Here is a 66,007-nt window from a genome sequence, read left to right as displayed (position 1 = left end):
TACTACCAACAAATCAACAAACAACAAGAGCAGGTGAGGATGTGGAGGAAAGGGAACCCTCGTGCACTGCTGGTGGGAATGCAGACTGGTGCAGCCACTGTGGAAGACAGTGTGGAGTGTCCTCAAAATATTAAAAACGGAACTGCCTTTTGACCTGGTGATCCCACTTCTAGGAATATATTCTAAGAATCCCAAAACACCAACCAGAAAGAATATATGCACCCTATGTTCATAGCAGTGTTATTTACAATAGCTAAGACCTGGAAACAGCCCAAATGCTCATCAGTAGGTGAGTGGATTAAAAAGCTGTGGTACATTTACACCATGGAATACTACGTGGCTGTAAAAAAGAGGGATCTCTTACCCTTTGCGACAGCATAGATGGACCTGGAGAGCATTATGCTAAGCAAATTAAGCCCGTCAGAGAAAGACAAATATCATATGATCTTACTAACATGTAGAATCTAATGAACAAAATAAACTGATGGACAAAATAGAACCAAAACCCTAGCTGGTTTGGCTCAGCGGATAGAGCATCGGCCTGTGGACTGAAGGGTCCTGGGTTGGATTCTGGTCAAGGGCACATGCCTGGGTTATGGGCTTGATCCCCAGTAGGGGGAGTGCAGGAGGCAACTGATCAGTGATTTTCTCCATCATTGATGTTTTTATCTCTCTCTTCCTCTTCCTTCCTTTATGAAATCAATAAAAATATTATATATATCTTCTATAATAATAAAAGCATAATATGCTAATTAGACTGAACAGCTGAACGACCTTCCGGACGTCCTTCCGGATGACCTTCTGGACAAAGCTGGGGCTGCGAGGGCCGAGGCAAGCCACCATGGCTGCGAGGGCCGAGCCCCTTGCACGAATTTCGTGCATTGGGCCTCTAGTATAAAACTCCTAGAAGAAAACATCTTTGTGGCCTTGGGTTTGGCAAAGAGTTCTTGTAAACAATACCAAAAGTATAATCCATAAAGGGAAAAAAGATAAATTGAACATTATCAAAATTAAAAACTTTTGCTCCACAAAGGACACAGTTGAGACGACAAAAAGCTAAGCCACTGACTGGGAAAGAATATTTGCAAACCAAATACCCAGTAAAGGACATGTATCCAGAATATATAAAGAATTCTCAAGCCCAGCTGGCATGGCTCAGTGGTTGAGCATCGACCTATCAAACAGGAGGTCATGGTTCGATTCCCGGTCGGGGCATACGTCCCAGGTTGCAGGCTCGATTCCCAGTGTGGGGTGTGTAAGGAGGCAGCTGATCATTCTTTCTCATCATTGATGTTTCTATCTCTTTCTCCCTCTCCCTTCCTCTCTGAATCAATAAAAAATAAGAGTTAAAAAAAAAAAAAGAATTATCCCTAACCGGTTTGGCTCAGTGGACTCAAGGGTCCCAGGTTGGATTCCAGTCAAGGGCATGTACCTTGGTTGCAGGCACATCCCCAGTAGGGGGTGTGCAGGAGGCAGCTGATCGATGTTTCTCTCTCATCGGTGTTTCTAACTTTCTCTCCCTCTCGCTTCCTCTCTGTAAAAAATCAATAAAATATATTTTTTAAAAAGAATTATCAGAACAGAATAATAGGAAAACAACCTACTAAAAGAAATGGTAAAAATTGAATAGACACTTCACCAAAGAAGATATGGATGGATATGAACACATGAAAATATACTCAACATCCTTAATCAATTGGGGAGATGCATATTAAATCCACAATAAGACACCATTGGCTAAAATAAAAAATATAGACAACATCAAGTGCTGGTGAGGATGCAGGAAACTGAAACTCTCAGGCATCACTGGTGGGGATGCAGCAGGGAACGGCCACTTTGGGAAACTGATCAGCAGTTTCTCACCAAGTTAGGAACACAGTTGTCCTAGGACCCAACCATCCGCTTACAGGAATGTATTCAGGCGAAATGAACCCCCGCTGTTCGAATGACACCTGGACATGTGTGTTGACAGTGGCACTACAGCAGGCTACAGTCACGACGTCCCCAACCTGGAGACAACCACAGGTCCTTCTGTGGATGAACGGTGATGCACGCACACAACAGGAAACACTCGGCAGTCAGAGCGATGGGCTCCTCAGACACCCAGCTGCCCAGACGAGCTCCACACGCCAAGTGCAGGAAGCCAGTCTCAAAAGCCACATCACGTATGATTCCATGTACATGATATTCACAAAGGGATTTCAAAAATCGTAGCAACAATTGTGGACCCATGGTTTCCAGACGTTAGGGGTGTGGCGAGGGTCTGGCCTACAAAAGAGGGAGTTTTTTCAGGGGGAGGGAATATATTCTGTCAACTCACCGATCATTTACATGATTCTGTACACGTGTTAAAATTCATAGAACCAGCCCTAGCCGGTTTGGCTCAGTGGATAGAGTGTCGGCCTGTGAACGGAAGGGTCCAGGTTCGATTCCAGTCAAGGACACATGCCCCGGGTTGTGGGCTCGATCCGTGGTAGGGGGTGGGCAGGAGGCAGCCGATCAATGATTCTCTCTCATCATTGATGTTTCTCTCTCCCTCTCCCTTCCTTTCTGAAATCAATAAAAATATTTCAAAAAAATAAAAATAAAACAGTGGTTTCCATCCCTGGCAGAGAGATCTGGGAACCTTAAAAAAAAAAAAAAAAGTAATAGAACCAAACGCCAAAGAAAGCGAAGACAACATCACGTACTTTTAAAAATAAAAAAGGAAATAAATATTATTGCCAAAAAGTACCCCTCAAACACAACAATACCACAGAAGTCAGAGCAGCGGCGACCGCGGCTGGAAGGAGGCAGTTCCTGTTGGGAAGGGATCTGGGGACCCTTTGGGGCTGACGCTGTCCTTAGTCTTGGCCTGGCTGGGGGGTCACATGGCTATTGTGTTCACAAGAACTGATTAGGCTATACATTCATGTTCAAAAAAATTTTTAAATATCTCTTTTTTTTAATTAAAAAATATATCTATTGATTTCAGAGAGGAAGGGAGAGGGAGAGAGAGGTAGAAACATAAATGATGAGAGAGAATCATGGATCGGCTGCCTCCCGCACACCCGTACTGGGGACTGAGCCCACAACCCGGGCATGTGCCCTTGACCGGAATCAAACCCAGAACCCTTCAGTCCACAGGCTGATGCTCTATCCACTGAGCCAAACTGGCTAGGGCTATATTCATGTTTTATGCTTTTCTCTGTGTGTGTGTGTTTCAAACATGCACACAGCCCAGCCGTCATGGCTCAGAGGTTGAGCGTCAACCTATGAACCAGGAGGACATGGTTTGATTCCTGGCCAGGGAACATGCCCAGGTTGTGGGCTCCATCCCCAGGGTGAGGTATGCAGGAGGCAGCCCATCAGTGATTCTCTCATTATTGATGTTTCTCTCTCTCTCCCTTCCTCCCTAAAAAACAAAAACAACCCACCCCCAAAAAAACACGCACCCAAGCTCACGCCCTGATGAACTAATATGTGACAAATGTCCCCGCCCGGCGCCTGCGGGAAGGAACCAGTTTGCCTTTTTGGGGAACTGAAGGGAGAGTTGCCTGAAGCTGGGGAAATTCAGAGAGGCCCAGCCCAGCAGGGAGCGAAGCAGCCGGTGGTTTTCTGAAGTCAGTGAGGACGCGGAAGGTGTGGGCCGGGGCCGGGCACCCGGTCCCGCTGCTGGGACAAAGGAGACTGGGAATGGGCGGTGGGCAGCTGCCGGAGACGTGGCCCTCGGATGCTGGGCCGCTCCGCACTTCCGTCCGCTCTCTGGTCTGTGACTCAGCCCGGCCCTCTCGCTGCCCAGCTGGTTATTTCTGTTCTGTGCCGTCCTCCCGCTCTGTGCAACCCAGACTGATTTCTGCTTTTCTCCCGGGCCTGGCAGCGGGAATCACCCTGACCTCCTGGGCCAGCCAGCGGCGGGTGGGTGGGTAGCACTGTGCCTGCCTGCCCCCGTGACCTGACGGGTGGGGTGGGGTGGGGTGGGGTGGGGTGGGATGGGGCGGGGTGGGGTGGGGTGGGGTGGGGGTGGTGGGTAGCACTGTGCCTGCCTGCCTCCATGACCTGACGGGTGGGGTGGGGTGGGGTGGGGTGGGGGCCATCCAGCAGGGGTGGGGTGAGGGTGAGGGGGGTAGCACAGTGCCTGCCTGCCTCCATGACCTGACGGGTGGGGTGGGGTGGGGTGGGGCGGGGTGGGGCGGGGCGGGGTGGGGTGGGGGGGGGTGGGGGTGGTGGGTAGCACTGTGCCTGCCTGCCTCCATTACCTGACGGGTGGGGTGGGGTGGGGCGGGGTGGGGTGGGGGGGGGGCGGGGGGCCTTATGAAACTTCCCATCTGCCATTCATTATGATTCAACAGCAAAGAAAACCACACCTTCTCCACGGTTGGGGCTGGGGGAGGGGCGGCAGTCGCTGCTGTGTGACCTCAGGCCTCACCCTCTCTGAGCCTTGACAGCACCACCTGTGAAGGGTCCAGAGGCCCCTGAACCAAGCGTATCTCCAGGGCAGTGGTGTTCCAGAACTTTCTAGAACTTTCAAGAACCTCTCAAAGGGGATTCTGCGCCCAGAAACTGCCAAGATCTGCTGGAGACAAAGTGCGATCCCCGCTTTGCTGCGAGTCAGGAAGCAGCCCCATGTCGTCACCCTGCGTCCTCGTCCTCCTCCTTCGAGGGGCCTCGGCCTCGGCCTCGGGCCGGGCCCTGCCCAGCAGGCTGCACCGCCTGACCTGCTGTGCCCAGGCACCTGCGGCCGGTCCGCGTGACCTTCCCTGACTCCCTGTGTAAAGCACGGCTCAAGCCCCTAACGTCCCCCGGGCCCGGCCCCACTTCATTTTCTGCTCAGAATGTATTGCCATCCAACAGGCTTGAATATTTGTTCAAAATGTCTTTCCTGCCCTGGCCGGTGGCTCCGTGGGTTGGAGTGTCGTCCAGGACACCGAAAGGCTGCAGGTTCGATTCCCAGTCGGGGCACATACTTAGGCTGCAGGTTCGATCCCTGGTCCAGTCGGGGCTTGTGCGGGAGGCAACCAACAGATGTTTCTTTCTCTCTCTTTCTAAAAAAAAAGAAAAAAGAGTATTTTCTTACTTGTCTCTAACTAGAATGTTCGGCAGAGGGGTCAGGGATTTTGTCATTTTGTTTTCGGCAGCACCTAGAATGCCTGGCACACAGTAGGTGCTTACTCAGTGTTTTCCAGAACGATGAATGGCTCTCCTCCAAGCTGCCCGGTTCCTGTTTAGACCTTGAGGCCCATGGGTGAGAGCCTGCTTGGCGGGCTCTGTCTGGTCCCATCACGATCTGTGCCTCCGTGTACCAGGTGTACCAGTTAATAATGCGGATTTTTTTTCAATAGATGGAGTTACACAGATGTTGATATATATGCAATTTGATATGTATGCCATTTTGTTGTATTGACAACAAGCTTCAAAACTTCATACGTCAAATTTGCTGAAGGTGTTAACATCATAGATATATTTTTAAAATGTCAAATTTCATGCCAAAAAAAAGAGCATTTGTGGGAAGTTTTAATTCATTACTTTATTTTGAAGAAAAGTGCTGCTGAATACTTCGGGAAGCTTATGGTGAACATGCTCCATCTCAAGATACTTGTGAACGCTGGTTTAAATGCTTTAAAAGTGATGATTTCGATGTGAAAGACAAAGGACGTCCAGGTCAACCGAAAAAGTTTGAAGACCAACAGTTACAAGCATTATTGGATGAAGATGCATGTCAAACTAAAAAACAATTTGCAGAAAGATTAAACGTTGCTCAGCAAACAATTTCCGATCATTTACAAGCAATGGGAAAGATTTTAAAGGAAGGAAAATGGGTGCCACATCAACTGAACGAAAGACAAATGGAAAACCGAAAAGTCATCAGTAAAATGTTGCTTCAACGGCACAAAAGAAAGTCTTTTTTTGCATGGAATTGTGACTGGCGATGAAAAGTGGATTTATTTTGAGAATCCCAAACGCACAAAATCATGGGTTGATCCAGGTCAACCATCAACACCGACTGCAAGGCCAAATCGCTTCGGAAAGAAGACAATGCTCTGCGTTTGGTGGGATCAGGAAGGCGTGGTGTATTATGAGCTTCTAAAACCAGGTGAAACCTTTAATACTGATCGCTAGCGACAACAAATAATCAGTTTGAACCATGCTTTGATCGTGAAATGACCAGAAGGTGCCAGAAGACACAGCAAAGTAATTTTGCTTCGTGATGATGCACCATCACACACTTCAAAACCAGTTAAAGACACTTTAAAAGATCTTGCCTGGGAAGTATTAACCCACCCGCTGTATTCACCAGACCTTGCTCCTTCAGATTCCCACTTGTTCCGATCGGTGGCACACGCACTTTCTGAGCAGCACTTCAAAACATGTGAAGAAGTGGAAAATCAGGTCTCTGAATGGTTTGCCTCAAAACAAGAAAAGTTCTATTGGGACGGTATCCACAAATTACCTGAAAGGTGGGGGAAACGTATAGCTAGCGATGGACATTACTTTGAATAAAGCACTTTTGAGGTTTCTCTGGAAATTATCTTGTTTTCTTTGATTACAAAATCCGCATTATTAACCGGTGCACCTGGTACTCATCTGCCCGCATAACTCTGGGGAACCGTGCACGTGAAACAGGCCTGCACAGGCCAGCCCTGCAGACAGCAGGTGCCGCCCTGCCTGCGGTCGGCTCCGGAGCCGGCTCCTCATTGGCTCGGGGCGGGCTGGCAGGGCTGGGCCTGCGGGGAGGCTAGGGCGGGGTCAGGGGCCCAGGAAGGATGGAGTCCACCCCTTCTCCAGAATGAGGAAGGAGGGCCCAGACAACTGCTGGGACCCAGACTGCTTGGAGCCCTTCCCCAGCCGCCCTGCCCTCCCCAGGGGCACCCACCTCTCCTGGCTGCCACAGTCAACCTGTTAGGCCGGGCTGGGCAGGTCTGGAGATGGGCGGGGAGCCCTGAGCCTCCGCACCCCTTCTCCCGCTCCTCCTCCTCCCCCACTGCCCTGTGCCCGGCACTCAGGCCTCTCCGACCTGGGCTGCCTGGGTGCCTGAGGCCAGGAAGCCAGGGGGCCCCCAGGGGGGGTGACCCCCAAGAAGAGGGCAGCCACTTCACGCGTGGCTGCCGGGAGCCCTTCCTGGAGCCCTCAGGGTGGGGGTACCCTCCCCCAGGGGGCCGGGGCCATGTTGCCTTGCGCCTTCTGAGGCCCCCGCATCATGGCCCGGTCGCTGACCTGGCACTGCTGCCCCTGGTGCCTGACGGAGGATGAGAAGACGGCCGCCCGGATTGACCAGGAGATCAACAAGATCCTTCTGGAGCAGAAGAGGCGGGACCGAGGGGAGCTGAAGCTGCTGCTCCTGGGTGAGTCCAGGGCCGGGGAGCGGGCGGAGGGACGGGGGCTGGAGGAAAGGACCTGGGAGCCCGTTTGCCAGATGGGAACACTGAGGCACAGAGAACCCCAGTTCCTTGTCCAAACATGGGCCCAACCATCTTGCGGAGCATCTGCAAGAACGGAGGTGGCCCGGCGGGATGGCCTGGTGGGGCCGGCCCCAGCCTGGCAGGCCCAGCACGCCCTACCGGCTCTGTGTCACGGGAAGGGAGCCATGAGCTCAGGCCTGCCGCCCGCCCAGGCCAGTGAGCCCGGGCCTCTCCCTCCATCTCCGTTCCCCACGGCCCCCCAGTTCCTCTCTCCCCGCCACACCACCAGCGGGGAGGGCTTGGCCCCGGCTCTGCAGGTTTACTGGCGCGAGTTTTGTGGGCAGAGCGTGGCCACCTCGTTGTGATTGATTGGTTGGTTCATCCACACAATCAAGATATATTAAGTAACTCCTGAAGACACAGCAGCAAGAGACAGGGGAGTTGTCCCTGCCTCCCTGGACCTCACCTTCTGAAGAGGGAGACAGACATTAAGCCCATAAACGAAGAAGCAGATAAAATAGTTCCCAGCAGCAGGAAGACGGAGGAGGAAAATGAAGCCAGACGAGGGAGTAGGGGTGACGGGAAGGCAGTAGGTTGTGACCGCTGAAACCTCAAGTCTTGTGGTGTCCACGCCCCTGACCACTCTGCCCTGTGTCTGGCCCCAGGGATGCGGGCATTGGAGGGGCTCCCAGGCCTCCCTGAACGCTGGGTGGGGGCTGGGGAAGGTCCCGGAGTCACATCCGCCTGGCCCCGGGCAGAGAGCCTGTAGTCACCTGTCTTCCCTTGCTCCGTGGGAAGCCCTGAGGACGGAGAGAGGAGAGGGCGTGGAGCACCGTACCCCTAGGAATTACACCCTAACTGAGGGCCTTCCCACGTCTCACATTGCTCTCTCTTGCTCAACTAGTTACCCCCCCCCCCGCCCCGCCCCATTCATTTCTCCAAGAAGATCTCACATGGCATAAAACTCAAACTCTGGCCACCCTTGACCTCTCCCGCCATAGTATTCTGGCCATAATATTGCAGATGCAGCCACGTGGCGTCTTTGCTCTTCATTGAATATTTTCTGTTTTCCTTAAACGTTTGGTAAAATCATCCATGAGCTGTCTGAGCCTAAAATGTTTTTAATTAAGAATTTAATTGCTGCCGAAACCGGTTTGGCTCAGTGGATAGAGCTTCGGCCTGCGGACTGAAAGGTCCCAGGTTCGATTCCGGTCAAGGGCATGTACCTTGGTTGCGGGCACATCCCCGGTGGGGGGTGTGCAGGAGGCAGCTGGTCGATGTTTCTCTCTCATCGACGTTTCTAGCTCTCTATCTCTCTCCCTTCCTCCCTGTAAAAATCAATAAAATATATTTTTAAAAAAAGAATTTAATTGCTTTAGTAGCGATTTCTATTTTATTTCCTTCAGAGATAGGTTATCATTATATTAAGAATAGAGGTGGCATATTAATATATTATTATTTTTTTTAATAAATAGGGCTATTTAAGCTATCTTTTCTTGAGTAAGCTTTGGTTATTGGTGTCTTTCAAAGAACTTGTTGATTTCTTTAAAATTGTTAAATTGCCAAAACCGGTTTGGCTCAGTGGATAGAGCGTCGGTCTGCGGACTGAAAGGTCCCGGGTTCGATTCCGGTCAGGGGCATGTACATTGGTTGTGGGCACATCCCCGGTGGCGGGTGTGCAGGAGGCAGCTGGTTGATGTTTCTCTCTCATCGATGTTTCTAGCTTTCTATACCTCTCCTTTCTCTCTGTGGAAAATCAATAAAATATATTAAAAAAAATTGTTAAATGTATAGGCATAGCATGGTTTATGACATTCCCTTATCATCCTTTTTGTGCGTGTAGGCTCCAAAGTGATGCCCTTCTTTAATTCTTTTGTTTGTTTGTTTGTTAATCCTCATTTGAGGATATTTTTCCATTGATTTTTAGAAAGTGGAAGGGATGGAGAGATCGAGAGAGAGAGAGAGAAACATCGAAGTGAGAGAAACACATAGAGTGGTCGCCTCCTGCACACCCCAACCAGGGCGGGGGATTGAGCTTGCCACCGAGGTATGTGCCCTTGGCCGGAATAGAACTTGGGACCCTTCTGTCTCCAGGCCGACGCTCTATCTACTGAGCCAAACTGGCGAGGGCCCTTCTTTGATTCTTGGTTTTTAGTCCTTTTTCACGTCTAGGGCTTTACCAATGTCAGTGGTCTTTCCTTGTACATTTCAAGTTCATTTATCCGAACCCCAGGACCTTTTTGCCCTTGCTGTTCTTCCTGCCAAGAGCTCTGAGGGTCACCCCAGCCTTTGCACGGCTGGCATTCTCACTCAAGGAAGGTCCCAGCTCAACTCCTACCTCCTCAGAGAAGTGTTCCCTGAATGCTGTGGCCACACAGCCAGCCTCGTCCCTCTCCGTCCTCGGCTCGACTTTTCACTCACGGACACTCCTCCGTGTTTCCCTGTTGATGGGCTGCCTTCTCCAGTTACAGAGCAAACCGCGCAGGAGTGGGGGCCGTGTCTGTCTTATTCACTCCTGTGCCCCCAGCTACTAGCCCGGAAGGACAATGAACCTGACATATAGTAGATGCCTCGGGCATGCTTTATAAACGGGCGAACAACTGAATGAATGAGTCAATCCATCCTGATTCAGGGGCAATTTTCCCCAGCGCTGTACCATATCTTCCTGAAGTTGGGAAGGTCCCTTGCCCAACACCACTCTGACCACTGCACAGCCAGCCCCAAATCAGGACACCCCTTCTGCTGGTGTGCGGGAGGGGGCGGGGAGGAGAGGCTGTGTGTCTCCAAGCACGGATGGTTGCCCTGAGGACCGCCCTATGGGCTGGTTTCGACCACCCCGTCTCTGCCCGGAGGCCACCTCCACACCTCCCTCCCTTCTTGGAAAAAACGTTATTTTTTCCTGCAGGTTGGCTGATCCTTTTGAGGATGAAGGCCAAGGGGCTGGAGGGTGGGAGGGGAAGATTGCTTGTCCGTGGCAGGAAGTGATCACCATGTTGGGGAGGGGAACAGTCAGAATGAAGCCAGCTCTGTCCATAACCCCAGATGGGGAAACCAAGGCCAGAGGGGTGAAGGGACTTGCCCAAGGTCACACAGCCAGGATCAGAACCTGGAATTCCAGGTCCAAGTCCGTGTGTTTGCCTGCCCTGTGCACGTGCCTCAGGAGAGCACAGCCACAGGCCCCCAGTGACAGACAGGGAAACCGAGGCCCAGGGACGTGGCCGCACTGGTCTGGGTCAGTGGCCAGTCTGAGCCAGAGCTGAACGTAGAAGCTGAGCCACCTGCCCCCCACTCCCTGCTGCCCAGACTGGCTCCTGAACCCCCAGGAGCCCCATTTCCCAGGGCGGGGGAGTCTGGGACGGTCATCCCTCTGATGGGAGCCACATGCTGTCTCGTGATGCCCTGGAGCTGGGCCCACTCCTCCGGGCATCTGCTGGGTTCCACTTCCTCATCCATCCCAGGAGGAAGTCTCACTTCCCGTCTGGGCTGCGAGGCCCCGCCAGGTGGACGCAGCGGCCCCCACAACCCCCGGCCCATGTGGGGGTTTCCTGAGGCAGACCAGGAGTCGGGGGCTGGGGACCTTCCAGGGCCCTTCGTGGCTTGGGACTGGCATGGGCTGCCAAGAGGGCTTCCAGCCGTGGAGTTCTTCAGAATTCAGGTTGTGATCCATTCATGAGTCACAGAATCCATGTTGTGGGTAGAGACCAGAGGTTTTTTTTCTTTAATGAAACAGAAGAGATGAGAAGGAAGAAAGAAATCAGTGCTTTGCAATATTGTTGACGGCTGCTTCTGGAGACCTTGGTTCTCTGTGCTTTGAGTGGAGGCCCGAGGTCTGAGCGTTGGAAGGCAACCGAGAGGTCAGAGGCTGCAGTCCCGGCCACAGGCCCCTGCCCTCTCCGGCGGCACCCAGAGGACCGTCCAGGTTGGGAGTGTCTGTGGAAAGGTCACGCTAACAGATCTGTTGATGTCACCTGACCTCCCGGGCTGGCCACGTCCCATTCTGTGGGTGAAGGACCCACAGGGCTCGACTCTCGTCCTCTGCTTCCCCACGAGCTGTGTGACCCTGGGGAAGGCAGGTCCCCTCTCTGAGCCCCAGGTCTCCTCTGTAAATGGAGAAACGGCAGGAGTCTCACGAGGACTGACCGAGGACACGCAGAGTGCCTTGCCCCTGTCCTGGCAGATGCCAAGAATGAAGTCGTCTCACTGTGACGATGGAGAGGAAGCCAGTGGTTGTTGTTATTGTCTTCATTTAGGCAGCACGTTTGGAGCTTCTGGCGTGATCATTGGAAAGCCCATGAGCTCTGGACTCAGACAGAACTGGGTTTGACCCAAGGCAGTCCCCTCAACACATCTGGGATTCAGCTTCCCTACCTTGGGGTCAAGCCATGGCCAGTGTGCTCAATGGTTAGAGCACCCACCCACGCACCAAAGGTTCGAGGGTTCGCGTCCCGGTCAAGGGCGTGGACCTGCGTTGCAGATTTGATCCCTGCCCAGATCGGGGGTGCCTGTGGGAGGCCACCGATGGATGTGTCTGCCTTAAATCGAAGTTTCTCTTTTTCTTTGTCTCTCTCTCTCCCCACTTCCTCTTTTCCTTCCACTCTCTCTACAAATCTATGGGGGAAATATCCTCGGGTGAGGATTAACAGCAAAGAAATGAGGCTCAGGTGAGACGGCGCTTCACGCCCTCAGCTCTCAGGGCTCCGCCGCTGCTGCCATCCCCGGTGCCAAACTTCTGCAGCCTGGAGGTCCCCCGGTTTCTCAATGGGAAGCGAGGCCGGGGGTTTCTGTCGCCGACTGCGACGTCCAGATGTTTCACTTCCGGAATTTTTAGTGAGCTGGACATGTCCTCTTCCTACAATTCAAGGAATTCCAGAATCTGAGACACGTGGCCCCACCGTGGAGAGCTTCAGAGTAGGGACCGGTGGGACCCGTGAGGTGCTTTGGTGTGTTTTTTAAAGAAAACTTTAAAAAAATATATTTTATTGATTTTTACAGAGAGGAAGGGAGAGGGATAAAGAGTTAGAAACATCGATGAGAGAGAAACATCGATCAGCTGCCTCCTGCACACTCCCCTACTGGGGATGTGCCCGCAACCAAGGTACATGCCCTTGACCGGAATCGAATCCGGGACCCTTCAGTCCGCAGGCCGACACTCTATCCACTGAGCCAAACCGGTCAGGGCTAAAGAAAACGTTTAATTTGGGAATAATTTTAGATCTACAGAAAAGTTGTAACGATAGTACACGGAGGTGCCCTCTGCTCGTAGGCAGCTTCCCCTCACGCTCAGCTCTTAGAGATCCGCAGCGCCATTTTTTTCCTTCTTAGCTTCTTTTAAAATGCGTTCAGATTTCTAGAACAGTTGTGCCTGGCTCCTTCTACAAAAAATTTTTTTTTCTTTCTAATGTATTTATTTGAGAGAGAGAGGGGGAGGGGGGAGAGAGAAACATCGATTTGTTGTTCCACTTACTCATGCATTCATTGGTTGCTTTTTGTATGTGGCCTGACGGGGATTGAACCTGCAACCTTGGCCCATCCGGGTGGGGCTCCAACCAACGGCGCAGGCTGGCCAGGACTGTAAATGTTAACATGTGACCACATTTCCTGTATTCTTCCCCCCAAATGTATGCACATGTACATGCTACATGTAAGTGTAGGCACACATATGATTTATTGAATGCATGGTTACAGCTGTAATTTCTTTACTCTGTAGTTAATAGATACATAGCCATTTCTTCTGAACTGTGTGTAACTTGCAGACCTGGAGCCTTCTTACCCCTAAAGACTCCAGTGCATTTGCGTCTCACGACGAAAGCTGTGGATGAGCATGGGGCAATGCTGCCAGCAGGGCACCCCGGCTCACAGCTGCCAGCCTTCGCACTTTCCCCACTGATGTCCTATATGGCAACACAGCAGCGGCTCTTTCTCTTAGACCTCGATTCCGGTGGACTTATAGCACCTGGTGCCACCTCAGACCTGCCCTTGTCACCCTCAGATGTGCTGGGGGTGGGCAGGGACAGGATACCCCTGGGGGCTGATGCCAGGCGGCCCCTCCTCCTCCTCGCCTCCCACATTCTCCACCGTCCTCCCTGCCACCCCCCCCCCCCCCCGCTCCCATTTCCTCTTTCTTGGCTCCACCAGGCCACCCCTTCCCTTTTTGCTGCTTTTCCAGTTCCTCCTGCTGCAGTCCCCCCTTTAGTCCCTGGAAAGCCCCCACACCTGTGTGCCCCAGGAGCCAGGCAGGTTGACCAGATATTGGAGGAGCCTTCCAGGCTTGCACCTCCTACCAGGCTATCACACCCATTTTACAGACAGAAAACAGAGGCACGGAGAGAGAGAGGGGGGTTCTGGAGCTCAGACAGCAGGGAGCTGAGCCTTGGTCTTGGAGCTTCTGGTCCGGGGCCCTGGAGGATTCCAGAATGGGTATCACAAACCCAGGGCTGGCTCTGTGTGGGAGCAGCCTGGGCAGTGCCCCAGTGCCCTCCCTCAGAAGGGTCCTGTGGTTTCCATCTTGCACTTGGCCCTGTCGGTTCTGCAGCTGGCCCTGCAAGGGCCCCTCTCCCCCTCTTGGTTCATCAGCAAAGCTAGGACTGTTGATTCTGTCTCCCAAATATCTCACGAATATGTCCCCTTCTCACCAGCTCCTGGATCCACCCCATCACAGTGCCTCTCTGCCCTGGTACCCCACAGTCTGTCCTCCCCCACAGCAGCCATCAGAGGGCGCATCTGAGCATCTGAGTCATGTCCTGTCCCTGTGTCCACAGCCCTCCAGGGCTCCCACCTCCCGGGGTAAAAGCCCAAGTCCTCCCTCCAGGCCCTGCATGACCCGCCCTGTCCCTTCCCTCTATCACCTCCTCCCTTCCCTCCCCTCCGGCCACACAGGGCCTCCTCCTGGCCTGTGGTCTGTAGGGAGAAAACGGCCATAGACTGTTCAAACACAAATGGGTGTGGTCGGGGGCCAATAAAACTTTATTGATAGACACTGAAGCCTGAATTTCATATAATTTCCACATGATATGAAACAATTTTCTTTTGATTCCTTTCAAGGTAAAAACCAGAACCATAAAAAGTATCAAAAACAGAAAAACACATACAAACGGTAAAAACTCGCCAGCTGTGCACAAACAGGCTGGGTCTGGATGTGGCCCGCGGGCCGCAGTTGGCAGACCCTCCCGGGAGCCCCTTACCCTGAACTCATTCCACGCTCACAGGGAAAGCGCAGACAGGGCCTGTGGAGATCCATGTGTGCAGTGGGAGCCTGAGGCCGAGGGCGGTGCCCGCTCACCAAGGTCACAGCGTGTGGCCTCGGCCCCGGGGGCGGGAGCCGGGAAGCCGGGTGGAGACTGAGCAACAGTGCGCACCCACAGGCCCGGGCGAGAGCGGCAAGAGCACGTTCATCAAGCAGATGCGCATCATCCACGGCGCCGGCTTCTCGGAGGAGGACCGCAAGGGCTTCCGGCCGCTCGTCTACCAGAACATCTTCGCGTCCATGCGGGCCATGATCGAGGCCATGGACCAGCTGCAGATCCCCTTCAGCAGGCCCGAGAGCAAGGTGAGTGACGTGGGTGCCACGCGGGGTGGGGGTGGGGGAAGTGGGGTGGGTCCCTTAGGACCCCCAGGCCCTTGTTAACAATGCCCCCTCCAGGGGTTTCTTGAGATCCTGCCCTGCCTTCCAGGCAGCTCCGCCTCACCTCTCTCCCCCTCCCATGTCCCCCATGCATCCCCAGAGCTCCATCCTTGGACCCCTTGGGCGCGGGAATCCTGAACCAAGGCCTGTTCCCCTGTGGAAATATTAGTACAAAGGACCGGTTACTGCAGGGAAAGGCTGCTGTGCAATCCGTGCATCGCATCACCTTTTTAAGAACACACACATTATTTTATTGTGGTGAGAACACTCAACATGAGATCTACCCTCTCAAATTTTAAGTGCACGGTCCGGTATCAACTGGAGGAAGGAGGGGCTGCAGAGCTCCAGAACGACCCACCCGCCCTGGGGGAAAGTCTGCTTTGCCATCCTACCTGAATAGCAACTCCACCCGGCCCCTCCCCAAGCCCAGCTCCTCTGTTCCCTGAGCCGGCCTATTCTGGATGCCTCCTGTAAGGGGGTCGTGTAGTATTTTCCTTTTATGACTGGCTTACCTCACTTAACATGAGGTCCTCAAAGTTTATCCACGTTGACACCTATTGTAGAATTTCCTTATTTTTATTTCATTTTAAAAAATGTTTTTTATTGATTTCAGCGAGGGAGAGGGAGAGAGAGAAACATCAATGATGAGAGAGAATCATTGATGGGCTGCCTCCTGCACGCTCCCTACTGGGGACCGAGCCCTGACTGGGAATCAATCCATGACCTCCTGGTTCCTAGGTCGATGCGCAACCACTGAGCCACACCAGCCGGGCTTTTATTTTATTTTTCAATTACAGTTTACATTCAATATTATTTTGTATTAGTTTTAGATATACAGAAAGTGGTTAGATGACCATATAATTTACAAGAATATCCTTTTAAAAAATATATAGTTTTATTGATTTCAGAGAGGAAGGGAAAGGGATAGAGAGATAGAAACATCAATGATGAGAATTATTGATCGGCTGCCTCCTGCATGCCTCCTACTGGGGATCAAGCCCGCAACCCGGGCATGTGCCCTTGACTGGAATGGAACCTGGGACCCTCTATCCACTGAGCTAAACCAGCTAGGGCAAGAATTTCCTTCTTTTTAAAGACTGAATACTATTCCACTTATGGACCACATTTTCTTATCCATTCTCCTGGTTCTTTTCTACATTTTGGCTATTGAGAATAGTGCTGCAATGAACATGGGAGTGCTCATATCTTTTTGAGACCTGCTTTCCATGTTTTTGGATAAACACCGAAAAGTAGAATTGCTGGATCATATGGTGATTCTATTTTTAAATTTTTGAGGAGCCTCCATACTGTTTTCCATAGGGGCCACATCATTCTGCATTCCCACCACAGTGCACAGGGGGCCAGTGTCCCCTCATCCTCACCAACACTGGCTGTTCTCGGTGTGTTTGGTTTTCACCATGGCCATCCTGACAGGTGTGAGGTCACATCACCTTTCTAAACCTGAGAGCACCTGGTTTGTGAATAGGAGGTGGTCCAAGGACTTTGGAAGAGGGACTGGAGGCCTGTGGTTCCCACCACACAGGGCTGACGTGAGAATGCGATAAATTAAACGTGCTGAACGCTCTCAAAACAGTGCCTGGGATGTAGTAAGGGCTCGGCGGTGTTAGTGGGTGACATGATGATCGAATCCTCACAGTAACCCCTTTCAGCGAGTACCCCATTTTATAGATGAGACAGAGACTCCCCCTGAAGATAACTATTGTCTCATCTTTCATTGCCATATAGGAGTTGCCTATTTTTTAAATTCTCGAACTTTCTGGAATGATCTTTCACGTCTGGCTTCTGGTGCCGTATGTCTGTGATTCACTTATCTTTTGGGGGCCAAGGTCAGTTTATTGGTCCATCCTAATGTGGGTGACATTTGGGTCATTTGCATATTCCTGTGGGGTATCTACCTAGAAGCAACGTGTAGGAGACACTGTTTTCCAAGTAATTGCAGCAGTTCACACGCCCACCAGCAGAGCTCCGGGTGCCCCCTGTCCTCGCAACACTTGACCTTGTCTGTCACTTCGTTTAAGCCACTCTGGTGGGTGCTTGGTGGCATTTCATCGTGGTTTTTGTTTTTGTTTTAAATATATTTTTATTGGTTTCAGAGAGGAAGGGAGAGAGAGATAGAAACATCTATGATGAGGGAGAATCATAGATCGGCCGCCTCTCGCACGCCCCATGCTGGGAATCGGAGCCTGCAACCCAAGCTTGTGGCCTGACCAGGAATTGAACCATGACCTCCTGGTTCATAAGTTGATGCCTCACCACTGAGCCACGCCCGCTGGGTTCATTGTGGTTTTGATTTCCATTGCTCTGGTTAGTAATGAGCTTGTGCACTTTTTCATATGTTTGTTGGACACTTGGATATTCTTTTTTGTGAAGCAACTGTTCAAATCTTTGGCCTATTTTTTTCCCCACTTAAAAAAAAAAATACAGTTCCTTGGTTTTTTTTCTTTACTGACTTATAGCAAATTCTTTGTATATTCTGGATATAAGCACTTTCTTACTTCACATCTATTGTTAGATCATTCCTAGGTATTTGCTATCTCCTGATGCTACTATAAATGTAATTTAAATTTTTAAAATTTTCCACTAGTTAGTGGTTAGTATATAGACACATATCTTATTTTCATTTATTGATCTTTCATTTGGGGACCCTGTTAAGTTCACTTGTTTATTCTAGTAGTTTATCTACAGACTATTTTGGATTTTCTACATATAGTCGTGTCATCTGTGCATAACCACAGTGTAATTTCTTCCATTCCAAACCTGACCTCTTATTTCTTTTTCATGTGTTCATTAGAAATGGCATGAGTGGGCAGCATTGTCTCATTCCCAGTCTCCTGTGTTTTAAGAGTGAAGGACCCATATTCACTTCCTGCAAAGCACATTAAGGACTATTCAGGGCCTTCACTGAATATAAATTTTACTCTGAATTTTTAGAAGGATGTGTCTCTTATTTTTTACTTTTAAAATTCTTAATCATTTTTTTTTAAACTTTGAAGTTAATATACTCTCAGGCTGTGTATTAGCTTGCTCAGGCTGCCATAACAAAGTGCCACAGTCTGGGGAGCTTCGACCACAGAAATTTATTTTCTCACAGTTCTGGAGGCTGGACGTCTGAGGTCAAGATGTCGGCGGGGCTTGTTTCTCCTAAGGCTTCTCTCCTTGGCTGGCAGATGGCTTCTTCTCTCCGTGTCCTCACATGGTTGTCTTATTCCTTTCCTATAGGACACCAGTCATATATTAGATCAGGACCCACCCTACTGACCTCATTTTAACTGGATCACCTCTGTAAAGACCCCATCTCCAAATACAGTCACATCCTGAGGTCCTCAGGGTTAGGGCTTAAACTTATGAATTTGTGGAGGACGTGGGTGGTGGACAAACCCCAGCCATAACAGGCCGCAAACGGTCTAATTGATCCGATACAGGGGTTATTCTCAACCCCCCCGGCCTTACCCGGCCCCCACCCCGGGGGCTGTCCTGTGCCCTACCTCAGTGTGAGACCTGGGCAAGTTGCTTCTCATGCCTCAGTAGCCTAATCTGTAAACTGGGGGACTTCTGTAGGGACTTGTCTCCTGGGAGTCAAGGAACCAATGCGTGTGAGAAAGGGGGGTGCCCCGCAGATCGGAGGCCTCAGTGCACACGGGCCATGGTCCTCTGGAACTCGTCTCTCTGCTGCCCCTGGTCCTGGGGCAGGCACTTGGCCTCCACGCTCCCTCCGTGGGTAAATGCGTGAAGGAGCACATGAGGGGAGACAAAGGCGGTGGGAATGTGCAGGGTAGAATGCGCGGACAGGAAGGAGAAGCAGCCGAGAAAGGAGGGGAAGGGCCTTGCTGGGATGCCAGGAGGCTGCTCTGACCTGCCTCGCCCTTCCCTCCAGAGCCATGCCAGCCTGGTCATGAGCCAGGACCCCTACAAAGTGACCACTTTTGAGAAGCGCTACGCGGTGGCCATGCAGTGGCTGTGGAGTGACGGTGGCATCAGGGCCTGCTACGAGCGCCGGCGCGAGTTCCACCTGCTTGACTCAGCGGTGTAGTGAGTCTGGGGTCACGGTGGTGGGTGCGGGGTGCGGGGTGCGGGGCTGGGGGGGAGTTGGGCACAGCTGCAGGTTTGAGATGCAGCCAGCAGAGACCCCGTGCCAGGATTGCCCCTGTGCAGAGGGGGTCCCAGGTGGCCGACTCCCAGCCTGGGGACTGGCTGTTGGGCATCAGCTGGCTGTGGGATGGTTGACATTGTTCCTGGGGTGAAGTTGTTTTGGGATGACGCTTGGGGTCACGCTGCTTCAGGGGTCACGCTGCTTCTCCCAGGGCTCCCATGGCCTCCGGTTGCTGCTCCTGGGCCACCTGTCTCTAGGGTGACATTGTCCCTGGAGTGACCCTGTTTTTGGGGTGATGTCATTTGTAGGGTGACACAGCTCCTAGGGTGAATCTGCCCCAGGTGACACCATTTCTGGGGTGACACTGCTCATTATCACATGGTGATACCGTCCTGGGCATGATGCTGGATGCCCAGGGTGGTTTGCTTCCAGGCCATCACTGTTTCGGGGACCATGCCACTCCCGGTGACAGCCCCCAGGTGACACCCCTCTGCAGTGCTGCTGTTCTTCTTTTTTTTTTTTTTAAATATATTTTATCGATTTTTTACAGAGAGGAAGGGAGAGGGATAGAGAGTTAGAAACATCGATGAGAGAGAAACATCGATCAGCTGCCTCCTGCACACCCCCTACTGGGGATGTGCCCACAACCAAGGTACATGCCCTTGACCGGAATCCAACCTGGGACCCTTCAGTCCGCAGGCCGACGCTCTATCCACTGAGCCAAACCGGTCAGGGCAGTGCTGCTGTTCCTGAGGTCACATCATCCTTGGGGTCACGCTGCTTCAGGGGTGACGCTGCTTCTCCCAGGGCTCCCATGGCCTCCGGTTGCTGCTCCTGGGCCACCTGCAGACCCCAGGGATCCTGGCCCCTCTGGGAAGGCTCTCCCCTAGCAGGGTCCTCACTGGGCGCTGGGTGGTGGGTCTGAGAAGCCAAGGAAGCCTGCAGGGCCAGGCTCAGGGCTCCTTGCTCCCCAGCTACCTGTCGCACCTGGAGCGCATCACCGAGGAGGGCTACATCCCCACCGCCCAGGATGTGCTGCGCAGCCGTATGCCCACCACCGGCATCAACGAGTACTGCTTCTCCGTGCAGAAAACCAACCTGCGGTGAGTGCATGGCCTGCTGGGCGGGGCGTGCTTCCTGGAGGAGGGGCAAAGCAGCTGGGGCCCTGGGGGAGGAGTGGGCGTTTCCTAGACCCAGCCTTCCAGGGGCTTCCAGGTTGAAGGAGGCAGAATTGGACATAGACACCTCTAACCCCCCCCCCCGCCCCTTACAGTCAGGACCAGGACCTGGAAGAGCCCAGAGTGAGGCACCAGAGCTCCAAGAGGGGAAATCTTCCTGGAGAAGGGGACACTGGTATTAGGGCATTGAAGGATGAGTAGGAGTTCACTAGTTCCGACCCTTGAAGGGCGGTTGTGCAGGAGAAGACAGAGACTGTGGTCAGAGCTGTGCCAGAGGGGTGGATTTGGACTGGGAAGCTCAGAGGCTGATTCCTCTAGTGGCCAATAAGAAGTCCAGAGAGTCAGGAGGAGGCAGGAGCTATGGCCCAGGCAGGAAGGGTTAGTCATGGCCAGGGCAGCGGCCATGGGGATGGAAATGAGGGGATGGTGCAAGAAATGTTTCTGATGTAGAAGGGGCAGGACTAGATGAGTGGGACTTAGAGCAGGGAGTTGAAAATGTCTGCCAGTTTTCCCATCAAGGTGACAGGGTAGCAGGTGGAGCCAGCAGCAGAATGGGGGGTATTCGATAAGACGATAAAGTCCTTGGGGCACATAGAGTCTGAGGGGTCTAGGGCAGCGGTCGGCAAACTCATTAGTCAACAGAGCCAAATATCAACAGTACAATGATTGAAATTTCTTTTGAGAGCCCAAAACCGACTTCTGCGCATGGGCCACAAATTTCATGTTTTTTTGTTTTTTTTTTTAAATATATTTTTTATTGATTTTTTTACAGAGAGGAAGGGAGAGGGATAGAGAGCTAGAAACATCGATGAGAGAGAATCATCGACCAGCTGCCTCCTGCACACCCCCTACAGGGATGTGCCCGCAGCCAATGTACATGCCCTTGACCGGAATCGAACCTGGGACCTTTCAGTCCGCAGACCGACGCTCTATCCATTGAGCCAAACCGGTTTTGGCGGGCCACGAAGTTTCAATCGCACTGTACGTGCGCTCCCGCACATGGTATTTTGTGGAAGGGCCACACTCAAGGGGCCAAAGAGCCGCATGTGGCTCGCGAGCCGCAGTTTGCTGACCACTGGTCTAGGGCATCTGGGAGGTGACTGGGCTCTCACAGGCCTGAGCTGGAAGACAAGGTGTAGATGGACATGCAGCAACATGCGCGTCAGGAGGGTGATGGCTAGTGTCAAAGGCCACGGAGAGGTCAGGAAGAATACAGCAGGAGAAGCGACTTCTGTGATGGGCAGTTAGAGCGTCACCAGGGACCTTAGCAAGCTCCGTGTCTGTGGGCTGACGACGGAGCTGTGGAGAGTGCAGGGTGATGCCTGGAGACAGGGGTGGTGATCAACCCACGCGTGTTGGCTCTCTCACTTCCCTGGACCACCCTCCCCCACCCCAAACATGCTGTTCTGGCCTCTGCAATAGTCCTTTCCTGGAAGGTTCATAATTTAGCTGTTGGCCATAGGTCTTGTCCACTAGATGGAGAGTCCCACATGGTTAGGGGGTGAGTTTCAGCCTCCTGCTTCATAGTGATGATCAGATCCAGATCAGAGTGGAAGGTGGTAAATGTGGGAGGATGGCTAGAAAGATGGAAGGATGAATGTGCGGATGGATGGATGGATGGATGGATGGATGGATGGATGGATGGATGTGTGGATGGATGGATGGATGGATGGATGGATGGATGGATGGATGGATGTGTGGATGGATGGGTAGGTGAATTAATGGATGGATGGATGGATGGATGGATGGATGGATGGATGGATGGATGGATATGTGGGTGGATGGATGGATGGATGGATGGATGGATGGATGGATGGATGGATGGATGGATGTGTGGATGGATGGGTAGGTGAATTAATGGATGGATGGATGGATGGATGGATGGATGGATGGATGGATGGGTAGGTGAATTAATGGATGGATGGATGAGTAGATGGGTAGATAAATGAATAGATCAGTGAATGGATGGATATGTAGTAGAGGTTGGATAGGTGGGTGGATAGATGTATAGATGGGTGGATGGATGGGTAAAGTTTAGGAGTGAAGATAGCGGTTGGGGATGCTCACAGGGAAGGCTGGGCTGGGGAGGGGATTTTTGGTGGGAGTCTTGAGTATGTTCTTAGGCTAAGGAGAGGTTAATCAGCGAAGTGAGGGCGCAGAGGAAACTAAGACTCTGAGATGGGAGGATGGCAAGAAGTGTACCCCACCTGACTCAGTCCCCAGAGCCCCACTCTCAATCGCTGCACCCACATCCCACTCCGGACATGGGGGCCTGAGGGGTCTGATGCATGAGAGGGGTTGGTCTGTGGGATTAGGAGCCACAGGCTCCAGCCTTTTCCCCTCCTGTGCAGCGGGGCAAGTCCCTTCTTGCTCTGAGGCTTCTGGCATTTCCTGTCGGCTGCGTGAGTAACGGCTGCATCCCCGGGGAAATGACGCAGGGCTGTTATCAGTGACCCACATTTCTTAGAAGAGAGCACAGGAAGGCAGGAGGGCCCAGGCGTCTGTTGTGGAGTGTGGGGGTGGAGGCCCGGCCCTCGCCTTAGGCCACACACAGAGGGGATGGTGTTGGCCACTGGGCGGTCCCCTGTCCAGCCACAACACAGCACCCCCATCTCACTGATGGGAAAACGGGAGTTGTGCAGACGGTCTGCAGTTAGGCCAATCAGCCAGAACCAGGGCAGACTCCGGATGTGTCTGACCTGCTGGCCTCCCCCTTGAGGGTAGTAATCAGACAACCCAGAGCAGTGGAAGTTCAGGAAAGTTCCCTCTCTGCACCTCAGTTTCCTCATCTGTATAATGGGTGTAATGCTGGGGGGGGAGGTTTGAAATGCAATAACACACAAGAGGTGTGGGCCCAGGGGCTAGGCCCTATTCTTGCTGCTCGTCATCTTGATCTTGGCACGTCTCAGACGTGACTGGGGTATGGGGTGCCACGTTGTGGGGCCCTGATTAAGCCTGAGCTCTGAAAAGGGGTAATTCTGGTAGGATTGTTGACGTTGGCGGCCAGAGGTCAGAACGCAAGAAGTGGATCCACTGCTTTGAGAACGTGATCGCCCTCATCTACCTGGCCTCGCTGAGCGAATACGACCAGTGCCTGGAGGAGAACAACCAAGAGGTGAGGGGCCCCTGAGGATGCTGGGGCGCCATCTTCTCTGCTCTTCTCCTCCCCCAGGCCAGGGACCCACAGCTGGGCAGGAAGCCCCGCGCCACTCTCGAGCGGGCCTGTGTGTCTGGTGTGGCTTTGAGCCTCACCTTCCACTCCTTCGTGATCAGACCATTGAGCCCCAAGACAGATTCACAAGCACTCGTGTTGCCAACAACACTCACATGTGGCACGTGTGCACGCGCACACACAGATATTCATGTCCTGCATGTCCTGAGACATTGGCCCCCGGAAGCACAACACAACCTGTCCTGGAAATGTTGTCACACTGCAGGGACAGTGTCACACTTCTACTCAGAAATGCTGGTGAGGATCACTCTTCTTTTGTGACCGCTTCTCCCAAGTAACATCCAGCGTGATGGCTCTCTGACAGGCGCACTTTCAGTGGCTCAAGTGTCACGGAGGCCTTTGGGCATTGGAGAGGGAGATGCTGTAATTGTGACTTCCAGATTGAATCGGACAGAAGGCGTCTGAGGTCGTTCCGACATAGCTCTCGCCACGTGGCCTGTCCTAGTTAGCTCGGGCGGCCGTAACAAATGACCACAAACCGGGAGGCTGAGACAACAGAACAGTATTCTCTCCCGGTTCTGGAGGCAGCAGGCTGAGCTCACGGTGTCCGCAGGGCGGGTTCCGAGGCCGGGAGGGAGCTCTGTCCCGGGCTCTCCCGGCTGCTGGTGACTCTGGCAATCTTTGGTGTTCCTTGGCTTGTAGATGCATCAACCCACCTCTGCCTCCGTCTTCACATAGCACCCTCCTTGTCTGTGAGGCTGTGTCCAAGCTCCCCCTTTTGATGGGGACAGCCATCATTAGACTTAAAGCCACCCAATTCCAGTATGACCTCTCAGTGAATCACAGACCCTGCTTCCAAATAAGGTCACATGCTGAAGTTCCAGGTGGACATGAATGGGGGGGGGGGGGTTGGGGGGGCGGGCACTAGTCAAACCAGTTGAGGCACAAAACCATGTTGGGCACACGTAGGCAGCCAGCCACACCTGCTCAGACCCATCTCCACGTAGAGGGCGGGCTCCTGTTTGGGCCGAGCTGGCTGATCTGAGTGACGAACTGCCTGTGTCCCCCAACCCAGAACAGAATGAAGGAGAGTCTGGCCCTGTTTGGCACAATCCTGGAACTGCCCTGGTTCAAAAGCACATCTGTCATCCTCTTCCTCAACAAAACCGACATACTGGAGGAGAAGATCCCCACCTCCCACCTGGCTACCTACTTCCCCAGTTTCCAGGGTGAGTTCTAGAACCTTCTATATCTATACCATACCTCCCTCCCCCCCCAAATAAAAATAAAAATAAAGCCAGCTCCCAAGCAAGATGCTCGTCCAGGCCCTACTCCAGCCTGGAGTCAGTGGAGTTTCCAGACCCAGATGCTTTCACTGCCCAACCTCTCTCTGTTCTCAGTTTTCCCATCTGTAGAATGGGGATAAAATAACAGATGCCTTCATACTCGATGTACTGGTAATTCCTCAAAGAAGAGAATTCTCAAAAGTCATATAGATGTTGCGAGGGTGGGTCTGCTGGATAGAGTTCATTGTCATAAAGCGTACCCAAAGGGCATCAAGAACTATTTCCAGAATCTTCTTAGATTTTTGACACTTTCTTTTTCTAACTTTCATAGTCGTCTCATCTATACTTAATTGGGTGGCATTTTTATTTGTAAATCTGTGACTGACCTCTGAGCGAGTTTTTCCAAAGCATACAACAGCTCAGTTTTCATAGATACAGCAACCCTCTTTCAGGCTGTGCTTGTAGCTCATAGGTTTGTGTAGTGTCTCATTAAGTGCCTGTCAAGCAGGAGGAATATAGCAGGTTTGGGAACAAACCTTTGGTGCAACCCGAGGCACAAAGGGCCCCGGCCAACTAGAGCGGAGTGCAGTAAGCGTTGGGCGCCATGTAGGGTATCTGCCAGAGACGGAAGGTTTTGGTGAAACCAGGGAAGGGGTGTGTTAGCTAGATATTGGGCCACTGTGAGGGTAAAGGGAGCTGCTAGAAGTATCCCCACTGAGTAGCAAATGCCCCCCAATGTTAGGGGCTTAACCCAGCCATTTCACTTAGCTCCCGATTAAGGGGGTCAGGAATTTGGGGAAGGTTGGGGCCGTTGTTCACCGGTGGTCCATGTGGCCTCAGCTGGGTGGCTGGGATTGGAGATGCACTTCTGAGATGGCTTCTTGCACCATGTGTATGATGACTCTGTGATCCTCCACCTCTTCCTTCCTCCTTTTCCACCCTCCCCCTCTCCCCCTCCTCCTCTTCCTCCTTTTCCTCTCTCTCTCCTCTCCGTCTCTATCTCTCCCTCTCCCTCCCCCTATCTGGTGTCTTCTAATCCAGGGCTAGCTCGCAGCATGGCTGCCTCAGGATGGTCAGACTTCAGCCCAGGTGGAAACCTCGGCTCATGACGTAGCCTAAGAAGTCCCAGGTGGCTACATCCGCCTTGTTCTATCGGTCAATAAAATCACTCAGGTCAGCCCAGACTCAAACGGAGGCACAGTCTACATTATGATGGCCACAGGGCATGTGACTACAGGGAGGGAAGGAAGCCGTGACAGCCATCCTGGGGACAAGCTATCTTTGGGCTGCTGTGACAACTGGCCACCGGCTGGGGGCTGGAAACAACAGACATTTATTCCCGCACCAGCCAGGAAGCTGACGCCTGAAGCCGAGTGAGTGGCAGAGCAGGGTCAGCTCCTTCAGCAGGCTCCGAGGGAGAACCTGTTCTAGGCCTCTCTCCTAGTTTCTGGTGGTTGCCTGCAGTCTTAGCATTTCTTGACTTATAATGCATCATTCCAATCTCTTCCTCCATCGTCACACGGCCTTCTCTGTCCCTGGCTGTCTCTCCTCTTTTTTTTTTTTTTTTTAATCCTCACCCAAGGACATTTTTCCATTGATTTTTATAGAGAGTGGAAGAGAGAGGGAAAGACAGAGAGAAACATCGATGTGAAACACATAGATTGGTTGCCGCCTGCACAAGCCCTGACCACGGCCTGGGCCAGGGAGCAGCCTGCAGCCGAGGTATGTGCCCTTGACCGGAATCAAACCCAGGACCCTCAGTAGGGGGTCCGCAGGCTGACGCTCTATCCACTGAGCCAAACCAGCTCTCTCCTCTTTTTATAAGAACACAAGTCATTGAACTTAGGGTCCAACCTAGTTCAGTATCTCCTTTCAACTTAACTCTTTACAGCTGCAAAGACCCTATTTCCAAATCCGATCACATTCTGAAGTTCACAGTGGTCATGGATTTGAGGGGACACTGTTCACGCCAATACACAATCAGCCATGGTCGATGAAGCCCTTAGTTTGCGTGTACTAAGCTTGGGTGACATCACCATGGGTGGGACCCCCTGGCCTTGTCAGAGCCCATGTGGCCAATCTGAGCCAGTCATCCCCACAAGACTCAGAGTCTGGGCAACAGAGGTCAACTTATTCCCGGGTGGTGGCCTGGGCACCCCCATCACCCTTCCCAGCTGAGCAGCACTTGGAGAGTTTGAGAAGTAGACAGTTTTGAGGATTGTGTGCTTTCCTTCCGGTCAGAGGGAGACTCCACGACTCATCCTTTTCTCCCAGCCAAAGAGGCTACAGCACCCACATACTCAACTTACGGCTCTCGGCCCTTCTTTCCTGCTACTAAATACTCGTGACAATAATGAACAATAACAATGAACATATCTAACATGGGTGGAAGCACTCTTATGTATTATTGACTTGTTTGGTCCTCATTAAAAAGCCCTGTGCAGCCCTAGCTGGTTTGGCCCAGTGGGTAGAGCGTCAGCCTGCAGACTGAAGGGCCCCAGGTTCCATTCCGGTCAAGGGCACAGGCCCGGGTTGCCGGCTTGATCCCCAGTGGGGGGCGTGCAGGAGGCAGCCAATCAATGATTCTCTCTCATCATTGATGTTTCTATCTCTCCCTCTCCTTTCCTCTCTGAAATCAATAAAAAAATATTTTTAAAACACTCCTGTGCAATAGGACTCCTTCCTGGGGAAACGGAGGTACAGTCACTTGCCGGAAGTCATACAGCCAGTGAGTGACAGAGGCAAGATTCTAATCCAGGCCGTCTGGATTCGGAGATGGCAGGTTTTACCCACTATGCAACCTGCCTTTCTGAAAGAATGACAGCACACATATCCCTGAAGCTTTCTGGTTATTGAGCACGGGGCCCTGGGCACGATTGCTTTGAATCCTCACAACTCCGGGAGGCCTGGGGCTAGTCCTCATCCCAATTTTACAAGCCAGGAAACTGAGGCTCACAACGGTTACCTTTATTAACATGTACCCAAACCAGTAAGTCGCAGAGCCAGGCTTTGGGCCCTTAACTCACGTTGTGCTTTCAATGCAGCAGCCCATGTGCCTCCCCAGGGTGGCCATCCCTCCCCTTCTCCTGGCCTCGGTTTCCCCGGGTGCACCAGCCTCTGTCTCTGCAGCTCAGGTTCCCATCCCTCCAGCTCCAAGCCCATCCAAGAGCATCTCTTCAACCCAAATTCTGACCCGAGTCCCAGAGCTGAGCCTCATTGGTCCATCCCAGGTGCTGTGACCACACCAACCCGATGTGGTCAATGGCTGGGCCGGGGGTCACGTGACCTGCTAGAAAGTCAAAAGAGGGCGTCCACCTGTTGGAACTGTAGTGGGTGCGCGCGCTGGGGTCCCTGCAGCCCTAAGTTGCCCGTATCGGGAAGAGAGTTTCCAGAGTGCCCCCTTGGTGTCCGTAGGGGTCCCCGCCTGCCCCAGGAGCCTGTGTCCTGACGCCCTCACTCCTGCTCCCCAGGCCCGAAGCAGGACGCCGAGGCGGCCAAGAGGTTCATCCTGGACATGTACAGCCGCATGTACGCCGGCTGCGCGGACGCCGCCGCCGACGGGGGCAGGAAGGGCTCGCGCTCCCGGCGCCTCTTCAGCCACTACACGTGCGCCACGGACACGCAGAACATCCGCAAAGTCTTCAAGGACGTGCGCGACTCGGTCCTGGCCCGCTACCTCGACGAGATCAACCTGCTGTGACCCAAGCCCCGCCTCCGGGCTCGGACCAGCGCGTGGCCCTCGGGACCTGCGGGCCGGCGGGCGCGGCCGGCGCTCAGGCAGCCCGGACGCCTCCCCAGTCGCTCGGGGCCCGCGCGGCGGAAAGCCGGTCGCCGCTGCTGCTCTGCCCGTCGCTAGGACAGCTCCTGGGGTCCCCACTCTGGACTCCTCGAAAAAGGAGCACAGTGGCCGTCTGGGGTCCCAGGGTGGAGGGAAAGATGAAGAGAGCAGAGGACGGAAGGCTCAGGATCCCCACCCCGGGTCTGTCCCCTCCCGGGTAGAAGTCCGGAACCCCGGGGTGGGGGTGGGGGGGATCGGGCAGTGGTCCTTCAGGCCCAGGAGCCGGACTCTGGCGCCCCTTAGTGGACAGGAGGTGGTATCTCCCAGTTTGAGGTTGGGTAGCTCAGAGGCCTCCCTTTGTGGGGGAAGAGACCCCCGGAAAACGGTGTTAAGAGCCTCATGACTCAAAGTGTGTTCTGTTACTGTTTGCAGACGAGGGAAACTGAGGCTCACAGGTCTCCCCCTCTTTCCTAGGCTGGGGGCTGGGTGCGCTGCATCTTAAAACCTGTATTTATTCCCTTATCTGCAGGGCTCCCTGTGAGTTGGACATTAAAGGAATGACATTCTGGAGACCTGTGGTTTCTCAGGGGTGTCCTGTTTATCCCCCCGCAGTCCCTTCTCAGGTCTCCTGTCCCACGTAGGGTAGAAACATGGGGAAGGAAGGAAAAAGGTTATACTTGTTCGCCCACCTGTGCTGGGCACGGTATAGAGAGCTGCCCAGGAAAGTGCACGCTTGGAGCCAAGAGGTGGAGTCCAACCTCTCTTCCTGGAGGGGGGCACATTTAAGCCCACCCTATGTTGCTATTTACCCAAAATTCTAGCAGCAGCTTCTACCCATCTCTGAAGAAGATGAAGATAATGGCTCTACTTATGCTAGGTCATGGTGACCCACCATCCTCAGGGATGTCCCATGTATCACAAGCCCTGTCATTCCCATTTTACAGATGAGAAAACTGAGGCACCAAGAAACTGAATAATTTGACTGAAGTCATACACTTGGGAGGTCACACAGCCAAGATTCTATTCATTCAACACCACCCCCCTTTTTTTTACTTAAAAAAATGTTATGTTTTAGAATAGTCTTAGATTTACAGAAAAATTGTGAGGGTAGTACAGAGAGTCGCCTTATAAAACTGCACCCAGATACCCCTACTGTTAACATCGTACATTAATATGGTACTTTTTTTTTTTACAATCAATAAACCAATACTGACACATTATTAACTAAAATTTATACTCTATTCAGATTTCCTCAGTTCCCCCCTAATATCCTTCTTTCCTCCCAGGACCCCACATGGCTCTTAGTGGTCACGTCTTCTTACGCTCCTGTTGGCTGTGATGGTTTCTCTGACTTTTCCTGTTTTTGATGACCTTGACAGTCCTGAGGAGTGCTGGTCAGATATTCTTCCTAGGATTGCTGTAGCAAAGTACCACAGATTGGGTGGCTTAAAACTACAGAAATGTGTCCTCCCAGTTTTGGAGGACAGGAGTGTGAGGTCCAGGCGGCAGCAGGGCCCCGCTCCCTCTGAGGGCTCCAGGGCAGGATCCTTCCTGCCTCCCCAGCTTCGGAGACCCCAGGCATCCCTTGGCTTGTGGCCAGTGGGCCTCTTTGAGTTGGCTCCTCAGTCCTGTTGACATGACCCCTGTGGTCTTAAGAGGTCATAGTTCTGGCACAGTGAGATGCTTTTGTCTTGTCCTATATTTCCCTGCATTTGGGCATTTCTCCAAGGAGCCCTGATTCCTTTTAACGGGAGATATTTAGAGACGACACTCTGACCACAAAGTTAGGAAATCCATATTTTCTTCACTTATCTTTTTATTTTGAAAATATTTTCAACCTACAGAAGTTGCAAAACTATTGCAATGAAGTCCCATCTACCCTTCATCTAGGTGAGGGTTCAGCAAACCATCAGCTTTCTGCTGTTTTTGTAAATAAAGTTTTATTGGCACACAGCCACACCCATTTACATATGGTCTCTGGCAGCTTTTCCTATGGGGGCGCAGAGTTTTGACAGATACTGTCTGGCCCTCAAAGCTGAAGTTATTTTCTCTGGCTCTTCTCAGAAAATAATTGCTGACCCCTGAGCTAGGTCTGCCCATGGTTAACCTTTTGCTTTATATTTCTCTATAAACAAAATCTAAAAGTGTATTACATATTCTATAGAGAATATGGACATTTTTTTCCTTAATTTTCTAAATAATTTGAGAGTAAGTTGGAGATATGGTGCATCTTTACTCCAGAACACCATGTACTTCCTATGGAAAAAAAATCTGTTATATAAGCAGAGTGCAATAGTCAAATTCAGGAAATCTAGCATTGATACAATAATATATATTTTAAATATATTTTTATTGCTTTCAGAGAGAGGAAGAGAGAGAGAGAGATAGAAACATCAATGATGGGAGAGAATCATTGATTAGCTGCCTCCTGCATGCCCCACAGTGGGGATCAAGCCCACAACCCGGGTATATGCCCTGATTGGGAATCGAACCCTGACCTCCTGGTTCATAGATCAGCACTCAACCAGTGAGCCATGCCAGCTGGGCATTGATACAATAATATCCTCTAATATACAGCTCATAAGAAAATTTCCTCAATATTGTCTTTTACAGCACTTCCCCCCATTCTAGTATCCAGTCGGGAACCACTCACTGCATTTGGTTTCATGCATCTTGGGTCTCCTTTCATTCAAGACAGCCTTAGCCTTTTTGTCTTTCATGAACTTTCATGACCTTGACTCTTAAACACTATAGACCAATTATTCTGCGGGCTGTCCTCGGTGTGGGCTTGTTTGATGCCTCCCCATGACCGGATGCAGGTTGTATACTTTGGTGGGGATATCATAGAAGAAGTGCTGTTGCCTCCTCAGTGTGTGATACCAGCCAGCCACGTGTATTTACTGCATTTCCAGGGATGCTAACTTGGATCTCTTGGTTAAGGCTGTTACCGAAAGGGGCCTAGCCCTTGGCGGGTCTGCCTAGGGCCGGCTGGTAGTGTGTGGGTTCTTGACTCGTGTAGGAAGAAGTTCACAACACAAGTCCCAGATGACTAGGAGGGAACACTTATTAAAGCTGGGGACAGTAAAACAAGAAAGGGCTTAGCATAGAAGGAGCAACCAGAGGGCCTAGGCTGGGCTGGGCTAGCTCTCTGGGAAGGCAGAGAAAAGGAGGCCGGGGAACAGGTTCAGGGGTAAGCCTGGCACAAGCTACCGCTGCCCATTGCTCCCCTGGAGGCAAGCCTGCTGGGGTCCTTTAGCATTTAGGAGATGCAGGCCTGTGGGGGCAGAAGTCGGGGAAGACGAGGAGAAAGGGAATGGCGGGGGTGTTCCTGAGAGGGAGAGCGTGCGCTGGGTCCGTTGTCTTGAGGTTTTTATCTCTCTCTTGCAGGCGGGAATATTGGGGGGCGGGGAGGTCTCAGGGCAGAGTTTTAGGAAAATATTCATCAGTTTTCTAGGTGTCATGGTCTCCACTGATTGGTCAGTTCAGGGCAGGGGGTCATTAGTCATTGCAGCTGGTCCTGGTGTCACCCACCTGGTTTGACTGCTTTTCTGGGCCTGGAGCTGAAATAGAACTGAGGCCTAGATGTTCTCTCTCAGGGGGTGACCTTCTGGATCTGCTGTGAATTGCTCGGCCAGTTTGTTTAGCTGTCTGTCTCCGTTTCCTATTCCTCTTGTCCTGGCTTGCTGGCCTGTCTCAAGACGACATTCAAGGATTTCTTGAGTAAGATATTTTTCTCTTTGTCATTAATATGTATTCTGTAGGAAAATACTTTGAGATTATGTCAATATCCTGTTCCCCAACAAAATTCCACCCAATAATTTTTACTATGTTTTTATTGATTTTAGAGAGGAAAGGAGAGGGAGAGAGAGATAGAAACATCAATGATGAGAGAGAATCATTGACTGGCTGCCTCATGCACGCCCCCTACTGGGGATAGAGGCCACAACCCAGGCACGTGCCCTTGACCGGAATTGAACTCGGAACCCTTCAGTCTGTTGGCCGATGCTTTATCCACTGAGCCAAACTGGCCAGGGCTCCACCCAATAATTTTAGCATTTATTGTTGATTATTGCCTGGGCCAATCAATGCTATGATGATTACAAAAAAGAGATTTTTCTAACTGCTGTTGGGTAGCTGCCTAAGAGTGGAATTGTTGGATCATATGGAGAGATTTTTTTTCCTCTAATTTTTTTTTTTATTCTGGTAAAATACACATAACATACAATTGACCATTTTAACCATTTTAAATGTACTGCTCAGTGGCATTAAGTTCATTCACATTAGTTTATTATTATTATTATTATTATTATTATTATTATTAACTTCAGAGAGGAACGAAGAGGGAGAGAGAGATAGAAACATCAATGATGAGAGAGAATCACTGATCAGCTGCCTCCTGCACACCCCCTAATGGGGATCAAGCCTGAAACCCAGACATGTGTCCTTGACCGAAATCGAACCTTGGACCCTTCAGTCTGCAGGCCGATGCTCTATCCACTGAATCAAGCCAGCTAGGGCCATTCACATTGTTGTGTAACCATCTCCACCACCCATCACCAGAACTTTTCATCTTGTAAAACTGAAACTGTCCCCATGGAGCACTAACTGTCCCTCCCCCTCCCCTAGGCCCTGGCCCCCACCATCTACTTCCTTTCTCTCTGATTATAAGGTTTTTCATTGCTGGTGCTCACGTAGCTCCAGGTTTGGCCAGCAGCAGCCCCGCAGGCTGGCTCCGGCCTCTCTGTGACAAGTCCCGTCTTTCTCAGAGCACTTTCTTACTTTCTGACACACCAACAGGTTCCAGGCTCATCTTGTACTCTCCCTGCCTCAAAAGGTATAAAAAATATATACCTTTTTTATTTTATTTTTTTAAGGGATGATATTCAGAAGCCAAGATTGGGGTGTTTGATGCTCTCATTGCTATTGAGTAGTTCCAGTAGACAGAGTCAGGAAACAGATTTTTGTTTAAATCACAAGTCCAGCCCTGTAATGGTTCACAGGTCAATGCTCTATCCACTGAGCCAAACCAGCGAGGGCCACACTGACACTTTCTTTTTTTAAAAAAAAAAAAATACATTTTATTGACTTTTCACAGAGAGGAAGAGAGAGGGACAGAGAGTTAGAAACATCCATCAGCTGCCTCCTGCACACCCCCCACTGGGGATGCGCCCACAACCAAGGCACATGCCCTTGACCGGAATTGAACCTGGGACCCTTCAGTCCGCAGGCAGACGCTCTATCCACTGAGCCAAACCGGCTTCGGCCACACTGACACTTTCAGTCCTGCTCTTGGGGTTCTTCTGCATTCTCCCATTCCATTGTCACATCTTCTCCCCCAGTGAAGACCTGGCTCTTAACATCAATACACTTGCTACTGTGCTCAGTCCCATAACACACATGATGGTTTTAGAATCACTGTCCCCATACCACTCCCGAAAACAGATCTCCTAAACAAGTTCAAAATCCCTTTCAGTTTCTTTTGTCTTTAGAGCAAGTACTGTGTCCAAAGGTTGCATGGGCTGGTTCTTTTGTATTTGTGTGTGGTTTTGTTTTTCATTTAAAATGCAATTATGTTCATTTCTTTTCCATTTTATTCCATCTTAAAGCTCTTTTTCTCCATCCTTGTTGACTAAAGCAAGCATTAACTGAGTTTAAAAACTATGTAAAGTCCGGCTGGCGTGGCTCAGTGGTTGAGCGTCGACCTATGAACCAGGAGGTCACGGTTCGATTCCCAGTCAGGGCACATGCTCAGGTTGCAGGCTCAATCCCCAGTGTGGGGGCGTGCAGGAGGCAGCTGATCAATGATTCTCTCTCATCATCGATATTTCTCTCTCTCCCTCTCCCTTCCTCTCTGAAATCAATAAAAAATATATATTTAAAAAAAAAACAACAACTATGTAAAGAGGGGTACTCAGAGGGTGTCATTCCCTCTTTTCAATTTCGATCCCCCCACCAGCCTCATTGGTATCTCTCCTGTGTTTGTTTTGCAAAAACAAGCAGATATGTGTATATTTTACCCTCCTTCTTTATTACACAACTAGAAGCCCAGTGCATGAAATTCGTGCATGGGGGCGGGGGTGTCCCTCAGCCCAGCCTGCACCCTCTCCAATCTGGGACCCCTTGAGGGATGTCCGACCGCCCAGGATCAGGCCTACACGGGCGGTCGGAAATCCCTCTCACAATCCAGGACTGCTGGCTCCCAACTGCCCTCCCCTGCAGGCCTGGTCCGCCCTAAATGCCCTCCCCTGCAGGCCTGGTCCACCCTAAATGCCCTAACCTGCAGGCCTGGTCCCCCCCAACTGCCCTCCACTGCAGGCCTGCCCCCCCCCCAACTGCCCTTCTCTGCCGGCCTCCTCTGCTGGCCTGGTCACCCCTAACTTCCCCCAACTGCCCTTCCCTGCAGGCCATCTTGTGGTGGCCATCTTGTGTCCACATGGGGGCAGCCATCTGTGACCACATGGGGGCGGCCATCTTGTGTCTTGGTGTGATGGTCAATTTGCATATTACTCTTTTATTAGATAGGATACGTACCAAATGACCTAAGTCTTTTGTGCTTTCCCCCAACTTGACAAGATGACCTGGAAATCGCTCTATTCATTCACAGTGGCTGTCCTTGTTCTTTTTCACAGCAGTCTGCTGCTCCACTATGGGTGCAGCGTAATTTATCAGCCTGTCTCCTGTGCACAGGCATTTGGGGTGCTAATATTTTTCATTTACAAACAACAACAATAACCTTCTCTGTGTTAACTTGCATATTGTTAGAGCTGTGGCTTCAGGGCAGATTCTAGAGGGGGCTTGTTCTTACAGCACAGACATGTATCGTAAGATTAAATCAGGTATGATGTGTGTATGGCCTTTCTCCCAGGCAGCAAGCAATTCACGGGAGAAGCCATTGTTGGACAGCTCTGCCGTGTTAGTCAAACTGCTCTGTCATGGCATCGTACTTTAGTCCTGGATTTGCTCTCTGGGCCAGGGATCAGGGGCCCAGCTGGGATTGGGGTTTAGTTGAGGTTGGGGCTCAACTAGAATTGGGGCTTAGCTTGGGATCAGGCCTCAGTCCAGGGCTGGGTCTCACTCGGGGTCATGGGTGAAGATCAGAATCAGCTTAAGGCTCATCCAAGGTCAGGGGTCAGCCTGAGATCAAAGCTCAGTCTAGGATTGGAGCTCAACCTGGGACCAGGGCTCAGCCTGGGATTAGAGCTCCAGCCAAGGTCCAGCCTGGAATGAGGATTCAATCCCGGGTGCAGGCTGAGTCTCGGAACACGCAGTGTGTGTCTCTCTGTCAATGTGTACAAGGCAGGCGGTCCCTGGCGAGGCCAGCACTGCGGGCCAGCTGTCCTGCTGCACAGGGTGGTACCTGGGAAAGACATGGCTGCCTTTCCCACCCCACCCAGGCCTCAAACCGCAGCTGCCTACACGGCTTCCTGCGTGGCCCCTCCTCCCCAAACCTCCCTTTCAGATCCGTTACTGCTTGGTCACCTCTAGTGACAAGATGCTGCCGCCTCCTCAGGCAACACCTCGGTCGGAGCTTCCCTGTAATGGTTCCGCTCCCACAGCTGAACAGTGAACCACGGGAGAGGTGGTGGGCAGGAGCCGCGGTCCCCTGGGTGCCCTCCCCGAGCTCCTGCCCACCCACCTCTATGGGCACACCTGTGGGCCTGGCAGGGGAGCCTGCCCCCCTCCCCTGGAGACCTGAGGGCAGGACTGTGCCTTGCCTCTTCAGGGGCCCCGGGATTGGCTCTCCTCCCCCAACTTCTCACCCCCACTTGGTGCTCACACCTCAGTCCTCAGCCATCTCTGACTGGGTCAGCCCGAGCTGGGTCAGGAGGACATGGGTGGGAATGGGAGTGGGGTGAGCCCCCATTTTTCCTGTGAGCCCCTCTCCCCCAAAGTGAAGGGCTGTCCTGGGTGGAGATCCCTAGCTCTGCTCCTAGTAGGGCCAGCTCAGGGGACAGAAGAGACAACAAAAGGGCAACTAAAAACTCTGCTAAGCTGGGTCCTGGCCCTGGAGAATCCTGTGTGTTTGTAGGTGGTCACTTCTCACTGTGTGACCCTCGATAGCCGGTGCCACCTCTTCAGGCCTCAGTGTCCTCTTCTGGGACGGGTGGACCACACAGGTCTGTCGTGGGGATAACGTGGGGCGCATCCGCACCTTCAACGAAGTGGCCAGCAGTGCTCATGCTCATGTGTGTGCAGTCACTTGACACACATTTATTAAGCACCTACTGTGTGCCAGGCACCGGTGAAGCAGTTGGGAAGACAGTGAGGAATAGCTGGGTCCTGGAGGGACTCACCTAGCTGGGAAGGGTGGCAAGTGCTTTTGGGGGGTGCATTTTCCCTCCCTCTGGGGCCCCTACTCCCTGGGCTTTCGAGGAACAGAAGGGGACAAAGGCGGGGGTCTGGCAGCAGGAGCAGCTGCAGCGCCCTCCAAGGACCTGGGGTGGGAGCGAACCGTTGGGATGCCCCTCCCCTCCCAGGCCTCACCCCCACCCTGGGGGTACCTCGAACATAACAGGAAATTTCAAATAACAGGAAACCAAGACCGGGCAAGGCAGCAGCTCCACCCTGCCCCGGGGCCAGCCACCCTGGGCCTCAGTCTGCCCTGGGGGACCGCAATGAATGCTACAGGGTCCCCAGTGAAGGCCCCTGACGCCTGCCGGCAGCTGGCGGCCAGCGGGCACAGCCAGCTCATAATCCTGCACTACAACCACTCCGGCCGGCTGGTGGGGCGGGCCGCGCCGGAGGACGGGGGCCTGGGGATCCTGCAGGGGCTCTTCGTGGCCATGAGCTGCCTGGTGGTGCTGGAGAACTTCCTGGTGCTGATGGCCATCGTGACCCGCATGCGGTCCCGGCGTTGGGTCTACTACTGCCTGGTCAACATCACCCTGAGCGACCTGCTCACCGGCTTGGCCTACCTGGTCAACGTCCTGCTGTCCGGGGCCCGCACCTTCCAGCTGGCGCCGGCCCACTGGTTCCTGCGGGAGGGCATGCTCTTCATGGCCCTGGCCGCATCCACCTTCAGCCTGCTGTTCACCGCTGGCGAGCGCTTCGCCACCATGGTGCGGCCGGTGGCCGAGAGCGGGGACACCAAGAGGGGCCGCGTCCTGGGCTTCATCGGGCTGTGCTGGCTGCTGGCCGCCCTGCTGGGCCTGCTGCCCCTGCTGGGCTGGAACTGCGTGTGCTCCTTCCAGAGCTGCTCCAGCCTGCTCCCGCTCTACTCCAAGGCCTACATCCTCTTCTGCGTGGTCATCTTCGCCTGTATCCTGGCCACCATCATGGTGCTCTATGGGGCCATCTTCCGGGTGGTGCGGGCCAATGGGCAGAAGGCCTCGCGCCCCCCATTCCGCCGCAAGGCCCGCCGGCTGCTCAACACGGTGCTCATGATCCTGGTGGCGTTCGTGGTCTGCTGGGGCCCACTCTTCGGCCTGCTGCTGGCCGACATCTTTGGCTCCAACCTCTGGGCACAGGAGTACCTGCGGGGCATGGACTGGATCCTGGCGCTGGCTGTGCTGAACTCGGCGGTCAACCCGCTCATCTACTCCTTCCGCAGCCGGGAGGTGTGCCGGGCCGTGCTGGGCTTCCTCTGCTGCGGGTGTCTCCGGCTGGGCCTGCGCGGGCCTGGGGACTGCCTGGCCCGGGCCGTTGAGGTCCATTCCGGAGCCTCCACCACGGACAGCTCGCTGAGGCCCAGGGACAGCTTTCGGGGCTCCCGGCCGCTCAGCTTTCGGATGCGGGAGCCCCTGACTAGCATCTCCAGCGTGAGGAGCATCTGAGCCACAGCTGGGGAAGATGGTCCAGCCGCCAGGTGCATGCCCACGCAGGCCCCGCTCCTGCCCTGGACGAGGCCCAGGAGGGGTGGGCCGGGGGCCTGGGAACATGCAGGGAGGCACCAGGCAGGTGGAGGGAGAGGACAGAACAGGGCAGCCACCCAGGGGTCCCAAGGCCCCGTGGTCCTCCTCACAGTCCCCACGTCTGCTGATGCCAAAGAGGCAAGCACTCATTGGAACAGAGGGCACCCTGGAATGGGGACAAACGGGGCGACCCTGCATGCCCCAGTTCCTGTGTGATTCTGGGGAAATCCGGGCTCCGTTCTGGGCCTCAGTGGGGCTCCCAGGCAACAAGGGGCAGACTGTGGAAATGATGCCCTGACAACATGGAAGTTCAATGATGGTATGAGATGTCTCCGCCTCCCTCTTATTCACGTTTTTGCAGAGGGGGGATGGCATGAGGGCTGTGGGGCGGCCAGGAGCCTGCAAGGAGGCATGTCAGTGGCCAGGGAAGGCCTTGGGTCTGTGTGCTTGGTGGTGGTGGTGTGGTTGTGAAGGCAGGTGGCTGTGTGTGTGTGTGTGTGTGTGTGTGTGTGAGAGAGAGAGAGAGAGAGAGAGAGAGAGAGAGAGGTGGGGGACAGAATGGCTTGTGCCCATGAGCATGTGCTGTGCCTCTGCATAGGCACAGACATCTCTGTGGCAGGCCTCTTGTCGAGGGGGGTGGGGTGGTGTGAACACACCTGTGTGTAACCGGCCCACTCTTCTGAAAGTATTTGAGCAATACAAGGCTACCAGGGTGGGTGGGTGGGGACAGTGACAGTTGACACCCGCCCCTTCTCGCTCACTTCCCCTTTCCTACCCCACCTCTCATCTTGGTTTCCTGGCAGCCTCTTCCTCCACCTCTAGGTTCTGCATCTCTTGGGACCCCAGTCTGGGGGCAGCAAAAGGGCAGTGGCCTGGTTCTCCTCGCCTCAGGAGCCTTGCCTACTCTCTCGAGTTCTCTTTAGCACTCACAGCGTCCCCCGCCCCCTACAATGGGCTGGGAGCAGGCAGAGCCCACAGCGTGAGGTTGTTGTTGCTCAGTGCTTGCCACAGTGGATTCCATGTGTCCCACCCAACGGCTGGCGATGGTGGAAGGGTCTCCACCTAGCCAGGGCAGGAACCCGCGTGTCTGCTGAGCACTCAGGAAGTGGCCAGTGAAACTGAAGAACTGGCCTTTGAACCCGTTTGCATTTAAGTAGCCTATGGGACAGCGCAGGTGCACACCCTCAATACTTGGCCCCCTCTGGCTGGTAGGCTGCTCTCCTTCTCCACCCTCCCGGGCCCCAGCCAGGGTCTTCCTGCCTCTGTCTCACCAGGTTCTCGGGGCAGCCCCCACGTCTGTTTTTCCGCTGCACGATGGGGGTTCGGTGACTGGAAACCATTTACTGCGCTGTCCAATAGAGCAGCCACTGGCCGTGTGCGGCTAGTTATCAGGAACTAGAATGAAAGGAACATTTAAAATTCAGTTGGTTGTTTTGGTTGGCTGGAGCTGCCGTATCAAAGTACCAGACGTGAGAGGGCTTAAACCACAGACATTTATTTATTCTGCCCCAGATTGGGAGGCGGAGGGCTGAGATCAAGATGCCAGCAGGGTCGGTGCGTTCTGAGGCCATGAGGGGGGATCTGTTCCTAGATGTTGGTGTTTGCTGGCAATCTTTGGTGTTCCTGGGCTTGCTGGTGCGTCACCCTCATCTCTGCATTCATGTTCACATGGCATTCCCCTTGTGTGTATGTCTGTGTCCTGATTTCCCCATTTTCATAAGGACACCAGTCATATTGGATTAGGACCACCCTAGTCCTGTATGACTTCACCTTAACTCAGTGGTCGGCAAACTCATTAGTCAACAGAGCCAAATATCCACAGGACAACGATTGAAATTTCTTTTGAGAGCCAAATTTTTTAAACTTAAACTTCTTCTAACGCCAATTCTTCAAAATAGACTCACCCAGGCCGTGGTATTTTGTGGAAGAGCCACACTCAAGGGGCCAAAGAGCCGCATGTGGCTCGCGAGCCACAGTTTGCCGACCACGGCCTTAACTCATTACATCTGCGATGACCCTATTTTCCAAATAAGGTCGCATTCGGAGGTCCTGGGGGTTAGGACTTCAACATATACATCCAACCCATAGCAGTCACGCTATTACATTTTAAGCGCTCAATAGTGATATGTGGCTCATGGGAATTGTCTTGGACACTGTCGAGGCAGAATATTTTCATCATGGAAAGTTCTGTTGGACATGGCCGGAAAGAGGTTCCAGCCTGTATCTGGGTGCACAATAAGCTGGAGTGAGTATCTGGGGCAGCAGTAGGCAGTGTGGGGGCTTGGTGGAATTTGGGGTGAGTGGAACTCACCCCCAAAACTCTCAGCCTGTGTTGAGTTGGTTTAGCTGCCCCATCTGCCCAGCCTACCCTTTGGGTCTCAGCTTTAGCATCACCTCCTCCAGGAAGTCTCTTCTGATCCCCCCTCCTCCCTAGGCCTCCTCTGGACTCCCACAGCTGCTTGTGAGTCCCATTGTAGCGCCATGGCACCTGGTCACCCATCTATCTCTTCCCCTGGACCGCCAGCTGTGACAATGGAGATCTTGGTGGTGTCTGGGGCCTGGGAGCCTGCAGATACTCAGTGACCTGGAGCTTTGGAAGCACTGGACTCAGCAGCACACCTTCTGCTGAGCCTCGGGAACCTCTCCCCCTCCTCCTTCCCTGCCCCAGCCTCTCTCTCACAGTGGCAGAATAGTCCCCAGAATCCTTCTCTTCTGCTTGTTAGATGTCTCAGGTGTCTGCAACCCATTGTCATTCTCCAGTTCTGCTGAACACCCTGGGCCTCAGCTTCTTTATCTGTCAGATGAGGACACTGATAGCCTCTGCCTTCCTGGGATGTTGCTAACTTGAAACATAAAAAGACCCTGGAACTATCGTGCGTATGCTTTTAAATGAATAATAATCACAATGCCTTATTTATCACTTGGTGCCTAGTGTTGTGTAATCACCTTTGTTTTAACTCATGCAATCCTCACAAAACCTCTCCATTAACTCCATTTTATAGGTGAAAAACTGAGGCCCAGAGAGGTTAGGTAACTTATTCAAGGTCACACATCTGGGAGGCAGTAGAGCTGGGATTCAAAACCAGGCAGGTGGCTTTTTGATTCCTGCGTGTTACTGCCTCTTGAATGAATGAATGAATGAATGAATGAATACCAATTCCTTTCCTCCTCGGAAAACTCAAAACGCCATTTCATTCTTTGAAGGAGGACTAGTTGAACCTCCATATTTTAGACAGAAAAACAAAGGCTCAGGAGAGCAGGCAGCATGGGCAGCTCTAGGCAGCCATGTTCAGGCCCCTATCTTTTGTTTTATTTTGTTTTGTTAATCTTCACTCGAGGATATTCTTTTCATTGATTTTTTTTTCTTTTAGGAAGAGTGGAAGGAAGTGAGGGGCGGGGGGGAGAGAGAAATATGAATATATGAGAGAGATGCATCAACACATTGGTTGGTTGACTAGGGCTGGAGGTCGAACCTACAACCCAGGTACGTGCCCTTGACCGGGAATTGAACCGATGACCCTACAGTGTGTGAGCTGGCACTCTAACCACTGAGCAACACTGGCTAGGGCCAGGCCCCTATCTTGACCTGTCTCTGGATGAATGTGTGTGTGTGTCATATGTTTCCTATCCTGGCCTGGGAGAATGGGGGTGCAGATGGAAGAAGAAGGTAATAAACATTTGGTGATGTGGGCCAGAATGACTTCTTGTTTCTTTCCCTGCCCTGCCAGGGCACTTCTGACTCCTCAGGCCTAGGACCTCCCTGGAGAGGCCTGCAGAATGGCTGGAAGAAAGGGAAGAAGAAGAATGGCTAGGAAGGGTTGGCTGGTGTGTTGGAGCTTTCACTACTCATTCATTCACTTGTGTTACGTTCTATTCTGGGCACTGAGGCTCCAGATACAAACAATCTGGTTTCTGCCTTCATCAAGGTCCCACCCTGGTGGAGGTGGCAATACCGAGCTAAGAAATGCCCAATGACATCTCTATGAGGAGCTAGCCATGCAGAAAAGTGGCAGAGCAGATGCAACAGTCCTGGGGCTGCACAAGTGGGTGTATTTTTATAATAGCAACACTTATTGAGAGCTTCATGTGTGCCTTCCTCTTTCGGAGTCAGTTCATGTGAGTTATCTGATTAACTTCTTACACACCTCTTCGACGAGTGGAAGAGTATTTGATTATTTCTAATATTTGGCCCCTGAGGAAACAGACTCAGAGAGGTGGTGACTTGCCCAAGGTTACACAGATGGGAAGTGGAGGCGCTGGGATTTGAACCCAATGCTGTTAATCAACACAAATGCCACCATATCAGAGTCTGGGATATCAACACGTCGTGGGCCAGGGCTGTTGTATTCTCCACCCTGTGACCTCAGTCTTTCCATCTGTACAAGGGGGTGTGAGCTACTCATGCTTCTCAAGATCCCTGACCCTGAGACAGAGGGGGGTCTTAGGGTGGCCAGATTAGAAAATGCAAACTTGGGACACACAGTTAAATTTCAGTTTCTGATAAATAATTTTTTTACTATGATTATGACCCCAAAATGAATAAGCATGTCACCAATCCCTGCAAGAACTTCAGGTTCCAGACTACAAGTCCCATAATCCATTACGTCATCCCTTTAGGAACCGTCTATGATTTCTACATTCATTCATCCCAAAATTATATAGTTCACCCATTGTGTGCCAGGCTTTCTATTAGGTTCCGGGGATACATCAATGCACAAAGCAGACTAAAGTCTTCGCCCTCATGGAAGTTTAACATCTATATTCCTTGGAAGTTTTAAGTGATTTTTTCAGACTTCTGCCAGGAAGACTACAGCTTCAATGATCCCCTGTGCTTGCTCAATGAGACTACAACTCCCAGGAGACCTAGCGCACCAAGCAGGCCCCTCCCTACATTACCAACTTTTTGCTCTGTTCAAGGTCAAGTTCTACATCCGCAGTCACCTCCCCCTCCTCCCACCGCAAAGACAGGGTTTAAATAAGTTCCACTTCAAATAGTTCTTTTTTAAGTCTCCGTATTTTTCTGACTTGGAGTTTAAGTGAAACTTTAGCAGTTTTAGCCAAACAGCCCACCACAGCTAGCATTCTGGAGTAAATGAGTGGGCCTACAACTCCCAGGTGGCTTCGCGCACGCCGTGAGAAGTGCACCTCCCAGGAGGCAGCGCGGCGGCGCGGGGCGGTCCGCAGCAGTGCCCGCAGGACCCCGGGGCGGACCCGGGCTGCCCGGCGCCGCGTCCGCAGGACCCCGGCGGCTACCCATGTTGAGGTGAGTCTGCGGGAGCCGCCGCCGTCGCTGTCGCCGCTGCTGCCGCCGCTGTCCCGTTCTAGCCGCCGCTCTGCGCGGCTCCCCCGCCGGCCAGGATGCTGGAGGAAGCGGGCGAGGTGCTGGAGAACATGCTGAAGGCGTCGTGCCTGCCGCTCGGCTTCATCGTCTTCCTGCCGGCCGTGTTGCTGCTGGTGGCGCCGCCGCTGCCCGCCGCCGACGCGGCGCACGAGTTCACCGTCTACCGCATGCAGCAGTACGACCTGCAAGGGCAGCCCTACGGTGCGTGGACCCCGGCCTCCCTCCTGGCCTCCCCCGGGTCCCCGCCTCCCCTCCACCCCACCCCTCGGCCCCTGGCTCAGCCGGCCTCCTCTCGGCCTTCCCCGAGCCCAGCCTCCCCGAGCCGAGATGCCCCCTTCCCTCAAGCCGGGTCTCTGCTTCCCGGGCCCTAGGACCCTCCTCTCCGGCCTGTCCAGCTGCCAGACCCTCACCGAGGCCCGTGGAAGTCAGAGCGTGGATGCCTGGACCTCCGCTAGGCCCCCAGCTCTCCGCCCAGTGCCCCAGGAATCCCCCGCGCTGGCTCCCACATCTTCCCGGGGTCCCCTCGCCAATTCGCAGCTGGGCCAGCGTCGCGTTGCCCAGGATGTCCCTCCCTGGGCCACCACCGCGTGCCATCCCCACTGGGTCATGCTCTGCTCCCAGAGCTTCACCCTCTGGCCTGGTGAATTTGGGGGTGAGCCACCTCGCTTAGGGTCTGCCAGGTGAGCCGCCCAACGTGCTGTTCCAACCAGCCCCTGCTTTCCACAGCCCCTGGGTACCTCGGTGCTCTGTGCAGCGTCCCCATTCTGCTCCCCTCAGGACTCCAGAGCACAGATCCCTCACCCTAACCTTAACCCTAACCAAGGCCTAGCCCCATGTCAGGGCCCATTTCTCTCCAGGCTCCGAGCTCTCCGAGGTCCCAGCTCATGAGCCAGATTCCTCAGAATTCCTTAGCCACACTCCGCTCCCCCAGTTTCGTCCCCATGCCTTAGGTTCCTGAGGATCCCTTGGACCCCATGTCTTGATCTCTCCTTTGGTATCTACACCCCTCAGTTCCTCTTCCTCACTCCCAGCTTCCTGGAACTCCACTTGCTACCTCTCTCCAGGATTTCTGTATTGGCTCTGATTCCCGGGCCTGGATCCTGCACAGCTCCTTGCTCCCCCATTCCTGCTTCTTCACCTGCTTGTGGTGGTTCTGACCCCAGTGCCCAAGTTATCCTAAATTCCCTGGTCTCTTCCCAACTACATGTCTGTATCTGTTGTTCCAGAACCTTCTGGCCTCTGGTTTCTCTTCCAGCCTGGTGCTTTAGGTCCCTCCTAGTCAAAGCCTGACTTCCTGATAAAGGAGCCTCCCTCTCCAGTTCTCTTGGTCCCCTCTCCTGTTGGACCACCTCAGGCCCAACCTGTGGCCCCTGAGGCCCCAAGCCCTGCCAGGCCTTTGGAGAGCCTCAGGCTCTGGAGACGAGTCCAGACTTCCCCTCAGATCCCTCCTAGCCACAAAGTTATGCTCTTTCTGTTCAGAGCAGTGGTTGTCAACCCAGGGTTCGTTGGGTGATGACTTTATGATTGTCATACTGGGGGTGCTTTGAGTGGGTGGGGGTCAGGTATCCTGCTTATCACCTCACAGTGCCCAGGACGGCCCCACACAGACAAAGATCTGGCCCCAGGGCTGGGGGGAGAAACTTGGGGTTTCAGAGGCCTCAGGCTCTGGAGGAGTAGGGCTGGGGGCTAGGAGCTCTAACGTTGTGGGCACGTGTCTGTGTATTGACGTGCTCCTGAAGGAAGGGTCTTGACCAGTCTGTGCAGGGGACCTTTTGTGACGGTTGATGGGTTCTGTGTTTTCACTCATACGGGAGCCACCAGCCCCAGGTGGCCACTGGGCAATTGAGATGTGGCTCATGCTACAGAAGGAGATTTTTAGTGTTATTGTAATAAAGTCACCTAATCACGTGTGACAGGTGGCTGCCATCCTGGTCTAGAGTTTTCATTGGTTTCCCAGAGGAATCCACAGTCCAGAAGGCCCAGATCCTAAAACTCAATATAACCAATTTCTCCAGACCCTGAGTCTCAGTTCCTTCGACTCACACCTGTCATTCTGTCCCAACCCAAACGACTCACACTCAGAAGCCTTGCCAAGAGCCTCCTGTCCTACCCCTCCCAACACACCCAGCTTCTCTCTCTGGCCCCTTGGACAGCTTGGACAGCTGTAATCTCACAGCCTGGACACCCCCAGCCCTTTCAGCACTGCCCTGCTTGCACCTGATGTGGCCTCCTTTCTCCCCTCCAAACCCACCCAGGAAATGCTGGCTGAATTTGTGGAGCAAACAGGTGCCAGGGCACCATCTTTCTGAATGCAGAGCCATGCTCTCCATCTCCCTCCATTGCAGATCCTAGGTAACCTCTCTCCCGGCCTCCTCTCCTTTCCCTTAGCTTTTTTTTTTTTTTCCCTTTTCCCACCCTTTTCTAAGTCCTTTGCTCCTGACCCTGGGATTCCCTCCCATTCTTTTCTTTTCTTTTTTTAACTTGGTATCTCCCTCCACATACCCCCTTTCTTGGCCCCCAACTTTGTTGCTCCTAGTGAGAAACACAGATATCTCCTGCCCTCTATGAGGCATTTATAGAAACTCTGGGTTCCAGGGGTGATCGGAGGGGGCCTGGTGGGGCATCCACCCATTTTAGCCAAATGCTGCTTATCTGCAGAGTAGGGAGACAGAGGTCTGGCTTGAGAAATCTGAATGAGGCTCTGCCAGTGGGGCTTGCATGTCCACACCCCCACACACCCTGCAATATCCCTGGCTCAGATGCTGGGCAGACCATTGCTGCCTGGGGAGAAGCTGGTGGGATAGTTGATGGAGGGGGCGTTCTTTGTTGTAGGGGAGGCTCCTCAGGGGTCTGAGGCATTGCTACTTATTCTTCAGCAGCAGCAGAAGGATTTGGTGTGGCCAGGAGAAGCCCTGAGTCTCTCCCTGCCAGTGGTGCCTTTGAGAACTGGTTGGCTAGGTCACTGCTGATCGCAGTCTCCCCAGTGTCTTTCACACCCTCTCCTAGAGTGCACACCCCAGGCTCCCCACCTCTGGTGCAATTCTGGCTCAGAGTCTCTCGTTTCCCAACTTCCTGTTCGCTCCTGTTAAGAAACAGGGCTGGGCAGCTGCCCAGGAAGGAAAGGCGAGTGCTCTTTGTGCTGCTGCTGTGAATAGTACTGAGGGAAATACACCAGGTACAGGGCCACAGGTGTGGCCTCACCCCCTACCAGGTGGACTCCGGCCTTTCTGAGGTGACTGCTGCTTTAACAGCACTTGTTTGGTGCTGGTGCACTGTGGCTCAACAAGGCCCTAGGAGGTGGGGGTGTTAGCACCCCAGCACCATGCTGGGCAGACTTGCCAGGGCTTCTTTACCTAGGATTGGCCCTTTAGCCATTGTTGTAAATAAAGTTTTATTGGCACACAGCCACACCCACTAGTTGATGTGTTTCTGACAGCAGAACTGAGTAGTCATGACAGCCGGTATGGCCCAGCCAGGCAAGAGAATTGATCCTTTGGTCATCGATAGAAAAGTTTGCAGGCTCCGTAGTGGGAACCAACAACATCTGTCCAGGTGTCCAGTGCCCTCTACCAAGCCTGAGCCTCTGCTGGTCTAGAGCAGGGATGTAGGAGGCTGTGCTGGCTTTAACTTCATATCAGTAAAGATGGTCTCTGCCTTGGGGTGCTCAGAGTCTGGGGGACAGCCCCTGGCCTTCCTCTTATCCTCCTCCTTCCTTCTCTGGCCTTGCTTCCTCCCTCTGGAAATTGGGGTCCTGATTCCTGCCCTGTAGGAGCACCAGGCCCAGGGAGAAGATGCACACAGAAGGCTCCACAGGCTTCCCTTTATGTCCCCACCCCTGAGGTGACATTTGAGCCACCTCTGGGAGTCCAAGGGCCCCAAACAGGTGGGGCATGGAGGAGGGGCCTTCTGAGCATTTCAAGACTTTCAAGGGCATCCTGAAGGTCTTTGCTGCCCTCCCCTGCTTAAAGCAGAGAGAAGTTCCCCAGAGGATTGGGGGTGGAGGCAGGGTACCCCGGCCCAGGGCATATGGCCCACCTTTACTCCTTGGTCTCAGGCCCCCTGCCAGAGATGGCCCTCCCTGTTCCCACTGGGATGCTATCTCTTCTGTGTCCACCGGCCTTCTCTCCCCCCCATCCTCTTAGGGCACGCCATTGGAAGCAAGCCTTCTGTCTGCTTGCTCACTTTCCCAAAGAGCTCATTCCTGGAAAGCCGAGGCAGGGATCTAGGCTCCTGGCCCCGAGCCTGGGCTTAGTGCAGCCTAGCATAGGTCTGCATCTGTGAGTGCATGGATGGCGCCTCCCCTCAGCTTCTTCCACCTCCAGAATGGCTGAGGGCTGGCCCCCCTGGGGATGCCAGATCCCTTCTCCGTGTCCTCTGTGCTCGCCGTGTGGGTCTCAAACTGGAGGCTCTGGGGGGCTCCATCCAGCCCTCGTGTGGTTAGGATTTATTTGCTTGCTTCAGCCTGGGTCAGCCTGCAGCATGTGAAATGTTCTGGACTCCTTGCTTGCCTTTACAATTGGGGTGATTTGATACAAGAATTGGGGTTTCTGGCAGCTTTCCGGCAGCATGTAGATGGCTCTAACATTGGGGGGCTGACTGAGCCCCCTTACCCACCATTCCATTGGAAAAAATGGCTCCCTTGCCCGGCTGGTGTGGCTCAGTTGGTTGAGCATCATCCTGTGCACCAAAGGGTGGCCAGTTTGATCCCTGGTTGGGCACATAAGGAGGGCAGCCAATTGATGTTTCTCTCTCTCTCTCCCTTCCTCTCTCTCAGCATGCCCTGGAGTGAGGATTTAAAAAGGGAAAAGATGGCCCCAAAGGGCCTGCCACTACGTTCTGTGTACCTGTGGGGAGCTATGTAGACGTTATTGCCCCCTCCACAGCCCAGCATTTTAACCTCAAAAGGGCTTCTTTGGGACGCCTTTCTCCAGCAGAACTTTCAGGACACAGTGCTCACATGCTGTGCGCCCAGCGGGCTGGCCTTAGGAAAGCTCTCTGCGACTTCCTGGTTCTGACCTGCCACTTTTGATCAGGTGGGGGTGGGGGTTCAGCTGCCCATGGGAAGCTTGTGAGTGGTGGCCAGGGTCCAGGCCAAGACTCAGCCTCTCCCTTCTTCCCTGAGTCCCTGGATCTTTCTTGAGCGCTTAGAAGAGAGGCAGAATATGGTGATTGAATGTACTAGTAGAGCAGCAAGAAGTTTCTACCTGGGGTGACACTTGGAGATGTCTAGGAACATCCATTGGTTGTCACAACTGGGGGTGCTCCTGGCATCAAGTAGGTGGGGGAGGGGATGCTCCTCAACTCCCCACAGTGCCCAGGACAGCCCCCCACAGAGAACAACCCAACCCTGGTGTCTACTGTGCTGAGTGGGAGAGACCCTGGCATTTCTGGAACTTTCTGAGGATCACTGGGGGACTTAGCGTTTGTTCATTTGTTCTCCTGTCTGGTGTTTATCAAGAATCTGTCGGGACAGCCCTAGCCGGTTTGGCTCAGTGGATAGAGCGTCAGCCTGTGGACTGAAGGGTCCCAGGTTCGATTCTGGTCAAGGGCACATGCCTGGGTTTCGGGCTTGATCCCCAGTAGGGGATGTGCAGGAGGCAGCCGATCAATGATCCTCTCTCATCATTGATGTTTCTATCTCTCTCTCCCTCTCCCTTCTTCTCTGAAATCAATAAAAATAGAAAAAACAACAACAACACATGAATCTGTCAGGACATACCAATAAGTGGCTGTGCTGGTGTTACTTCGCAGTGAATGAGGTCTCTGTCCCCTGAATCCCAGTTTAAGTCGAGGAAGAGATAGCCATAAACATGCTAGATGGTGCTGAGGCCCCACCTGGAGGATTAACAATCAAGGCAGTGTTAGAGCCCTGGAGGGAAGGGGGTGCCTGGCAGGAGGGGGCCAGAGAAGGCAGGACAGGGCCACCGGGCTCAGGTTAGCCAGGCCCAGAGTTTGGGTTTGCCCCAGGATTCTGGGAGTCGGGGGAGGCCGGGCCTGTGGATTTGTCCAGGGGGAAGAGTCTCAGCTTTCATTCGGTTCTCAAAAGGCCCTCCTGCAACTCTCCAGGGTTCAAATGGGCACTGCATTCAAAGCAAGTGGGATGCTGGCCATGGCAGACATGTATTGGGGCATGTGGGCAGAGGGCTGGTGGGACTCTGGGGGTTACTGAGTCGGTGTTCTCTGGGCAAGGTCTTGGACTCTGCTGAGGGATCGCCCCACCCTTTGGCTCCCCCATAGGCACACGGAATGCAGTGCTCAACACGGAGGCGCGAACCATCGATGCAGACGTGTTGAGTCGCCGCTGCGTGCTCATGCGGTTGCTAGACTTCTCCTATGAGCAGTACCAGAAGGCTCTACGGCAGTTGGCTGGTGCCGTGGTCATCATCCTGCCACGGGCCATGGCTGCCGTGCCCCAGGACGTCATTCGGGTGAGCCCCCGTTCCCCACCTTCTGTACAGGCCAGGGTCCAGAAGCTTCTGTGGAAAAGGGGACACTGGATTTGGAGTCAGCTGTGTGGCAAACCATTTCCCTGAGCCCTTGAGCCCTTGTCCTTCAGGAAGTGGATGGCACCTGTTCCCCTTCATCATTGGTCCCTATCCCCTGGAGTGACTCTGCAGGGGATACTGGGTAATGTCTGGGGACATCTGTGGTTGTCACAACTGGGGGTGCTTTTGGCATCAGGTGGGTGCCACCAGGGGTGCTGTTCAACACCCCACAGTGCCCAGGACAGGCCCCCACAGAGAGTGACCCGGACTTGATGTCAGCAGTGCTGAGGGGCAGAGATCTGCTTTGAATGAACAGGGTCTGATAGGATCCCCCAAGATTCTGCAATAAAGATGCTTTGCATGTGAGAAGGGGGTGTGGGGCAGTGGGGGTTGGGTAGGGTCAGCAGCCCACATTTTCCAAAAGCCAGCTCAGTGCCAGGCATGCAGTTAATGCCCATTGTCCATGTGGGTCCCTGCCGTCAGCTTCGGAAGCCAGCACCCATTGCCCACTTATTGCTAAGGATGTGATGGCCAGTGAGGGTAGGACAGTCCACGGTAACACCAGACCTGACCCTAGCCTGGCTGGCTCCAATGCCTGTTCTCCCAACCCACTTCCTCCCTGCTGGGTACCATCCAGGGGGCCCCTGGGCACCGCCCCACCTCACCTGTCCCGTCTTCGTCGCACTTTCCTGTCTCCTTCTTGCCCCTTCCTCTTGGTGCAATCCTAGCCTCGTTAGCTGCCTCAGAGGAGGCATTCTTTCAGGGTCTGTCTGCCCTTCAGGGACAGCCATTGGGCAACCCCCAGGCCATAAGTCACCTAAACGTGTGTCTCTTTCACAGCAATTCATGGAGATTGAGCCTGAGATGCTGGCCATGGAGACCATTGTTCCTGTGTACTTTGCTGTGGAAGACGAGGCCCTGCTCTCCATCTATGAGCAGACTCAGGCTGCCTCTGCCTCCCAGGGCTCCGCCTCTGCTGCCGAAGGTGTGGGGGGCTGCAGGAGCCGAGTGGGTTCATGGGGAGCCTTCCCTGTTGAGGTCCAGGTCACACTGTGCCACTTCTGAAACCCTTAGCACATCACCCATACTTAACTGCAAGTTACCAGGCCCTGCCCCAGACCTGCTGTGTCACAGTCTCAGGGCTGGGGGCCAGGACTCTGCATTTTACAGCCCCCACCTTATCCCACCACTGATTTTCAGACAGACAAAATCTTTGAGCACTACTAATTTGGAGGGAGGTGTTTCCTGTCTTCAGCCTCCAGATGTTTATGGAAAACATGGCATCTATTCAGTTTTCTCTGTCTTTCCTGCTGAATACATCAGGGTGGGTCAGCAGCGTTCCTGGGAGGAGGAGAAAACCTGCCTCCTATCCCATGGACCGGGGATGCTGTGGTGAGCTGGGAGCAGGAGTGGTTACTGTTGGGAGTGAGATAGCAGAATTAGTCAAAGAAATGCCGCTGAAAGGTACCACCTGACACTCTGTTCTCACCTATCGAAACGGCAGGTGTAACAGGAGAAAAATGTTCAGAACTGACATGAGTGGGCAAGGCAGGAGGGCTTGTCCACACGGGGAGACTTGGCCCAGCTCCTGGGGAAAGAGTCTGGCAGTATGTGTTTAAGTTGTGGACAAAGGTTTGCTCCTCCTGGCCAGATGATTAGTGCATGGGGTGCTAGATTGGGGATTGACAAACCACAGCTTTTAGCTGTCAGTGTAAAGAAAGTTTTATTGCCACTCTGCTGTGTCCGTTTGTTTATGTATTGTCTATGGTGGCTTTCACGGCAGCACAGTTGAATGGCTATGGGAGAGCAGAGCAGAAAATATTGCCTCTCTGGCTCTATAGAAAAAGGTTGTCAACCCCTTGTTTGGATCAAAGTCTTGATAGCATCTGTCTGCATTGTGGCAGCAGAAGAGTGAATTTTTGGAAAGACCTAAACTTCCAGTTAGAGCAGAAGAGGGGAGGAATCTTCTATTTAGAGGAATATTATGCAGCCATTAAAAATGACATCAGGGTAGAATTTTAGCAGCATGACAAAATGCTTATTTAAATGGTAAGTGGAAAACATCCACAGCGGTTCCTTTGCTCACATTGAGCAAGGTGGTGCGGCCTTGTGTCTGGTCGTGAGCAAGTGAGTTCCAAAGCTTTGGGAGCTTAGGCTATGTGGGCCTTTGGGGATGGGCTGGTGGATCATGGGCCATCTGATAGGAGACTCCTGTTTCTGGGTCACCTCTAGGGTGACCATCTTCATGGGTGCTGAGTCGGTCCTTGGAAGGCTGGGTCGGGGACATGAACATGCCTCTGTAAATTTGGAATGGAGTCCCAGGGTATTGTAGAGTGAGGGCACCCTGCCTGCTTTGGGTTGGGCGTGACTGTTTCACCAGCTCTTATCCTGGACACCCAGGCTCTTTTCCATGTCCAGTCATCCCCTTGCATTCTAGTTCATGTGGTCAGTTCTGCATACAGCTTTGCATAGACTGACCATCTAGGATCCAGGGTGTTGGGGTGATGAGGATGCTGGCTGTGGTCGGGGAACCCTTGGATTGACCCCTCACTGCTCCTGTCCCCAGTGCTGCTCCACACTGCCACTGCCAATGGCTTCCAGATGGTAACCAGCGGGGTCCAGAGCAAGGCCTTGAGTGACTGGCTCATCACCAGTGTGGAGGTGAGTGCCAACCCTGTTCCTGTGCCGAGCCCCTGGGATGGGGGGTGCTGAGACTACTGTATCATCCTCAGAGCCCTCCCTGGTGCCTACTGCCCAGTTAGGCCCATTACAGCTGAGCATAGTGGTGTCCTCAGCCCTCTGCTTGGGCCAGGCACTGCCCTTTGTACTAATGGGGCTTCTTTAGGCCCAAATTCCCAGGGACTTACACCAGATGGTGCCAGGCTGCTTGGCACTGCCCCCATGTCAGTGTGCAGACTCTGGTAGAAGTTGGGGTGCAGTCACTCCTCCCCCGCCCAGACTAAGTGAGTCTGCCTTAGAGCTGTTTAATACACAAAATCAGCTGAGCCCTGGCCGGTGTCCTCAGTAGTAGGTGTTGGCCTGCGCACTGAAGGGTTGCAGGTTTGATTCCCAGGCAAGGGCATGCACCTGGGTTGCAGGTTCGTTTCCCAGCCCTGGTCGAGGTGTGTGTGGGAATAAACCAATCACTGTGTCTCACATTGATGTCTCTCCCTCTCCCTTCCACTTTCTCTAAAATCATGGGGGAATATCTGGTGAGGATTAACAGAAAAACAAAGTCAATCAAGGATCCCACGCCTTTCTGTAATTTCCCTTGAATTTCTCTCGCATTTCAGAGGGTCACTCAAGGATGTCCAGGCTGAGGCCTGGAGCCAAGTGAAGTGGCAGTGAGGAGAGGACTCGGATTCCTGCAGAGACCGAGGGGTAGGGGGGAGGCAAGGCAGCTAGCAGGGCTGACAGGCTGATTCAGGATAAGGGGAGGATGCTGCAGCCTCTGAGCAATTGATACAATAATCAGATGAATACATTTTTTAAGTTGCATAAGAGATGGTGGTGATTTGGGCAGAGAAAACCTGTACTGGCCAGAGTCCTTGTTATCAGACTCCCAGGGGGTCACAGCAGATGAAGCCATTGGGGGTCTGGTGGGTCCCTCTCACATTTTTTTTAAAATACATTTTTATTGATTTCAGAGAGGAGAGGGAGAGATAGAAACATCAATGATGAGATAGAAACATCAATGATGAGAAAGAATCATTGATTGGCTGCCTCCTGCACCCCCCACACTGGGGATCAAGCCTGAAACCCGAGCCTGTGTCCTGACTGGGAATTGAACAGGTGACCTCCGGGTTCACAGGTTGATGCTCAACCCCTGAGCCACGCCAGTCGGGCCCCTCTCACATTTGAGGCTCTGTTCCAGCCTGCCAGCCTGGTTGCCATGGCCTTTGGTTCTGCCATGAGTCCTCTGCCATTCCTGTTACTCACATGGGAAGCAGGGGGCAGGGAGGAAGTGGGGTGCTTGGCCTCCCTCCCACTGTCCCCAGCCAGTGCTGGGACCTGCAGTGGGGCTCGTGGGGCTCCATTCCTGACTGCACCATTTCTCCTTATCAACAGGGCTCTGCCCTTCAGAACAGTGGCTTGGAGCACAGCCTTTGAAGGGTGGGCCTGGTGTCCAGGGGAAGAAGCACATTAAGAAGATCGAGCAGATTCCTGTAGCTAGAGCTGTGGTCAGCAAACTGCAGCCCTTGGCCACGCCTAGCCTTCAGCCTGTTTCTGTAAAGTTTCATTGTCACCTGGCCATGCCCATTCATTCACAGGTCACCCACAACTGACAAGTTATGACAGACCATAGAGCTAGCAAAGCTAAAAATACTCTCCTACCCCCGTCCTTCTGGGTCGGGTAGCCTAGACTGTTCTGGGGGTCAGAACCCCAGCTAGCTGGCCGCTTCACAGATTGTCTCACCGCAGGGACGGCTGACGGGCCTGGGTGGAGAGGACCTTCCCACCATCGTCATTGTGGCTCACTACGATGCCTTTGGAGTGGCTCCTGTACGTATACGCTCGCCTCAGAGGAGGGGAGGTGGGTGCCTTTCCTCGCACACTGCTCAGCCCAGCTCCGATGCAGAAGCGGCTGTCTGAGGACAGCAGCTGTGGTCAGAGGAGCAGCGCCCACTCTGAGAGCCCTTTAGGCATTACCTCAGCTCCTCGAGGACCCTGCAGGGTGGGTGTCATCTTCCAGCTGAGACAGAGGCGAAACCAGGGTGGGTCTCGTGGACAGGGTTCCATTGCAGATAGGTGGCCGGGCCGGGAATAGAGCCCGGCGTGTCTGTTAGGGTCTCCAAGAGACTCCGTCAATAACTCACCCAGGACTCAGCAGATGGTTGTCCTCACGGCAGTAGTTTGTGCAGAGACAGTACTGAGCCCAGGGCAAAGCACCTGGGGCAGGTCGGGGTGGGTACCAGGCACAGCTCCCAGAGTCCACAGTGCTCACTTATTCCCCCAAAACAAGATGTGACCATGCATGTGAGGTGCAGTCCCCAGGGGCTCATAGAGACCCAGTGCCCAGAGTTCTCACTGGGGGCCAATCATACAGGCCCCTCTGCCTGGCAAGTACGAGATCCAGACTCCGGAGGAGAGCATGTGCACAGCGTGAGTCATGTGTTGGCACAGACAGGTTATGCCTGGGAGCCCCCCATCAGTGAGGGTGGGAGCCCCCAGAGTCCAGTTCCAGACATTGCCCAGGGCCGGCCTTGCAGACCAGCCTTTCTGAGGAGAGAAGTCTGAGGTGCACTTAGCCCCTCCCACAGGCTGCAGGCATCCCGGGGCCACCTCTCCGAGCTCCCAGCATGGCGAGATTGGGCCAAAGTGTAAATCTCCTTCCTTTGCCAAGAAAGTCTTACTTTGGAAGAAAAACCAGCTGAACCAAACAGGGTGCTGCTGGTGGGTGGACCTGCAGCCTTGTGTGAGCTTTTGACTGTGCCACAGACCAGTGACAGCTGTTCCAGGGCCACACCACCTGGAAGGCCAAGGCCATCCTTGAGAACACCTGGACCAGCCGGGGCCCAGAGACAGGCTCTGAGCAGTTAGCTGAGAACAACGCTTCTCAACTTGTTCATTGTTCCTTTTTAGACACTTTTGTCCTAATTTCTGTCTGTGAAATTAAAAACAAATATTTTTTAATATAATTCCCATAATGTAAAATGCACTCTTTTAAAGCATACAATTCAGTGGTTTTTAATATAGTCACGAGGTTGTATAACCATCTCCACTATCTAATTCCAGAACATTCCATCATTCCCACCCCTATTATCAGTCTGGACATTTCACATAAATGGAATCACACACTCTGTGGCCTTTGGTGTCCGGCTCCTCTTGCTGAGCATCATGGTCCTCTTCCCCATGAATTTTACTTCTGTTGATACACTATATGTTGGTTAATGGACTGTGGCCTGGGGAGAGTCCTGAGCCATTATGGAATCCAAGATTTTTTTCTTTCCCCAAGAAACAGTCATGCCCCATTGGAGTACTGCTTTGAATCCCAGAACCCAGATGAGTTGAGGGAAGGTGCAGAGGGCTGGTGGTCTGGCAGGAGGGAATCTGCACCAACTCCCCCCATAGTGAAAGGAGTGAAGGTCCAAGTGCACATGCTGAGGCTGCCGGGTGGAGGCAGCCCTGGGGGCACAGCTCCTTGCCCGGCACAGGGCAGAGTTGCAGTGGGCAAGGAGACTCAGAATAGCGTCAGTGTTCGGGCGCTCATCCCTGAGGACATCAAGGTGCTGTCAGTCCGGGGTTCTAAGCAGAGGAGGGTAGTCATCCCAGGTCTGCTCTAAATGTGGACTGGGGACAAGAACGCACGGGCAGAGTGCTGTGGGAGGAGGGCAACGAGGTGCCATGCGTGGCCGGTGGGGGGGTGACGGCTGGTCTTGTCTTGCTTGTCCACAGTGGCTGTCACATGGCGCAGACTCCAACGGGAGCGGCATCTCTGTGCTGCTGGAGCTCGCCCGCCTCTTCTCCAGGCTATACACCTACAAGCGCACCCATGCTGCGTAAGTGATGGCCGGGAGGGAGGGGCTGGGGGCCAGGTGGGGCCACCTGCTGATTGGGCCACACTGGTTACGCCTTGTGGCCCAGGTGCAATTCCAACCCCAGGAATAACAGTGTCTGTATTGAGGGCTGCCATAGGCCAGGCCCCTCCCACATTCATCCCCTGGAATCCTGCCCCGGAGGCCTGGCTGCTGTTAGTCCTGGCAGGTGTTGGGGGTGCTTTCAGCTGCAAGTAATAATAGAAACACTCTAAACTAGTCACTTAAACTAGTTTCCTTCTCTTGGCACTGTGGACACTGGGCTGGGGTCTTGTTTATTCACCCACACATCACGCTGCCCTGGGGCAGAAAGGGCCCACGAGAGTGTCAGTCTCCTAGAGCTGTTGTCAGTAGCTGAAATAGCAAACAGTTATGCTCCCAGTTCTGGAGGCCAGAAGGCCGAGATCAAGTTGTCACAGGCCATGCTCCCCTCTAAGGCTCCGGGGCAGGGTCCTTCCTGCCTTCCCTACCTCCTGGGAGCTACCTGCAGTCCTCAGAATTTCTTGGCTGTGGCTGCGTAACTCCAGTCTCTCCTTCCTCACATGTCCTCTCTCTTTCTGTCTTTTCTCTCCTAGAAGGACTCCTGTGGCCCTGGTGGGATGGGTACGTGGAGGATGAGGGAGGCCAGGGGTATGGTCTTTTGTGACAGCCCTGGCTTTAGTCCTACTTCAGGAAAAGCAGTGCTGGATTCCTTTCACCTTTTCTTTCTGGGTCTATTTCCTCATCGGTTGAAACCAGGTTGTCTCCTGGTTTTGAGAGCTCAGAGAAGCCTCTGGAACAGCGGTTCCCCCCCAGGGTGACCCGCCCTAGGGGATACTGGACTCTGTCTGAGGACATCTGTGGTTGTCACAACTGGGCATGCTCCTGGCATCGAGTGAATGGAAGCCAGGAATGCTGCTCAGTACACCAGAGCGCCAAGGACGGTCCCACACAGGGATGACCTGGTGCTGATACCAGAAGTGGGCAGAGGGGAAGCCCTGCCCTAAGGGCTGGCCAGGAATTTGCCCTGGGGGAGACCATCTCCTCCTTGTTGAGGACTTGGACACTCATCTGCCAAAGCTGACACCTCTACTCTCCCCATCAGGTATAATCTCCTGTTCTTTGCGTCTGGAGGGGGCAAATTTAACTATCAGGGGACCAAGCGCTGGTTAGAAGACAACCTGGACCACACAGGTTAGTGGCCCCAACTTTCCCAGGTTATGTGGTCAGGGGCCCTGGTTCCCCCCGACCCTGGTCAGCTGCTGCTGTTTCCACAGATTCCAGCCTGCTCCAGGACAATGTGGCTTTCGTCCTCTGCCTGGACACCGTGGGCCGGGGGAACAGCCTCCACCTGCACGTGTCCAAGCCGCCCAGGGAGGGGACGCTGCAGCACGCCTTCCTGCGGGAGCTGGAGATGGTAGGTGCCCCTGGTGGCAAAGGAGCTCTCCAGACAGCAACTTGACCCCATGCCAGTCACGTGCCCATTTCATAGACAGGCCCCCAGAGGCCCTGACAAGGGCAGCAGTATATCACAAAAGACTCGGGGGCCAGACTGGGATATCTGCCCTCTGTTCCTTGTTAGCTAGTGTTCACCATCAGCCAGGCATCAGACCAGGCGCTTTGCAAACCCTGGGACCTTGAGTGAGCCTCAGTTGGCTTCCTGGGAGGCAAGTGGGTTTTTCCCCATTTCTAAATGTGGGAGGTTTGGGGAGGGACATGGGACCCTCTTGGTTCTCAGGATCCTGTGAACTTTTGTAGAATGAACTTGGTGCGAGATGTCCCTCTGCAGACTTGTCGGGTGTGGCCGGGACCCCAGGGCAGTGGGTGGACTCCCTGACCCTGCCATCCCACACAGGTGGCTGCTCACCAGTTCCCGGAGGTGCACTTCTCGATGGTGCACAAGAAGATCAACCTGGCAGAGGACATCCTGGCCTGGGAGCACGAGCGCTTCGCCATCCGCCGGCTGCCTGCCTTCACCCTGTCCCACCTGGAGAGCCACCGTGATGGCCAACGCAGCAGCATTATGGACGTGCGGTGAGTGCGGCCCCGGGCCTCCCACTTTATCTCAGAGCTGTCTTTCTGTTATCTGGGTCCTACGAACAAAAACCATTCTTCCAGAGTGGGGGGCTGGCAGTAGACATGGGTGCCTGGAGGGAGCAAACCTGCCAAGTGGGTTGGGGGGAGGGGCTGGCAGTAGTCTGGCAGCACAAGAAACAGGAGCATAGCTCACCTGTGCTAACTCAGCAAGAGGGTGCTGGGGACAGAGAGGACACAGCAAGTGGCTTCCCCCCACCTCCAGCCCCTGTGCGTGACTTTTAGACCCTGAGCACCTGTGGCTTCTGCCCCCAGGCCTTGGCATGGCTGTGCTGCCGCCTGGCGAGCTGTGCCCTGTCTCCCTGGCCCCTCATGCTTCCTTGGGAGCCCTCCCCACCAACTCCTTTCTCACTCTTCTCTCTGACGCTGCTACCTCTGGCTTCCGTTGTTTCAGGACCTCACATCCCATTGGTTCCTCCTGCTAGCATGGCAGCCCCCAGTGGGGCCGGGGGTATTGGCTGCCAAACCCCGAGCCTGGGACAGTCTGCCTGTGCCCTCTCATTGGCTAACCCTGAGCAGCGTCCTAGCTCCTGGACACACATCAGCTGGGGGAATGAGAAGGTGGTTCTGGATGGGTCTCAGCCCAGCCTGGTGACAGGCAAGACCCAGAGAGTGAGAACAGGCACAGCGGGAGCATCGGCTGGTCCTGGGGCTGGAGGGCTTCTTGGAGGAGGTGGCACTGAAACCGAGGGACATGAGTCAGAAGCAGGGTGTTCCAGGGCAGAGGAAGCTGAGAGCAAAGGAGAGTTGGAGGGAAAGAGGAACAGAGTCCAGAGAGTGAGTTGAGCCACCTCCCCCTGCTGCTCTCCCCTCCCAGAGTGGTGGTCCCAGCATCTCACACCCACTTGGATCGGTGACGTTGTGCCTCCAGCGTTCCTCTTTTCAGGCTGTGTTGCCCATAATCCTTGGTGTCCCTTGGCTTGTGACTGCATCTCCCCAATCTGTGTCTTTTTTTTCACAAATTTTCCTCTTACAAGGATATCTGCCATTGGATGTAGGGCCACCCTACTTTAGTGTGACCTCATCCTAACTAATCACATCTGCGAAGATCCTACCTCCAAATCAGGTCACGTTCCCTGGTTCGGGTCGGTGTGAATTTGGGGGTGATATTTGACCCTAAGTGCTTGGTGTTAACTCCCTTCAACAACCCATGCAGGCAGGTTCTCTGACCACCCACGTTCCAGATGAGGAAACTGAGGCTCAGAAGGGTCCAGTCCATTCAGGCAGACACAAGGAGCCAGGCTTGCTTCTCTGTACCTGCAAATAACCCCCAAGGGTGCTGGTCAGCCTTTCGAGGGGGGCAGGGTCCCCCTAAATTTTAAAGAAGAATCTGAGGTGTGGAGAGGTGCCCGCGCTACCCAAGGAGACTGTGTCTTTTTTTACTTTTATTATCATTAGATATATGGTTGCTCTTGATTTTGGGTGATTATAAATGATGCTGATTCCAAATATATATAAATTTTCTTTCCAAATCTGCCCCGAAGGTCCCGGGTTGACTCTAAAACCCTGACCCGCAACACAAGGCTCATCGCAGAGGCCCTGACTCGAGTCATCTACAACCTGACTGAGAAGGTAAGACCTCACCGGTGGCTGCAAGCCCTCCATCCAGTGCCACCCGGTGGGTCGGGACTGAGAGCCTGTCCCTTCCTCTCTTTGCAGGGGACCCCCCCGGACATGCCTGTCTTCACAGAGCAGATGGTAACCGCTGGGCTGGGTGGGCAGGGCCCTGGGGCAGTGGTAGGAAGGGGTCCCTTGACCATGGCCATGTCCCTCGCAGCAGATCCAGCAGGAACAGCTGGACTCGGTGATGGACTGGCTCACCAACCAGCCCCGGGCTGCCCAGTTGGTGGACAAAGATGGCACGTTCCTCAACACGCTGGAGCACTACCTGAGCCGCTACCTGAAGGAGGTGAAGCAGCACCACATCAAGGCTGACAAACGGTGAGGCGCACACGGCACACCCCGTCACAGGCTCGTGAAGTGTGGTGGCCAGGGAGCATGCTCTTCTAGAGTCTTCTACGCCTCCCCCAGTGCCAGGTTGAGCAAATAAATAAAATACTGGATGAAAAGTTAAATGATAAGTAAAAAAGTACAGGGTACTAGTTAAATTTGAGTTCCAGGTAAACAGCAAATTGTTTTTTAGTATAAGTATATCCCATGAAATGTTTGGAATACTTATCCCTAAAAGCCTATTCCTTATTTACCTGAATCCACAGAGAACTGACGTCCTGTGTTTTACCTCACAGCCCTATACCTCCACCCACCCTCTGGGCCTTTCGTGCTCTAGGCATCAGGTGGCTTGTACCCCGGTCCCTGTCTGCCCTGAGGGTGCTCCTCCTCACCGTGGGCCCCCTGAGTTTTGTCTTTGTTCTGCTCAAGGCTCCCCAGCTCCCCAGCTGCACTGAGCAGGCACCTCAGGGGCTGTGATAGGAGAGGCACCTGTGGGTGTCCATGGGCGGGAGGTGTCCCCAGACTCTCATTGCCCTTGCTGGCCTCCACCTTCATCTGAGGCATGGCACTCCCGGAAGCAGAGCGCTTCGAAGAAACTGAGGCTCAAAGTGGACCCACAGCCGAAGCCAGGGTCTCTGCTTCTCGGGCCATGGTCACCCACCCTCTATAGAAATACTTCCGAGACCAGTCAAGTTTCTGCACTCGCCGTGTTCCATTTTTAAAGATTGTTTCAGCACCAAAAGCAATAGGAAAGATGGTATTTGAGAACAAAGGACTGCCCTTTCCCAGGAGGAATAGTGGCAGCCTCGAGGAGACACACATAGGGTGCTCCCTGCCATGTCCCTGGGCTGTGGGACCTCCGGGTGGTCAGGTATCTGGGGTCCCGGCTGTCGGGGCGAGTCCACTGAGAACCCACTCTCTCCCAGGGACCCCGAGTTTGTCTTCTACGACCAGCTGAAGCAGGTGATGAATGCCTACAGGTGAGCTGCTCTGGACCAGGAGCCCTGTCCCCCTGGGTTACCATCCAGGGGACTGTGGTCCACAGGACAGCCAGGGAGTGGCCAGTCCCACCCCCTCCCTTGACCTCTGACTCCTCTTTCTCCAGGGTCAAACCAGCCATTTTTGACCTGCTCCTGGCAGTCTGCATCGGCGCCTACCTCGGCATGGCCTATACAGCGGTCCAGGTGAGCTCACAGGGCGCAGGTGGGAGGGCGACCTGACCAGGTGAGTTCTTGCCCCCATCCTGCCTGGAAGCATGTGGACTCCACAGTCTCTGGGCCTTCCTTGGTGGGATTTGTCCCTGCCCTCACTCCTGACCTCACTTGCGCCCTCCCACTGCCTCCAGCACTTCGGCCTCCTGTACAAAACCGTTCAGAGACTACTCCTGAAGGCCAAGACGCAGTGACGAGGCCCTGCCAGCACCATGGGCCCCCTGCCCGCCACCCTCACCACCACCCTTGGCCTGCAGGGGCTCACCAAAACCCCGAATTACAGAACTTTTCTGTGTTGCTCTTGAGGATTTAGGGGGTTCTTTCTCTTTTTTGTCCTTCGAACTCCCTTGGAGGAGCATTTGGTAGAGTTCTGGGGCCAGACCACGGACTTGGGAACAAGCGGTGGCTGAGCCTCTGGCCCGGGAGATGGCCTTTTGGCCCTCAGGCGCTAAGCCGTGCTGTGAAAGGAAATTTGCCTGGCACAGCCTTGGGGTCACTCCTGCTCGTGATGCCGACCACGGCTGGCACTGGCTCTGCATCTGTCCTCCACGCTGTCTCCATCCCCCTGTGTCTCGGATGCTCTCTTCATGTTGGTCTGAAGAGGGCAGCACCGACCTCTGGGTCCCCAGCTTGTAGCTCCGGCCTAGGAATGTTATGTCTCCTCCCTGGGCCAGGGCTGAGGCACATGTCTCCCAGAACCCCCATTGGACAGTTGGTGCCCTGAAGACCTGGAGCCGCCCCCCCCTCCCCTTCTGTCGCCTTCCTGCAGGGCCCCTACGTTGTTCCCATCACGGGGCTTCTCTGGCCTCTGCTCGCTTTCACTGCACCCTAGGGAATGCCAGCATCTCCCTAGGCGTCTTCTCTGTTGGCTCCTGGCTCCCAAAGGGAAGCCGGGTGCCTTTGGAGGCCCCAGGCTCCAGAGGCAGTCCTCAAGGAGGCCCTGGAGGAGAGGCCCTGGGCTGGAGACTGGCCCCTCTGCGCACTTGCTTCTTAGCCCAACTGAGCCGTTTCCTCATCTGAAAAGGAGGGTGTGATGTGTCCTGGGGAAGTGAAATCCATGTTGGGGCCTGGTGGGGGTTGTCAGGGCAGAGTGTTTGCTGGAGAAGATGCATCGATGGGATCCAGAGGGGGAAGGTGTGGGCTCTGCGAGCCTCAACCAAGCCCGCACTCCACAAACCAGGTGCCTCATGGGCGTGAGCTTCTCTCCTGGTGGAGAGAAGGCTTCCAGCACTGGATGGACCTCAGGGAGATGCAGGTGTACCAATTCATGAGCAATATAATCAAGCAAGTGTTAAATGCTAAGGGGGCGGGTCAGGACTGGGAAGGAGGGCTCCAGGCTCACCATGGAGAACAGAAGTGGTGTAAAGGGGCAAGAGGACCGGCTCTCCCATCCCCCACCCAGCCTGCTGATGCCCCTTCCCCAAAACCCGCCAGCAGGAGGGACTGACTGGGCTCTTCTGGGGGCTCTTGTCTGCCTCCACCTCCAGTCTCCCACCTTTGCCAAAGCAGGCCCTGAGAACTGGCTGTCCTGTCCTCCAGCCTTCCGGGCCCCGGCTATTGGCTAAGTCGGGCCTCGGGAGAGGTCAGCGTGGGGGCCACAGGTTCTGCCTCGTTCCTCCACCCTTCCTGGAGGACTCACTGCCCTAGAGACTTCACCAAATGCTTGACCACCTCTGGGGGCTCATGCTACAAGATGAGAAGTTGGATAGGGCGGGACGGGGGGAACTCATCTTTCCCCACATGTGACTGACGGGTGCACCATCTGGGATTGCCCAGCTAGTGCCCTCCCTCCCCAGGGTGGCTCTGCCCACTGACTGTTCAGAGCTCAGGCTGGATGTGGGACGCAGTCGGATGATCAGAAAATAAAGCCATATCGAACATTCAGCCTCATTGTTCTGTCTGGGGATGTGGGAAGGCTGATTCTGAGGCTGTGAGGGGTTCTGCCCGGGGCTCTCCCAGCTTCTGGCGTTCCTTGGATTGTGGACTATAGCTCCGGTCTGCCTCCACCTTCATATTGAGTCTTCTCTGTATGTGTGTGTCTCTAATATGGGTACTGGTCATTGGATTCAGGGCCCACTCTATTCTAGTACAACCTCATCTCAACTAACTACGTCTGCTGCAAAGGCCTTTTTTCCAAATAAGGTTTCATTCTGAGGTTCCCAGGGGTTATAAATTTGAGGGGACAGCATTCGACCCAGTGGAGGGGGCGGGGCACCAGGCTGTGTGGAGGCCCCTCCCACCAGCCAGCCCAGCCCCAGCCCCAGCCCCAGCCCCTGGGAGCGTCCTGGCCTGGGCACAGCCTGTGGGACACTTGGTACAGGCTCTGGGTTTATGGGGTGCGGTTGCTCCAGACATGGGGGAAGAGGGGTGGGCCATCTCTCCTCTCCCCTGCCGTCCCCCTGCTATGGCCAGAAGGTAGCTTTGGCCTCATCATGAACTCTGGTAAAAACCCCCACATTTCAGAGGAAAGGCCAGCCCATTACCTCCTTATGTTAACATAAGCCGATGTTTCCTTTTTTTACACGAAAAGTTCCACTGATTGTAACCAAGAAAACGAAAACCACCAATAGCCCCAGCTGGCAAAGATGGCTGCCCTCATGCTCGTGTGTTGTCATCGTGTTTCCCAGTGTGTGTGGGTGTATGGGAATATAAGTACATGCAATCTCATTTTGGAAATAGGACTCAATTTTTAAGTATTTCTCTTTAAATAACTTTGCAGACATAACGAGAATGCAGTGAGAAGGGCACATGGGCTGCTTTGTCTCCAGAAATGTTACAGGAAAGCAGTGAGCCGAGGCGAGGCTGCTGCCAGCTCACTAAAGCGCTAGAGAAAAGGAGGCCTTGGAGACAGGGTCAGGGGTTAGCCCGGGACGAGCTGCCACTGCCCAGTGCTCCCCTGGCGGCGCCCGGAACCCGTCACCACACTGAGGTGAACATTTCCCTGCTCCCTTCTGCAATCTCCCTGTGCCCTGTTCCCAGGTGGCCACTGATCATGTCACTACAGATTACCTCATTCAGCTGTGAAGTCAACCAGTATCCTCCCCCTGCTGCATGGCCAGAACAAGGGTCCCTGTCCCGGCCACCCTGGGGCCTGTGGTTCACTGGGGAATCAGGTAAAAATAGTTGGGGGTGGACAGTGATGGCTACCTGAGGAGGCGATTTTGAGTGAAATCAGACTGGCAAGAAGGATTAAGCTGTGTGGAAATCTGGGTTAGTGGTCCTGACAGAGGGCACAGTCCATGCAAAGGCCCTGGGGCAGGATGGTGCTCGGTATGTTAGAGGAACAGTGAGGAGGCCCATGTGGCTGGAGGAGAGGCAGGCTACTTGTAGGGGCCTTGGTGAGGTGTTGGCATTTTATGCTCTGAGGGGGAACTGGGGAGGGGGTGGCCCAAGGAGAGGAACATAGGCCTGACTTGTATTTGGAAAGGTCACTGGCTCCCCAAGGACATATATGAAGATGAAATGAGATCAGGCCACGTGTGCCAGACGTGAGAGATTGTTCCTTGGGCTCCCTTGGTGCCCGTGAACATCACCTTAAGTCCCCGTCAGCCCTGGGTGGCAGCAAACAGTTTGGCCAAAAGCATCTTCTGAGGAGGGTACTGTATCCTCCACCGGCACCCCACGGGGGTCCCAACCAGTGTCTTGGATCTCTTCCCAGGGGTCTTTGTTTAAAAGACAATAAAACACAATCTAACATCCCCTGTAATCATCTGTCTCTCCCCCATCTGCCCAAAGGTATAACCCAGTGTCCATATCCTTGTCATTGTTTTTTTTAATTCTTTTTAAAATAGGTTGTTATTGATTTTAGAGAGAGGTAGGGGGAGAAAAAGAAACATTGATGTGAGAGAGAAACCGGTCGGTTGCTTCCCATGCACACCCTGACCAGGGATCAAACCTGCCACCGGGTATGTGCCCTGACGGGGAATGGAACCGGCCGCCCTTTGGTGCTGGGACAACACTCAGCAGCTGAGCCACACAGGCCAGGGCTCCGTGTCGTTCTCTAAAAGCCATGATTACGTACATATTCATGAATAC

At 53.6% G+C, this 66,007-nt stretch overlaps 3 protein-coding genes across 9 annotated transcripts; all 3 read left to right on the top strand.

The window, feature by feature from the left end:
* The first annotated feature begins 6,769 nt into the window (after window positions 1-6,769).
* Window positions 6,770-29,745, top strand: GNA15 (G protein subunit alpha 15). 5 transcript variants are annotated; one of them, XM_028159263.2, is made up of 8 exons: window positions 6,770-7,322; window positions 14,741-14,925; window positions 18,896-19,050; window positions 20,086-20,214; window positions 23,275-23,404; window positions 24,542-24,690; window positions 25,789-25,876; window positions 28,218-28,255. In XM_028159263.2, the coding sequence occupies exons 1-7, from the start codon at window positions 7,178-7,180 to the stop codon at window positions 25,859-25,861; spliced, it is 966 nt and encodes a 321-aa protein (XP_028015064.1). In that variant the 5' UTR covers window positions 6,770-7,177; the 3' UTR covers window positions 25,862-25,876; window positions 28,218-28,255. The 5 variants fall into 5 exon arrangements, with proteins under 5 accessions (XP_028015064.1, XP_028015063.1, XP_028015061.2 ...); XM_028159262.2 differs by having other exon boundaries at window positions 24,537-24,690; window positions 28,218-28,252; XM_028159260.2 differs by lacking the exon at window positions 25,789-25,876 and having other exon boundaries at window positions 6,772-7,322; window positions 28,218-29,745.
* A 7,262-nt stretch (window positions 29,746-37,007) lies between these two features.
* On the top strand, window positions 37,008-38,816 carry S1PR4 (sphingosine-1-phosphate receptor 4). The gene has a single exon (XM_008150645.3). The coding sequence runs from the start codon at window positions 37,141-37,143 to the stop codon at window positions 38,296-38,298; it is 1,158 nt and encodes a 385-aa protein (XP_008148867.3). The 5' UTR covers window positions 37,008-37,140; the 3' UTR covers window positions 38,299-38,816.
* Window positions 38,817-43,562: 4,746 nt separating this feature from the next.
* Window positions 43,563-63,852, top strand: NCLN (nicalin). Of its 3 annotated transcripts, none has more exons than XM_028159258.2 (15): window positions 43,564-43,918; window positions 49,955-50,145; window positions 51,043-51,187; window positions 52,769-52,863; window positions 54,625-54,705; window positions 56,599-56,702; window positions 57,823-57,911; window positions 57,995-58,134; window positions 58,573-58,751; window positions 60,296-60,383; window positions 60,471-60,509; window positions 60,592-60,752; window positions 61,688-61,741; window positions 61,867-61,945; window positions 62,107-63,852. In XM_028159258.2, the coding sequence occupies exons 1-15, from the start codon at window positions 43,735-43,737 to the stop codon at window positions 62,164-62,166; spliced, it is 1,689 nt and encodes a 562-aa protein (XP_028015059.2). In that variant the 5' UTR covers window positions 43,564-43,734; the 3' UTR covers window positions 62,167-63,852. The 3 variants fall into 3 exon arrangements, with proteins under 3 accessions (XP_028015060.2, XP_028015059.2, XP_008148866.2); XM_008150644.3 differs by having other exon boundaries at window positions 60,589-60,752; XM_028159259.2 differs by lacking the exon at window positions 61,688-61,741 and having other exon boundaries at window positions 43,563-43,918; window positions 60,589-60,752.
* Window positions 63,853-66,007: the final 2,155 nt, after the last annotated feature.

The sequence above is a fragment of the Eptesicus fuscus genome, chromosome 6 (genome assembly GCF_027574615.1).
Source record: "Eptesicus fuscus isolate TK198812 chromosome 6, DD_ASM_mEF_20220401, whole genome shotgun sequence".
NCBI lineage: Eukaryota > Metazoa > Chordata > Mammalia > Chiroptera > Vespertilionidae > Eptesicus > Eptesicus fuscus.
The sequence above is the reverse complement of the archived record's forward strand: the minus strand, read 5'-3'. Positions and strand labels throughout refer to the sequence as shown.

Excerpts from the sequence above, each read along its gene's own strand:
- GNA15 (XM_028159260.2), top strand. The coding sequence starts at position 7,178 with ATGGCCCGGTCGCTGACCTGGCACTGCTGCCCCTGGTGCCTGACGGAG. Across the intron at positions 7,323-14,740 it reads GCTGAAGCTGCTGCTCCTGG|GCCCGGGCGAGAGCGGCAAG; the intron begins GTGAGTCCAGGG and ends GCGCACCCACAG. Across the intron at positions 14,926-18,895 it reads TCAGCAGGCCCGAGAGCAAG|AGCCATGCCAGCCTGGTCAT; the intron begins GTGAGTGACGTG and ends CCTTCCCTCCAG.
- NCLN (XM_008150644.3), top strand. The coding sequence starts at position 43,735 with ATGCTGGAGGAAGCGGGCGAGGTGCTGGAGAACATGCTGAAGGCGTCG. Across the intron at positions 54,706-56,598 it reads ATGCCTTTGGAGTGGCTCCT|TGGCTGTCACATGGCGCAGA; the intron begins GTACGTATACGC and ends GCTTGTCCACAG. Across the intron at positions 60,510-60,588 it reads CTGTCTTCACAGAGCAGATG|CAGATCCAGCAGGAACAGCT; the intron begins GTAACCGCTGGG and ends TGTCCCTCGCAG.
- S1PR4 (XM_008150645.3), top strand. The coding sequence starts at position 37,141 with ATGAATGCTACAGGGTCCCCAGTGAAGGCCCCTGACGCCTGCCGGCAG.